General features: G+C 34.9%; 1 protein-coding gene and 1 pseudogene across 1 annotated transcript; one reads left to right on the top strand and one right to left on the bottom strand.

Annotated features, from left to right (window-relative positions):
* Positions 1–36,202: 36,202 nt before the first annotated feature.
* Positions 36,203–37,352, bottom strand: LOC120147791. The gene is made up of 4 exons (XM_039161086.1): positions 37,340–37,352; positions 36,803–37,154; positions 36,634–36,726; positions 36,203–36,463 (listed from the first exon to the last, which is right to left on the bottom strand). The coding sequence occupies exons 2-4, from the start codon at positions 37,127–37,129 to the stop codon at positions 36,428–36,430; spliced, it is 456 nt and encodes a 151-aa protein (XP_039017017.1). The 5' UTR covers positions 37,130–37,154; positions 37,340–37,352; the 3' UTR covers positions 36,203–36,427.
* Positions 37,353–39,834: 2,482 nt separating this feature from the next.
* Positions 39,835–48,302, top strand: LOC120147805 (annotated as a pseudogene).
* Positions 48,303–72,089: the final 23,787 nt, after the last annotated feature.

The following is a 72,089-nucleotide window of genomic DNA, read 5'->3' as shown; positions in this document are numbered from 1 at the left end:
GTGGTAACCTACTACTCCCAAACCTTATAACTGTGCTATGCAGAAAGAAAAAGGTTCCTGAGGAACCATTTGAAGACTTCATCAAACCCAAGGTGGGTATTACAAAGAGAAAGGTCCCCGAGTTGATAAGTTTCAATGATGATGACCCAAATAAGGGTCTGGAGCGAGGAGAAAAATCGGTTATCGCGGCTAGAATGGCCGTTGTGGCCACGCACAAGCGCGAGATGAGTGAAAAGATTGGGCGCCTGGAGGACCACATGAAAATTTACTTTGAATACGCAAAGGCAAGGATATGTAACTCAACACCTTCATCAAGGAGTTTCTCCCAACCACAATGATCAAACTGCCAACCTTCCCTAGTGTCATCCTCAACTACAATGCGGGTGGCAGTACATTCCATGCCTCGACATCTTATGTCCCTCCAGACGTTCCACCAGAGGTGCCCACCAATGTGCCACCATTGGCAACCCATGTCCCACCCGTACCAGAAGAAAGCCACGACGACACCGAGGAGTTCCTCAGTTCCTCATCCTTCTCCACCACCAAAAGCAGCAGTGATACGCCACCCCACTTCTTCGCTGATGAAGATTTCACGCCAGCACTGAAGCATCCTGAGCAAGATCCTATTCTATCCCCAGTTCGATCAACACCACCAGGCCCAATAGTAGCTCCTAGTCCACCACCAGTTTCAGCACAACCAACTCCCGCGACCGAGCAGACCACTCCAGCCCAAGCTTCGACCATCAAGAAGCGATACAAGAGAACGACGGGGCGTATACTTCAACTGTCTACTTCTTAGTCAGAAGTAGTAGACACAGGATCTGAGAGCCCTTCCCCTCTGAAACTACGTCGCACGAGGGCATCCAATCAAGCCACACCACAATAAGTTTTTGTAGTTTTTGTTTTTTTTCGCATTTGCACATAACAACATTTAGTGTAGTTTTCATGCATTGAGGATAATGCATCCCTCAAGTTTGGGGGAGATGTTTTACATTCTATCATACTTTGTTAAATAGGTTAGGATTATTGTTAGGAATGAATTAGGGATGCCCAATGATGAATGCAAAATTTTATTGCCTAGGCCATAATTATTGTAAAGATTGTCTGAAGAAGAGAACCAACCCTAGGCTTGATCCTTTGAAACTTATAAACTCGATTGTAGGTTGTCTTTGCTCTAGGTAATATGTAAAATTTTTAGGAAAGAACTTTCTAATTGCCGAGACTTCAAAAATATTCTAAGGGTAAGGTAAAAACTCTCTAGTGTTTAAAAACTTGAAAACTCAAAAAATACAAAGGGACACTCCTCTACACAAAAGCATGAATAATTAAAGCTCCAAAAGAAATTAAGAGTAGCCAAGGTATATGAGTGAATGAAAGTAGTCACAGGATGACTCTGCCCGACTAGCTTGGGGGTGGAAGGTATGCTCCCTTTCACCTAGAGTGTGGAACGATAGTTGTGATGAGCTGACTCCCTTATATAAAAAAAAGTGTGAATAAAGAGAATAAAAGTTGATAAATAACTAGGAGTATAAACTAAGCATGATGAATAATTTGTTGCCTTGACAACCTAGAAGTGCTTACTTTAAGTTTTCTAATTAACTCTATGAATAGACTGGTTACCATCACACACACACAATAGCAAAGGATCCTGACTAGGGAAGGGACTTGACTAATATGATTGTCGAACATGTTGAGGCCAAATATTTTTACTGAGGGATAAAATCTCAAACGTAATGATGTTCTTGATACTACTTTGCCATGACAATTTTGATTTTCTTCTACTATTATCCATTGCTTGAGGACAAGCAATAACTTAAGTTTGGGGGTGTGATAACTCCGTAAAAATACTTAAATTCTAGTCTTTTCACTTAAGTTATTGCTCGTCTAAACAAAGTATGCACTGTATTTTTAGTTGCATTTAGTTACATATAGGTTGTGGTGGATAAGTTTTGCCTAGGCAAGATTTATTTGGCTTAACTGATGCTACTGAGGAGAAGGGGTTTATTGAGTTGTGTTTGTGCAGGAATTCTGCAGAGGAAGAACATTTCAGTCGTGACAATGAAAAGTTGCAAAGGCCAATAGAGCAGATTTATCTAGCCGATGCAAGATTTATCTGAAGAAGTCTGAAGCAAATGTGGCGAAACCGCTTATGTGACATGCCAGTTGGATGACCTGCTTCACGTGCAAGAAAGCCTTGAATATCCTGACAACCTCCAGCCGCCTTTCCTTTTTTAAGTTTGGGAAATTAAAAACGGCTAATTAAGGAAACTCCAAAAACATGCAAAGCCCTAGGAGATTCTCCTTATAATTACCAGTCGTAGCCGCAAAAAAAAAGGGCAAGGAAGAAGAAAGAAGAGCTTTACCTTAGGTGTGACCAAGCAACAGCAGTGGTTTCCCTCCGTCTACCCCCCAGTCTTCCTTGGTGTCCTCCATAGCCAGACGATAGTAGAGTGGTGATCAGGCCTCGAGAGAGGGTGATCACCAAGGCAGGCGTGGTGCTGATCAGGATTGTCGCGACATAGCCCCCGGTTTTGGGAGTCGTTCTTCCTTTGTTCTTAAACTCTTATTTTATTTGGGGTTGTATTAAAAGTTTTAATCTTGGATGATATTTGATAACACCATGAATACTTTACTTGATGCTAAACTTTGTTTTGCCTGAACAATATTTTATGTTTATGAATGATGAATTATGTTTGCTTATGACTGTTTTGCTCATAGTTTAAATATTCTTCCTTAACACTGTAAGAGCATCGAGAGATCGCCTGGGGTTTCGGTAAAATATGTCTGGGAATTATAAGAGCATCGAGAGATAGCCTTTTGTCTAGAAAGTGATTATTGAATTCGAGAGAATTAAGAGAGATCAACATGAGCAAAGGAATGAATTCGGGATGGTGAAGTTCTAACTTGTCTACCTTAGAGATAAGAAGTGAGTTTCAAACGACTAAAAGGGATAAAGGCTAGAGTAGGTTAAGACGACATCTATAGTTAACACCAAGAGGTATTGCCATAGCAATCGTCTAAGAATACCTAGTAATCCTGTCGGGCAGTTTAGTGAGTCATAATAATTCATTATGGGCTTAAAATAATTATTGCTGAGACAATGGCTTATCATCAGTGCTCTGTGACACATCTGAATATGTGAGGTTGTTTGCATTATATTTAATCCAATACTTATTTTGTTTTGTTTTATATGTCTGCATATTTTATTGTCTCGACCACACTTGTCTGAAATCATTGAATCATTATTCTTAGTGCCTTAATATTAGTTCTTAGCTTTAATACTTAGTAGGATTAATTTGTGGCATTAGTTGTAGTTGTGGTGAAAAGATATTTGTAATCAATCCCTGTGGAGACGATACTCACTCACTACTATATTACTTGCATCGATTGTGTATACTTGCACAAATTAGCTTGCCTTAGCATATACATTCACAAGCGATCAACCATCTCCACACGAGATGGAAGCTCGTGGTGACGCATGCGGTGGAGATGAGGGCAATTTTGGTCAATCGATTACTCTAAATGGAACCAAACACAATAATCAGTCCGAAACAACTCCAAATACTAGCCAAAACATGAAGAAAATGAATGAAATAAGATAAAGAAATGCTTACTACTACGAATGTATGACGCACGACAATGGAGCAATAATGAAAGCACACTGTCATTTGGGTGTCGATTGGATATGAGAAAGACGGTGAAGTGAAACGGTGACGAAATCAACTGGAAACGCTTCAAAAATGAGCAGCGACAGTAATTAGGTTTTCGCTGAAACTTCACGGAGCTCTTCACTGGCGAATGGTCTTTGCATGCAACTAACATCAACACTAAAAAAAGTAAGTTCAAACTACACAAAATCTCAGGTACGCTATGTAGTGGACTGACTTCAGGTTGGAAATATTTAATTAGGGAAAAATAGAAAACAATGGGTAGTGGGAAGGTTGGCTTTGCTTCAACACTAAAAAAAGTAAGTTCAACCATAGTGTTTGTCTTTGACCCGTGAACAAAACCCCCGTAAATCGATCATAGTGAAATGTTGTTTAATGTCGTAAATTTTGATTGAAAGTTACAACATTTTTTAATACTACCGCTGTGAAAATCGTCGATTCATCATCGATTGTTGCTCCGTTTTCAACACCTCCCGCACCATAGTGTTCAATGTGTTGTTTCGAGACCACCGGTGTCCTTGGCGTCTCCGTCGTTGCCAGGGCATGAGGGAGGTGAGGAAGTCAAAGTTTTTGACGTGTTGAAATTGAGCTCTTCACCGTTCAAATTTTTGAACCGAGCTTGGTAAGTGTCTCAAAATTGTTTAAAATAATTTTAGGAAATTTGTTCAGGAATTTTTGGAAGCCACACGCGCCACCACTGCGCGTGGGGGGTTCGCAAATGGTTGGGTAGTTTTGACTCGGTTGACCTGACCCAGTTTGATCAACCCGAGCAGACCCTGTCCGACCCGACCCGTCTAACCCAATTGCCCAACCCAACTACCCGACACGTTGACCGACCCTTAACTTTCTTTGGGTATACATATCTTGACATTTTTTGACATCCTGAGTTCGATTCCAAAGTCCGTTTTACAAAATTCAAACTCGATAAGTTAGTTTTCACTAATTTATCACCCGCTTAGATTCGTTTTTCATAATTAAGCTCCATTTTTTTTATGAAATTTCTATTATTATGTATTGAGGAATTATTGGAAGTTGAATTAAAATCGAGGGTGTTCAAATAGAATTTAAATGGTTGATCAGTATGGCACAGACATCGAGGTAATACATTACTACCTCTTTATGCTTTGTGGAACATGTTGATAATGGATAAATGCATGGATGTATATGATTGGTCTATTATGCTTGTTTGATTCTAGATGGATTTGAACCGAATATAGTTTAAGTGATAAATTATAAGAATGCTTCAGTTTGGTAAAATTACAAAAATACCTTTATGTTGTAAAAATACAAGAATTGACCCTGAATAGAAAAGTACTCAAGAAGTCATGCCTAAATCGATGAATTACTAGTTTCATCGTTAAGTTCACACGTTTATACAGATAATTTCTGATAATCTGTAAATCTCCGAGTTATGAGTAAATACTTGAGGAATAATTTATCGAGGGTGCTCTTTTGTCAGAATTGTTTGAAAAGACTGGAATATATGATAAGTTTGAATTAAATAATAAGATCGGACCGAAGAAAAGGATTGAAAAACCCTATATCTCTAAAATGACCAAATTACCCCTTGAATAGAAATGATCCAAGAATAACCCCAAGCCCATGAATGATCGAATATCTTTTAACTTTGAATTAGCTAGAATAATAATGGGCACTAAAATGACCAAAATACCCTTATGACCTAGAATAAGTAAATGTCTTGGATTAATTAAGGAATCCAAGAAAACATGGGTGTTGTACTACCCTTAAAAGTTACAGAACTCAAATTAAGTGAGTTGACCAATGCTAATGCTATGTCAGTACCTGAATAGAATATATACCACTTGAATGCATGTTTGTCTTCTTAAGTTTGGATCGATGATAATTCTGGAAGTACTCAGCTCAGCTCAACTCTAGAGTGCATTCGTTACTAAGAAGTGGATATTCGTGAGATAAATCAACAATAACTACCATAATCACTAAATTGAACTGAACGAAGTACAATATGTATCCGAAGTTCAGAAACGTCTGAATTACTCTGGAAAACTCTAAAGTAATTGGGATAGACATGACTGCTAAATGAATGAAGTAACCTCAATGACTGAGGATTAAATAAGTGATTTGGATGAGTCTGGGAACGCTGTTGAACTTACATGATGTATTGTTCTTATGGGTCATGAACCATGAATCAAGTACGTCAGCATTTTCCGATATCGTTAAAACATGGAGATAAAATAAAGACCATTGGAAGATCTATTCAACGATGATTACGAAGATGATCCATGGAAACGAATTATTAGTATTAAAGAGAGAATACCCTTTAAGGGCAATGAATTGAAATGTCAACAAACATCAGTTCTGGAAGTTGTTCAACTCAAGTTGTTCTATAATCTAATCAATCGACATAGATTGTATATGTTCTGAATCTTTGTTTCTTCTTTATCAGCTCAAATCACTATGGTCATACATGAACACTTTCATGATGCACATGAAACATAATGGGATTCTATAGTATCAACCTTAAATGTCTGATTATATCGGTTAGTAATAAATTCTCCTTAATAGGACCTCGTTCCTAGAATCTGATCAAATTCTACAAGTTTCATGTTATTCATACCGATAACTACAAAATGTTTCTGAAAAAAATACTTGGATCCTCTAGTGTGTCCCACATGTACTATATAACAATTTTATATGTTTTGAAATGAGTTTTAACGAAAATATTGATTTACTGGTTTATGAACCATGGAAACATGGTATGTGATATCTGATTACGATTTTCATCGAAAACTATGAATTGTTCCAGATTTATGAAATCTTGAAATTTACTGGTTTATGAATTATGGTTACCTAAAATGTGTTATCAGGTTTTCTTGTTTTCACTGGAATAAAATTATGGTTATTTATTTATGGACCATGAAATATACTGGTTACTAATGGAACTGTTTTATTGGGATATTATATGGGTATACTGGAGATACAACTCTAATCAAGCTAGAAATTTCTTACGTACCTAACGTGATTCCTTGGGTAGGCTCTCAGGCCCCAAGGCAACCCCTTAGGTTAATCATTGGACAACTTATGGTGTAGAGGTGGAAATTAGTTCTACGGTTTATTTCGTTATTACGATTATGACATATTACTGGATAACGGTCCAGGTATTACGTTCTATGGATAAAATTGATTTCTATCAGCTTTTATATGGATAGGATTTTGGAGTATAGAGGCACAGCCCTGATCCAACTGGTAAGACCTTATGGACCTAATGATACCCTTGGGTAGGCCCATAGGCCCCAAGGCATATCTAAGGTTGGCTCCCTTTGTTGTCTGCTTAGGGTAAGCCCTACGTACGTAGTTTTGGGGAACTGCATAATGGAGTTTGGTTGGAGGGTCCCACTATTTTTTAAAAGATTTATATCTTTCACTGGTTTTGATTGGAACACACTAGACATTCTATTCGACTTCCTAAAAACGTGACGCTATGAGTGCTTCCTATGAACTGAGATCTTTATAGCTTCTACTCGATGAACTACAAATGGAACCCCAGATTATTGCGAGAATTGGTATACATCTGATTGAATAAGGAAATTATATGGATTTTCATTTATCTGCATGTCATGTATCATCAACTGGTAGTATTGTATTACTGAGCTTCCCAAAGCTCACTTTGTTACTCACCTTTTCAGGTTAAAAAATTGTACTAGTGTATCTATCGACATTAGTAAGGGAGTTACTCGCATCAGTCTGAGGGGGTTACATTTAGTGGTATCATAGCTTAGGTTTGAGTCAAACAAATTTCAAACAGACCGGCAGGTCAAATTTCAAAATATGTCTGATAGTACATGCCCCTAGACTACAATTGTACCTCTTTGAGCCAGAACTCCAAGGTTGAGTCCCTCTTTGTAACGAGCTAACACAAGTTTTATATCCGTTAGGGCTTTGTCGTTGCAAAAAATGAATACCAATAACCTCTGTCTAAATTCTATAAAATACCTCAGAAGTAATGTGAGAGTTACTCATCTGAAAAATTTCAATCCAACTCTAGACATGAAATTGAGATATGTTATTGCTCCATGAGTCTATTCTCGTAACCAAGGCTGAATTGATTCCACCAGGATATTCCCATTTTGATTCTTTTATTGGAATGAGGGAGAGTTTTGATAATAATGTATACTCAACTGGTTAAGGATTAGTGGATGATTGGTTCTTCTATAAAAGCTACTAGAATATATGAAAGAAGTGATGGAAGTTTCATTTCTGCATTTCTGTGACTTGATTGAATTTTAAGGAAGGAATTCTTTTAAGGAGAAGAGAATTGTCATACCCCAATTTCGGGGCTAAATTTTTTAGAAATTATAAAGTATTGAATTTAAGTGATTTCGGAGAAATTGAGGATTAGATTGTAAAATAACAAAGTTGGTTGCCCATTTTAGAAGTTGAAGGAAATTCAGGGACCCAGCCCTTAATTTTATCATTTTGCATTGGTAGGCAATTTTATTAATTTCGTTGAAATTGGTTTATGTGGAAAACCATAAACCAATTTCACAAAAATTTCTCCCCGTCAACCCTCTTTCCAAGGCCGATCCCATCGCCGTTCGACCACCGTTCATCAATCCAAAACCACCATCGTGTTTATCTTCGACCAGTGAACAAAACCCCGTAAATCAATCTTAGCGAAACGTTGTTTAACACCGTGAATTTTAATTCAAAGCTTCGACAATTTTTAACACAACCACTATGAAAATCGTCGATTTATCGTCGGTCGTTGCTCCGTTTTTTACACCTCCCGTACCATAGTGTTCCTTCTGCCGTTCTGAGTCCATCGGTGTCTATGTCGTCTCTGTAGTCGCCGACGCGATAGGGAGGTGAGGAAGTTAAAGTTTCCGACATTTTGAAATCAAGCAATTCACAATTCAAAATTTTGACCCGAGCTTAGTAAGTGTCTCAAAATCATTTAAAATAATTTTAGGAAATTTTTTCAGGAATTTTTGGAAGCTATACGAGGCCGCACGCGCCACCCCTATGCGTGGGACAGGTTCGCAAATGGTTGGGGCACTTTTTACCCGGTTAACCTGACCCAGTTTGACCGACCCGACCCGACTACCTGGCCCATTGACCACCGTTTATTGTCGTTGACCGGACATTTGCTGTCATTGACCGGCAGTTAACTTTTTCCTAGTATACCTATCCTATCATTGTCAACGTCCTGAGTCTAATTCCGAAGTCGTTTTCACCAAATTCAAACCCGGTAAGCTATTTTTCACTGATTTATCACCCGTTTCGATCCGTTTTTCAGAACTAAGCACCGTTTTTGTGAAATTTCTATTGTTATGTATTTGATGAATTATTGGAAGTTGAATTAAAGATCGAAGGTGTTCGAATGGAATTTAAATGGTCAATCAGTATGACATAGAAATTGAGGTAATGCATTACTACCTCTTTATGCTTTTTGGAACATGTTGATGATGGGTAAATGCATGGATGTATATTATTACTCTATTATGCCTGTTTGATTATGGATGGATTTGAACTGAATACAGTTTAAGTGATAAATTATGAGAATGCTTCAGTTTGGTAAAATTATGAAAAATACCATTATGTTGTAAAAAGATAAAAATTAACCCTGAATAGAAAAGTACTAAAGAAGTCATTCCTAAATCGATGAATTACTAGTTTCATCGTTCAGTTCACACTTTTATACAGAGAATTTCTGATAATCTGTATATCTCCGAGTTATGAGTAAATACTTGAGGAATAGTTTATCGAGGGTGCCCTTTTGTCAGAATTATTTAAAAAGACTGCAATAGATCATAAGTTTGAATTAAATAATAAGATCAAACGGAAGAAAATGATTGAAATACCCTATATCTATAAAATGACCAAATTACCCCTAGAATACAAATAACTCAAGAATAACACCAAGCCCAGGAATGATCTGATATCATTCACCATTGAATTAGCTGGCATAACAATGGGCACCAAAATAACCAAAATACCCCTATGACCTAGAATAAGGAAATGTCTTGGATTAATTAAGGAATCCAAGTAAACATGGATGATGTACTACCCTTAAAAGTTATGGAACTCAACTTAAGTGAGTTAACCAACACTAATGCTATGTCAGTACCTGAATAGCATAGATACCACTTAAATGTGTGTTTGTCTTCTTAAGTTTGGATCGATGATAATTCTAGAAGTACTCAGCTCAACTCAACTCTAGAGTGCATTCATTGCTAAGAAGTGGATATTCGTTAGACAAATCAACCACGAATACCAGAATCACTAAATTGAATTGAACGGAAGTACAATATGTATCCGAAATTCAGAAACGTCTAAATTACTCTGGAAAACTCTGAAGGAATCGAGATAGAATTGATTGCTAAATGAACTAAGTAACCTCAATGACTGAGGATTAAATAAGTGATTTGGATGAGTCTGGGAACGTTGTTGAACTTACATGATGTATTGTCCTTATGGGTCATGAACCATGAATCAAGTATGCCAGCATTTCCTGATATCGTTGAAACGTGGAGATAAAATAAAGACCAATGGAAGATATATTCAACGATGATTACGAAGATGATCTACGGACACGAATTGTTAGTATTAAAGAGCGAATACCCTTTAAGGGCAATGAATTGACCAGTCAACAAGAATCAGTTCTGGAAGTTGTTCAACTCAAGTTGTTCTATAATCTAATCAATCGACATAGATTGTAAATGTTCTGAATCTTTGTTTCTCCTTTACCAGCTCAAATCACTCCGGTCATACATGAACACTTTCCTAATGCACATGAAACATAATGGGATTCTATAGTATCAACCTTAAATGTCTGATTAGATCGATTAATCATAAATTCCCTTTAATAGGACCTCGTTCCTAGAATTTGATCAAATTGTACAAGTTTTATGTTATTCATACCGATAACTACAAAATATTTATGAAAAAATACTTGGATCTCTAGTGTGTCTCACATGTACTATATAACAATTTTATATGTTTTGAAATGAGTTTTAACAAAAAAATATTGATTTACTGGTTTATGAACCATGGCAACATGATATGTGATATCTGATTACGGTTTTCATCGAAAACTATGAATTGTTCCAGATTTATGGAATCTTGGAATTTACTGGTTTATGAATTATGGTTACCTAAAATGTGTTATCAGGTTTCCTGTTTTCACTGGAATAAAATTATGGTTATTGATTTATGGACCATGAAATATATTGGTTACTAATGGAACTGTTTTATTGGGATATTTATATGGGTATACTGGAGATACAACTCTGATCAAGCTGGAAATTGCTTACGGACCTAAGGTAATTCCTTGGGTAGGCTCTCAGGCCCCAAGCAAGTCCATTAGGTTAATCATTGGACTACTTATGGTGTAGAGTTGGAAATTAGTTCTACGGTTTATTTCATTATTACGATTATGACATATTACTGCATAACGGTCCAGGTATTACGTTCTATGGGTAAAATTGATTTTTACCGGATTTTTATATGGATAGGATTCTGAAGTATGGAGGCACAACCCTGATCTAGCTGGTAAGACCTTAAGGACCTAATGATACCCTTGGGTAGGCCCATAGGCCCCAAGGCATATCTGTGGTTGGCTCCCTTTGTTGTCTGCTTAGGGTAAGCCCTACATACGCAGTTCTGGGGAACTACATAATGGAGTTTGGTTGGAGGGTCCCGTTATGTTTTTAAAAGATTTATATATTTTCACTGGTTTTGATTGGAACACACAAGACATTGTATTTGACTTCCTGAAAACGTGATTCTATGAGTGCTTCCTATGAACTAATATGTTCATGTCTTCTACTCGAAGAATTCCCCGTGAAACCCCAGATTATTGCGAGAATTGGTATACGTCTGATTGAATAAGGAAATTATATGGCTTTCCATTTATCTTCATGTCATGTATCATCAACTGGTAGTATTGTATTACTGAGCTTCCCAAAGCTCACTCTGTTACTCACCTTTTCAGGTTAAAAAAATCGTACCAGTGTGTCTATCGGTATTAGTAAGGGAGTTCTTCCAGCGTTACTTGCAGAGTATGGTACATGTGATTAGGGGCATGTGGATTGTATTTTGTTTTATATATGAGTCTGAAAATCTATTTTTTTCTGTATACTGATAAATCATTTTATGAGTTACATGTTTTAATAAAAGTTTTGCATTTTCTTAGATTTTTACAGTGGGTCACTCCGGTGGCCCAAATATGACACCCCAGATCATATCGGGTTACCCGCATCGATCTGAGGGGGTTACATTTAGTGGTATCATAGCTTAGGTTTGAGTTAAAAAAATTTCAAACAGACTGGCCGGTCAAATTTCAATAGATGTCTGATAGTACATGCCCCTAGACTACAATTTTACCTCTCTGAGCCAGAACTCCAAGGCTGACTCCCTCTTTGTAACGAGCTAACATAAGTTTTATATCCGTTAGGGCTCTGCAGTTGCAAAAAATGAATACCAGTAACGTCTATCTAAATTCTATAAAATACCTCAGAAGTAATGTGAGAGTTACTCATTTGAAAAATTTCAATCCAACTCCAGACATGAATTTGAGATATGTTATTTCTCTATGAACAGTGGAGGATCCGTACTTCAGTAAAAGCTACTAGAAGATATAAAAGAAGTGATGGAAGTTTCATTTCTGTATTTCTGTGACTTGATTGAATTTCGAGGACGAAATTCTTTTAAGGATGGGAGAATTGTCACACCCCAATTTAGGGGCTAAATTTTTTAGAAATTATAAAGTTTTGAATTTAAGTGATTTTGGGAGATATTAAAGATTAAGTTCTAAAATAGCAAAGTTGGTTGCTCATTTTAGAAGTTGAAGGAAATTTAGGGGCCCAACCCTTAATTTTATCATTTTGTGTCGACAGGCAATTTTATTAATTTCGTTGAATTTGGTTTATGTGGCAAACTAGAAACCAATTTCACAAAATTTTCTCCCCGTCAACCCTTTAGAAGTTGAAGGAATTTAGGGGCCCAACCCTTAATTTTATCATTTTGTGTCGACAGGCAATTTTATTAATTTCGTTGAATTTGGTTTATGTGGCAAACTAGAAACCAATTTCACAAAATTTTCTCCCCGTCAACCCTTTTTCCAAGGCCGATCCCATCGTTGTTCAGCCACCGTTCGTCGATCTGAAACCACCATCGTGTTTGTCTTCGACTAGTGAACAAAACCTAGTAAATCGATCGTAGCGAAACATTGTTTAACACCTTGAATTTTAATTCAAAGTTTCAACATTTTTTAACTAAAACCACTGTGAAAATCGTCGATTCATCGTCAGTCGTTGCTCCGTTTTCGACTCCTCCCGTACCATAGTGTTCTTTCTACCGTTCCAAGTCCACCGGTGTCCATGGCGTCTCCGTCGTCGCCGTTTTCGACTCCTCCCGTACCATAGTGTTCTTTCTACCGTTCCAAGTCCACCGGTGTCCATGGCGTCTCCGTCGTCGCCGACGCGTGAGGGAGGTGAGGAAGTTAAAGTTTTCGATGTGTTGAAATCAATCTCTTCACCATTCAAAATTTTGAACCAAGCTTGGTAAGTGTCACAAATCATTTAAAATAATTTTAGAAAATTTTTTCAGGAATTTTTTGAAGCCATACGAGTCCGTACACACCACCCCTACGCGTGGGAGAGGTTAGCAAACGGTTGGGGCAGTTTTTACCTGATTAAACCGACCAAGTTTGACCAACCCAACCTGACCCGACTACCCGAGTCGTTGACCGCGTTGACCGTTGACTACAGTTGACCGAACATTTGACCGTCAATGACCGGCTGTTGACTTTTTCCTAGTATACCTATCCTACCATTTTCAACGTCCTGAGTCTGATTCCGAAGTCTGTTTCGCCAAATTCGAACCCAATAAGCTATTTTCACTGATTTATCACCCGTTTCGATCCATTTTTTAGAATTAAGCTCCGTTTTTATAAAATTTCTATTGTTGTGTTTTTGAGGAATTATTGGAAGTTGAATTAAAGATCGATGGCGTTCGAATGGAATTTAAATGGTCGATCAGTATGCCACAGAAATCGAGGTAATGCATTACTACCTCTTTATTCCTTTTGTAACATGTTGATGATGGGTAAATGCATGGATGTATATTATTACTCTATTATTCCTGTTTGATTGTGGATGGATTTGAACCGAATACGGTTTAAATGATAAATTATGAGAATGCTTCGGTTTGGTAAAATTATGAAAATACCCTTATGTTGTAAAAAGACAAAAATTAACCCTGAATAGAAAAGTACTCAAGAAGTCATGCCTAAATCGATGAATTACTAGTTTCATTGTTCAGTTCACACGTTTATACAGAGAATTTCTGATAATCTGTATATCTTCGAGTTATGAGTAAATAATTGAGGAATAGTTTATCGAGAGCGCCCTTTTGTCAGAATTGTTTGAAAAGCTGCAATAGATGATAAGTTTGAATTAAATAATAAGATCGAACGAAAGAAAATGATTGAAATACCCCATATCTGTAAAATGACCAAATTACCCTTGGAATAGAAATGACCCAAGAATTACACTAAGCCCAGGAATGATCAGATATCTTTCAACTTTGAATTAGCTGGAATAACAATGGGCACCAAAATACCCAAAATACCCCTATGACCTAGAATAAGTAAATTCTTGGATTAATTAAGGTATCCAAGAAAACATGGATGTTGTACTACCCTTAAAAGTTATGGAACTCAACTTAAGTGAGTTAATCAATGCTAATGCTATGTCAGTACCTGAATAGCATAGATACCACTGAAATGTGTGTTCGTCTTCTCAAGTTTGGATCGAAGATAATTCTAGAAGTACTCAGCTCAACTCAACTCTAGGAGCATTCGTTGCTAAGAAGTGGATATTCGTTAGACAAATCAACCACGATTACTAGAATGACTAAATTGAATTGAACGAAAGTACAATATGTATGCAAAATTTAGAAACGTCGAAATTACTCTGGAAAACTCTGAATTAATCGGGATAGACTTAATTGCTAAATGAGTTAAGTAACCTCAATGACTTAGGATTAAATAAGTGATTTGGATGAGTCTGGGAACGCTGTTGAGCTTACATGATTTATTGTCTTTATGGGTCATGAACCACGAATCAAGTACATCAGCTTTTCCTGATATCGTTAAAACGTGGAGATAACTTAAACACCATTGGAAGATCTATTCAATGATGATTGCGAAGATGATCTATGGACACGAATTGTTAGTGTTAAAGAGCGAATACCCTTTAAGGGCAATGAATTGACCAGTCAACAAGCATCAGTTCTGGAAGTTGTTCAACTCAAGTTGTTCTATAATCTAATCAATCGACATAGATTAAATGTGAATCTTTGTTTCTCCTTTATCAGCTCAAATCACTCCGGTCATACATGAACACTTTCTTGATGCGTATGAAACATAATGGGATTCTATAGTATCAACCTTAAATGTCTGATTAGATCAGTTAGTAATAAATTCTCTTTAATAGGACCTCGTTCCTAGAATCTGATCAAATTATACAAGTTTCATGTTATTCATTTCGATAACTACAAAATGTTTCTGAAAAAAATACTTGGATCATGTAGTGTGTCCCACATGTTCTATAAAACAGTTTTATATGTTTTGAAATGAGCTTCCCAAAGTTCACTCTGTTACTCACCTTTTCAGGTTAAAAGAATCGTACATGTGTATCTATCGACATCAGTATGGGAGTTCTTCCGGCGTTGCTTGTAGAGTATAGTACATGTGATTAGGGACATGTAGATTGCATTTTGTTTTATAATTGAGTCTGAAAATCTATTTTTTTTGTCGGTATACTGATAAATCATTTTATGAGTTATATGTTTTAATAAAAGTGTTTAATTTTCTGAGATTTTTATAGTGGGTCGCTCTGGTAGCCCAAATATGATACCCTAGTTCGGATGGGGTTACCCGCATCGGTCTAAGGGGTTATATTTAGTGGTATCAGAGCTTAGGTTTGAGTCAAAAAAAAACTTTAATAGTCTGGCCGGTTGAATTTCACAAGATATCTGATAGTACATGCCACTAGACTAAAATTTTACCTCTCTAAGCCAGAACTCCAAGGTTAAGTCCCTTTCTGTAACGAGCTAACATAAGTTTTCTATCCGTTAGGGCTCTACCGTTGCAAAAAAGGCATACCCGTAACGTCTGTCTAAATTCTATAAAATACCTCAAAAGTAATGTGAGAGTTACTCATCAGAGAAATTTTGATCCAACTCCAGAAATGAAATTGAGATATGTTATCGCTCTATGAGCCTATTCTCGTAACCAAGGCTGAATTGATTCCACAAGGATATTTTCGTTCTGATTCTTTTATTGGAATGAAGGAGAGTTTTGATAAGAATGTATACTTAACTGGTTAAGGATTAGTGGAGGATCCGTACTTCTGTAAAAGCTACTAAAAATATGAAACAAGTGATGGAAGTTTGATTTCTGCATTTCCGTGACTTGATTGAATTTTGAGGATGAAATTCTTTTAAGGAGGGGAGAATTGTCACACCCTAATTTAGGGGCTAAATTTTTTTGAAATTATAAAATATTGAATTTAAGTTGAAGGAAATTCAGAGACCTAGCCCTGAGTTTTACCATTTTGTGTCAGCATGCAATTTTATTAATTTCGTTGAAATTGGTTTTTGTGGCAAACCAGAAACCAATTTCATAAAATTTTCTCCCCGTCAACCCTCTTTGCAAGGCCAATCCCGTAGTCATTCTACCACCGGTCGTCGATCCGAAACAACCATCGTGTTTGTCTTCGACCGGTGAACAAAACCCCGTAAACTGATCATAGCGAAACATTGTTTAACGCCGTGAAATTTGATTCAAAGTTTTGACTTTTTTTAACACTACTGTCGTGAAAATCATCGATTCATCGTCTATCGTTGCTCCATTTTTGACACCCCCCACCATAGTGTTCCTTGTGTCGTTCTGAGTCCACCGGTGTCCTTGGTGTCTCCGTCGTCGCCTGCGCATGAGGGAGTTGAAGAAGTTAAAGTTTATGACGTGTTGAAATTGAGCTCTTCACCGTTCAAAATTTTGAACTGAGCTTGGTAAGTGTCTCAAAATCCTTTAAAATAATTTTAGGAAATTTTTTCAAGAACTTTTGGAAGCCATACGAGGCCGCACGCGCAACCCCTGCGTATGGGGGACGTTCACAAATAGTTGGGGCAGTTCTGACCCGGTTGACTCAACCCAGTTACACCGACCCGACCCGACCCGACCCAACTACCTGAATCATTGACCGTTGACCGTGTTGAGCATTGACTACCGTTGACCGCCGTTAATCGGCCGTTGATTTTTTTCGGGTATATTTACCACAATATTTTTGACGTCCTGAGTCCGATTACGAAGTCTGTTTCACTAAATTCGAACCCGGTAAGCTGTTTTTCACTGGTTTATCACCCGATTAGATCCGTTTTTCAGAATTAAGCTCTATTTTTTATGAAATTTCTATTGTTATGTATTTCAGGAATTATTGGAACTTGAATTAAAGATCAAGGGCGTTCTTCGGTTAGGTAAAATTATGAAAATACCCTTATATTGTAAAAAGATAAGAATTGACCTTGAATGGAAAAGTACTCAAAACGTCAGGCCTAAATCGATGAATTACTAGTTTCGTCATTAAGTTCACACGTTTATACAAAAAATTGCTGATAATCTGTAAATCTCCGAGTTATGAGTAAATACTTGAAGAATAATTTATCGAGGGTGCTCTTTTGTCAAAATTGTTTGAAAAGAATTGAATAGATGATAAGTTTGAATTAAATAATAAAATCGGACGGAAAAAATGATTGAAATACCCAATATCTCTAAAATAACCAAATTACCACTGGATTAGAAATGACCCAATAATAACACCAAGCCCAAGAATGATCGGATATCTTTAACATTGAATTAACTGGAATAACATTGGGTACCAAAATACCCTTATGACCTAGAATAAGTAAATATATTGGATTAATTAAGGAATCCAAGTAAACATGGGTGTTGTACTACCCTTAAAAGTTATGGAACACAACTTAAGTGAATGGACCAACGCTAATGCTATGTTAGTACCTAAATAGCATAGATACCACTTGAATATGTGTTCCTCTTCTCAAGTTTGGATCGATGATAATTCTAGAAGTACTCAGCACAGCTCAACTCTAGAGTGCATTCGTTACTAAGAAGTTGATATTCGTGAGTTAAATCAACCACGAATACCGGAATGACTAAATTAAATTGAATGGAAGTATAATATGTATCCGAAATTCAGAATGGTATTAATTACTTTGGAAAACTCTGAAGTAATCGGGATATACTTGACTGTTAAATGAACTAAGTAACCTTAATGACTGATGATTAAATAAGTGATTTGGATGAGTCTGGGAACGCTGTTGAACTTATATGATGTATTGTTCTTCTGGGTCATGAACCACGAATCAAGTACATCATTATTTCCTGATATAGTTAAAACGTGGAGATGAATTAAAGACCATTAGAAGATCTATTCAGCGATGATTACGAAGATAATCTATGGACACGAATTGTTAGTATTAAAGAGTGAATACCTTTTAAGGGTAATGAATTGACCAGTCAACAACCATGGGCGAAGCAGTCGGATTAGCACGTGTCATCTTCGCTTTGGCCAGTAAATCGAGCAGAAACTTTTTCTGACTTAAAACAATTGAGTTAGCATCACGTTTGACTTCAATACCTATAAAATAGGATAAGTCTCCAAGGTCTTTGAGCGAGTACTGCTTATTGAGTTCACAAATCACATATTCAATATGACTGAGTGATTCTCTAGTCAATATGATATCATCAACGTATAGGATAACGGTGAGTGCCAGCCTGATCGGTAACAAACAAGGAGCTGTCAGCTTTGGACCCTCGAAACCCAAGAGCGAGCAAGCTATCTCGAAGCTTGTTGTGCCAGTTACGGGGTGCTTGTCGTAACCCATAGAGCGCCTTCTGTAGTTTGCAGACAAGAGGCGTACCATCAGGATTGTACACCTCAAATCCAGGTGGTTGTGTCATAAACACATCTTCAGTCAGTCCACCGTTGAGAAAAGCGTTGTTAACATCGATTTGTCGAAGCGGCCAATTCTTCGAGACAGCCAGCGAAATGATGATGTTGATCGTAGAGAACCGAACTACAGGGCTAAACGTCTCTTGGAAATCTTGTCCTGGTACCTGTGAGTACCCCTTCGCAACTAGACGTGCTTTGTGCCTTTGAACAGTACCATCAGCGTTCTTTTTAACTTTGAAGAGCCACTTACATCCTACAGCCTTCCTTCCTACTGGGAGTTGCACTAGAGTCCAGGTACTGTTTTGCTGTAAAGCGTTAAACTCATCAAGGACAGCTGCAGACCATTTCTCAGATTGAAAAGCTTCATAGACAGTTTATGGGATGTTCTCATCAAGGTTGCTAAGAAGAACTTTGGGCTTGAAAATACCAGCCTTACTGCGTGTGCACATCGGGTGCATATTGGTTGTGGTTTTCGATTGTGACACCAGAGTTGGCTCAATTACATACTGTTCAGGTACAACTGGCTCAGCTACAGGTTGTTCAGATATAACAACCGGATCAGCTTCAGGCTGTTCGGGTGTACGTGACTCATGACATGTTTCTTCATCAGGAGTCAGTGTTGTAGGAGGAGACACCGATGCTTGTGAAGGAGAGGCATGTTGGTTTTCAGTTGATTGTAGAGTCGACCCAGTAGGCATGACGAGATCACGAGAAGCAGTGGGGGTCAATGTAATCCCAGGAGAGGTGTTTGCATGTGAAGAAGCCATAGGTACACGTAACCGTTTCGGCTGCAGAATTACATCTAAAGCAGGCAAATTCTTCTTGGCTGAACCACGAGAGAATTGAAATTCTGAAAAAGGAAATGTTAGTTCATCAAACTTAACGTGGCGAGATATGTAAACTCGTCCATCCACTGCCAGGCACTGGTAGCCCTTATGCTGAGGACTGTAGCCTAGGAAGGTACACTGCTGGGAACGAAACATGAACTTGTGCTTTTGAAACAACTGGAGAAGTGGAAAGCACTTACAGCCAAACACCTTCATAAAATTATAATCAGGTTGCCTTTTAAACAATCTTTCAAATGGAGAAGTACCTTGCAATACTCGAGTGGGAAGTCTATTAATAAGATAGACTGTCGTGGTCACAGCATAAGACCAGAATTTTAATGGTAACGTAGCCTGAGCAAGAATAACAAGGGCGAGCTCGATCAAATGTCGATGTTTTTACTCCACAACCCCATTTTGCTCAGAGGTATGTGGGCATGTTACTCGATGCATAATCCCTTCTTTGGCCAGAAGGGTATTCAGGGGGTCTGTACTCACCACCCCAATCGCTTTGAATGGCTTTAATAGAGAGGTTAAATTGTGTAGCCACCATACTCCTAAACAACTGGAATGCAGTTAGAAGTTGAGATTTATCTTTTAGCAAGTAGAGCCAAGAATGGCGAGTGCATACGTCTACAAAAGCAACGTAATATCGAAAATTGTTTGAAGGAATAGGCATGGGACCCCACAAATCAGAGAACACAAGTTGAAAGGGTTCAGAATATACCGTCTGTGAGTGTTCAAATGGCAGTTTATGGCTTTTCCCAATACAACAAGCCGAGCAAACTTTATTGGTATTAGTTGAAATTTTTACATGTAGCTTTTTACAAACATCTTTTAGTGTTTGAAGAGAGGGATGCCCCAGGCGTTTGTGCCACAAATCAAGCGCCTCGTAGGTAGTAGCTAAGCTAACACTAGCTTGGTTATTAGCCGGATGCCTGCCGTCAGCCAGCTTGAACGAGTAAAGGCCCCCGTTCTATTTTCCTCGAAGTAGAACACTGCCAGTAATTTCATCTCGAACACAGCAATCGTTGGCATGAAATTCAAGAAAGACTCGATTGTCCCTAGCAAGCTTGGACACCGAAAGTAGATTTTTTAGTTATCTCAGGCACATGTAAGATATTGGTTAACTTTAGTGCTTGTGACCGAGAAAAAACTAAAGCGTTACCAACGGTTTCAACAAGAAGAGAAGCACCATTGCCAACAAGAAGGTTACCTGGTCCCCTATAGTCAGATGGTTGAGCTAGCTTGGCAACATCTGGCGTCACATGGTGCGTGGCACCTGAATCGATTACCCAATGCTCAAGTAAAGAAGAAGTTGCATTGGCTTGAGGGAGCTCAGTGGCTCTTCCTTCACTGTAGGATTCATACTGTGTGCTGTCAGCAAAATTAACACTGCTAGAGTTGGCTTTATATTGCTGTGCATCACTGCCATCACCAAGGAAATCACGATCAAATCGGTACCAGCATTGTTGAACTAAGTGCCCAGTCTTACCGTATAGTTGACATTGCACTCGGGGACGACCTCGACCACGACCACCTGATCGACCACCCGAGTAAGATTTGCGATTACCTTCTTGGTTGGTTCTTGAACCAGAAACGAACCGATTAGTAGCCTGTGCCACATGTGCACTCATTGGAAGGTTATCTGCTGAAAACTCAAAACCAGCCATTTGAGTTTCAGCATCAATTAACATGTTACTGACAACATCGAGAGTAGGTTTCTCACGCATGGTGGTTATAACCGCCATAAAGGACTGGTATTCACGAGGTAGTCCTTTAAGCATACTTACAACCTGCTCAACTAGTGCAACAGGACTTCCACAAGATTCCAGTGCATCGCACACTTCTTTAACACGTGTGATATATACACGCATACTGTCATCTCCTTTCTTGAGAGATTGAAGTTTGTATAGCAGATTCATTACGGCTGTGGTGGAGCGATTAGCAAAGAACTGTGTGACCTTGTTCCATACGGCAGCTGCTGTCTCAGCACCAACGAATTGAGGTAATAGCTGTGGACTGATGGTGGACAATAACCAGGATGCGAGCGCACTGTCCTGGGCCATGAAGTCTTCAAACGCTTCATTTAGCACAACCTCACCATTCTGATCGACCACAGTCTCTGGTGGTGCCACCATCGAGCCAGTCAACATCCTCTCCAAGCGATGACTTCGAACTATGAGCAGCACTTGATGTTTCCACAGCAAGAAGTTCATCTCATCCAAGACGACATTCACTTTCTTGTTAGTGAACACAAGCGAGCGCACCGACGAACCTCCTCCAGATGTTGAGGAGAAATTCGGACTGTCAAGCGCCATTACCGTAGTCGGAGCTTAGAATCCAAGACCTTTGGCGAAAGATACCATATTGAAACGTTATCTAAGATAGTAAACTGCTGTAAAAGATGCTTTGAATGAAATTGATAATCTGATTTTACAAGGTATAGTTCTTGCTTTATATACACTACACTCATGCTGCAACCAACTAACTGCCTAACGTTCTAGCCGTTGTAACAACCAATTATAACAGCTTGCAAAACAACCTGAGTGCTAACTATCCTCTGCTGCAACCTTCTTGGCATACGCATCACACTCAACATCTTCTATGTTCAATAGTTAGAAAGCATGGGTTGTTTAGAATTTGATTCCCAGACAAATTGTATTGGAGATCCAGCGCAAGGTTTGTTGTGCAAATGGAATGGCTCTAATTATTTTATGGAGTTGGTAAGTGGGGCTCAGGTGGGCGCAGCTTTGGAAGGAATGGAGCACGTGGAGCAGCTTGTGTCTGCTGATGGTATTTCGAACATGGCTTCAGTTGATAGCAATAGGCGGTTGGGATCTAAAGGAAATATAATCCTACGGCAGCCAAAGGCTTTGTGTCTAAGGCATTTGGAGAGTCCGAGTAATAATGAGATGTCCAAATCTATCAATAGGAAGCAGATGAAATTTGGCTCTTTATTGGATATTCAGGAGAAGGTCCTTTCGAAAGCTGAGAAAAATAGAAGATATCGTGTATTGAAGAGATTCAATTTGCTAAAAGCTGATTTTAATTCCTCAGAATTATCCGGTAATTCTCTTTCAGATTCGAATTTGAAGAAAAGGTGGGTTGATTTTGTTAACAAGGAGGAATCTTTGTCATTAAGCAAGAGTTTAAGTGGTTAGTCAGCTGACATTATTCAATCATAAGAACTTTTTGGAGGTTAGTGCGTGATTGTCGGGGTTTGCGTTTTAGCCTAAGATTTACGATGAGTAATTGGGTCTTTGCTGCTTCAAGGAAGGGTTATATCGCATGCTGGTATGAAGCTCGTTTTAATGTAGTGTTCAGCTTGTTTGGTGAATCTGTTCCTGTTGTTGTTTCGGATAGTCTCAGTACTGTTGTGTTCGCGTGTATTTTATGTTGATTGTTTTGTGATTGTTGTGGTTAGAGGTTAGCAGTATTTGCTACTCTAAGGTTTTCCTTGTATGAGTTTCCGTCCACCTCTTGGTACACTTTTTTTCCTCTAAATAGGGTTAAGAAGGTTTTTTAATGAGGTCTCGTGTACTTTGATTTCTTAATACAAAGTACATTTTTTTTTTAAAAAAAAGTATTGAATAACTTTTTTTCAGCATTGAAATTTCAAAATCTCTTCATACGGAAAAACAGTCGAGACAACTGACTACGAGATGATGATCGGAATACTGCATTATTTCATCAGATTTATACACATGATTTTTAAGCTATTAGAAATCACATCTTGGATTTCTTCTCATTACTCGAAATCGATCATGGGTCTGGGCAGCCTAGGGAGCTCTCTATGGTACAAAGTTAAAATTACTAAATGATCACCAGGCATAAAAGAGACCTGGGATTCTTTTTGCTTGCCGGTAATATTTTAAGAAACATTTTCAGTGAAACGTTTAACTTACCAAGTTATTTGGCATAACACTAGCACTTGTGTTTGTTAAAACACTTGGATTAATCCCCCTATTGGGGCCTTTTGGATTGATGCAAATTCTTATGTAAGTCGACACTGCGAGATAAAAGAATCACGGCACTCAGATCTTTCACAAGATTTAGTAAGATTAAACTAAACAAATATAAACAATTTTTTTTTACCATCCTTAACTTTAGACGTATCTTCAGAATCAGTACATATCCAAAAATTAAAATATGAGTCTTTAAAATTATTAACTCAAACTAAAAAATTGGAAAAACTATATTTTTACGTTTGAAAATTTTATTAGAAAAACTTCTTTGAAGAAACATTCTCAAATAAAGCATTCATTACTTTCAATGAAATATCAATTAACTTTTTCAATTTTCTTTTCTCATTCAATGCTTGATTTGACTTTAAGATGACTTTAGCAATAAGATTTCCAACCTTAAAAGATTTAAAGAGCTAATAGTTCTTGTCGAAAATTCTAGAAATGAAAAACTCATTTGACTTATATCAACAAATGTTGCAGCAGAAAATCCCTGAGCGAAACACTTTAAGTGTATGAGTTTACGATTACTTCTTTCTTCATAGATTTATTTTCTTTAAATGGGAGTCAAAGCAACTGGTCAAAAGGTGCTAGCTTACTCAAACAGTACTAATTCAGCTATCGAAATAAGGCAAGTTAGACTTCCATAATGAAAGTAAAAACTATTGATGATTGAGTGGCTGATTCTATTAAGGGTAAACTACGTTAATGGTCACTAATGTTTGGGTTTGTGTTCTATTGAGTGGCTGATGTGGAACGTTAAACCAGCTCACTCTACATGTTTGACCGACCATTTGACCCTCCTCCTCCTCCTCCTCCTCCTCCTCCTCCTCCTCCTCCTCCTCCTCCTCCTCCTCCTCCTCCTCCTCCTCCTCCTCCTCCTCCTCCTCCTCCTCCTCCTCCTTGTGAATGAAAGAATCATAGCTTCGAACTCGTGGTTCTTCTAATTATGGATTGTTGCTGAATTTACTTTATCTAAAGATAGATTTCTTTATTGGGATACTTATCCTGAAACATTTTTTGACCTGATTTTTAACAGAGTCCAGAAATCAAAGCGCTGTTTTGACATGAAAGCCACGAGAGCAGCTGCATAATGAATTTGTAATGATCATGGCAGAAATAGTCGTCGTAGCAATGAGATAAAACTTGGAAGGTCCGAAATCTGAACGAATGCTTCTCTACCAACTCTGGGTTGGTTGATGTTAGATTGTTTCTTAAGCCATTGATATTGTTTTAGTAGTAAACATTCTAAATTTATTGCGTTCTCTATGGTGCAATTTGTATATGCAAGTTATGTAAATTTTGTTTCCTCCTGCCATTTTATATTTTACCGAATGAGATTTCGGGTTTCTTTGGTCTGTCCAGGTAACTAACATTGACAGGTTAAACCCAGAAAATGAAAATATCGGTAGATTATGGCGATTCATTATACGAACATCAACAACATGAGATGAAGTTGTGGAACGTTATCTAACTGTTTTTATTAGGGATGATCTTAAGCTCCTGTTTTCGAAATTAGAATCACTGTTTCATGGGACATAACTAAAGCACAATGAAAGATTTATAACGAAAACCATGCACACGTAAAAAGAGGGAAGGAAATACAGAACCAAGAGGTAGATCCTGCTTTTATCATGTTGATTTGTAAATTTGTCTGGCTGGTTCAACTTTAAGCAATGTTCCGACACTCGATGCAAAAGTTATAATGGACACATCAATTAAACTCTTTGAAGTATGATTCTTGCATTTGTATGTTTAAGTTTTCTTCACGAAGGATTCTGTCTGACTCCTGTTATGACACAGGTGAGGGTGGAGGAGGAAGAGGAAAACAAGAAGAGTCAAACGGTCGGTCAAAAATGTTGAGTCGGTTGGTTTAACGTGCCATGTCAGTATTTCGTTACTGCGGTAACGATTGTTAACGGTTGTTAACGTCGAGTGACCATTTTATAACAAATTATAAAATTAGTGATTGATTTGTAACTTTTAAAATATCAGTGGTAAAAATGAACACTAACCCAAACAATAGTGACCATCAGCGTAGTTTACATAAAAATTAATAATTACTTCATTATTTTTAAAACTTAGTACTAGAAAAATTACTCATATTTAGGGATGTAAAAAGTTGACCCGACATGTAAAACTGACTGAAATCGAATCGAGTCAAAATTGTTTCTAACCTGAGTAGTGGTGATTCAAAACTGACTCGAGTCAAAACTGATGTTGACCTGAACCCGAGTTGGACCTGAAAATTGTGGATCTAAACTTGACATGTACTCGACCTGAGAACGACTTGAACCCGAAGTGAACCGAAAATATGATAACCGAACTCGGCCTACATCCGACTGATATGAACATAAACCCGAGATTAACCTGGTAAATAACTAGTATTACCCAACCTGTTTTCAACCTGACCTATTATGAACCTGACTTGTAATTTACTCAACCTGTAAATGATTCAACTTATTATTGAACTCATCATATTTACCTGACTTATATATTGCCATTGATGAAATTATAAGATTTAATAAAGTTGAGAGATTTTGAGTTTATAATAAATCATGCTAATTAATACGATTAATTTTTAAATGTTATAATAAAAGATTATGATAATTAAAATAATATATGTACTTAATAAATTAATTATGATTCTTATATTATAAATCTTAATTGTAGTCATTAATTTTATTTTATTAAGTAAATTATTTATTGAACGTGATTAATTAAATTAATCATAATGGTTACATGATAAAATAATTTATTGGCATTGAACATGATTAATAAAATTGATTATAATCATTAAAAGTTAAAATAAGCTATTTATTGAACGTGATTAATTTAAAAATAATTTAAATGTATATAAGTTTAATTTATGTTTTATGTAGTAATTAATTAATAATGTAAAGATAATTTATCTAAAAAAATTTGACATATATATACAAGATAATATAAAAGATGAATTTAACTTATAATGAAAATTTGAATAACATTTGATTGAAATTTTGATTAACATAAAATTTATGACAGTTCAATACAATAAAATGAACAAAAACAAATGTATTAAAATTTAAGCTCTAAAATCTTATAACAAAAGTTTTTTATGGCTAAAAGTCTTACTTTGCTACAATAAATTTCTTCATCGAGCTTTTATCTCAAAATATCTAAATGCTACCAACATTATTAAATTACGGGAAACTTTTTAACTTTAAAAGCCGTAATGCCACAAAAATAATTTTAAACAACTATTTAGAAAATAATTTACAAGTTACAGTAATTTATTTAAGTCATACCAACAATAATTTAAAAGGCAGCAACAAGCAGCAATAGGAAGCAGTAACAGGAAGCAATAGGAAGCAGTAACAGGAAGCATTACATCAATTCAGCATTTTTGCATTCAACAAGCATGCATTTAGTGGTAAAGTCAAAGGGAATACAATGGCCACAGTGCCAAACATTTCCGACTTTACCAAACCCTTACAAAATCAAGCATTCAACAAATATTTCTAAATCAAGCAATATATCATGACATAACCATTCAAGAAGCATCTAGCATGATGCTTGTTGTAACTTGTACGGCACCTAAAAAACAGAAACATTAATAAACCTTTTGAAAATTTAATTTAATAAACAAATTAAATATAAAAAAAATGAAGTTACCTCTAAAGGCAAGAAACAAGACATAATCATTCACAAACCAATTTCAATGTTTTCACTTACTGTTCAACACCCTACAAAATTAAAATTAAAATTATTAATAAGAATTCGAAATATTAATGAAATTAAAATTAAAAATAAAATAAATAATTTATTTACCTTTACAGAGAAAACTCATTAACCACAGTAAGATAATCTTCATCATTTTCCTTCGGCTCAAAACCATACAACCAATTACAAGTTATTACAAAAATCTCAACATTTTTAGGTAAGAGTTTAACTCTCGACTTGTTCAAAATTCGACCCCCTATACTAAAGGACGATTCAGATGCAACTGAAGTAATTGGAATAGCCTATATATCTCTCGCCATGCGAGAAAGTACCGGATAATAAATACTTTGATTTTTCTAATACTCCAAAATATCAAAGTCAGATTCTCTAGTACGAGGGATAAGGGGCAAATTGATGTAAGAGTCAACATCTGATCATCCACTCCTTGAAGCAACTAAATTAGCATCAAAATTATGGAAAAAAATATAGAAAACATAATAATTAGTAGACAAAAACATAATAAAATAAATAAAATTAAATATAAAATTCTAAAAACTAACTTGAAGTAGATCTGATTTTTAAATGATCGAGGCCGATGTGAACTTGACCCACTAATGTCTAAAGATGTGTTACTTTGGACATAATGATAATAATAATAATAATAATAATAAAAATAATAATAATAATAATAATAACCACAAGGTGCATTTTTTGAATAAAAGAAACTCATTATAAATGAGACTTACCCTTCGTTGAACCTCGTCCTCAACATAAAGAACATTGTATAACTCCTTCAGAAGTTGTAATTTATATAGAGGATTAAGTAAAACATCAAAAGAAAGAATCATTGAGTGATCAAACCAATATTTCTCATATAGTTCAAGCATGGGTCCTGCCATTGCATAAATACCTTCACAAGGATCATTATGAGCATCACACAACAATTTTTCAATTGCAACAATGTTAGCCAAATACAAGTTAAAAGTGGGATACTTAGATCCAAAGAATATAGTAGTACTTTCATAAAAAGGCTCAAGAAAATTACAAATTGTTTGAACAATTTCTCACCCATGATCAGTAATGATATCCAACTCATTTTCCCTATTAACAAACAAGTCAATAACTAATCTAGCCTCAAGTGCCCTATGAATCATTGAGTAAGTAGAATTCCATCGAGTAGGAACATCTAATAACAACTTCCCACGGAAAGAAGAATCACAGTCTTTAACAGCTAAATCAAAAGCACAAAGTCGAGAGTCATAATAATAAATAAACTTAACAATTTCACGCAATTAAATAACAGAAGAATCAATTACCTTCAAACCTTTTTGAACTATCAAGTTCAAAATGTGGGCAACACACCTTATATGAAAGTACTTACCATTGTAGGGAATAGGAGAAATGACATTCAAATCTTCTCTAGGTCTCTTAACCATTCTATCATTTGTAGAAGCATTATCAAGTGTAATGGTAAATGTTTTTTTTTCAAGACCCCACTCACATATCATCTTTTTCACAAACTTAAAGATTGACTCACCATCATGGGGAGAAGGAAAACAATGAAAATTCAGTATTTTAGACTGAAGTTTCCCGTTATTATCAACATAATGAACAGTAAGAGAAAAATAAGAACGTGAAGTGCAGGCAGACCATCCATCACATGTAAAAAAACACGACTTAAAACAAAACGCATTGAATCAAGTAGCAATTTTTTATGCTTTTCGTGCTCCAACATGCAATACTTAGTAACAATATACCTAGATATATCTTTAACAACATAATTAAGGTAATGATGCAAATCCCTAAGTTTTTCATGTTAAACCATACTCAAAGCATAACCAAGACACATAATAGCCTCAACAAACAATTCACAATATTTGTTTTGATAAAAAAAATTACTATACCAAGATTTTGAGCAAGATATTCCTTATAAGCTTGGTATTTCTTAATATGCCTTCTAGGGTTAGATGTAAAAACATAAGAATCATCATTATACCTTTTAATTTTTCAATACTTACACTCGGCATAAACATAACCATCGACAAATTTGATGCAGGTGTAGTTCTCCCAAACAAGAGAAATCCTTCTCCTAAACTCGGATGAACATATGGCCTTTCTCTTAGAGGATTTATTGACATCAACTGCTTCAGACAGTTGGTCATTTACATCCCTTTAAAAAAAACTTAGGGCTAGTATATATATTATATATAAAAATTAAAAAATAATTAAGAAATTGAACAAAGAGGTAATGATGCAATTTACTTATTTCAGAATGTTCTTCATTATGATATGTTGGGTTTTCTCCTACAAAAGAGAAAAAGAATTTATTAATTCAAATAAAAAATAAAAAAAATAAAAATCTTACGTGGGAAGTTTAACTCGTAATACAAACTATCCATGAAACCCTAGAAAAAAATAAAGGTTTTGAATGGACAAGTTATAGTCTCGATTAGAGAAGATAAACAGAGACACAAGTAGATGAAGAATCTCGATTAGATATAGGGTTAGAGAATAAGAATAGAGACAGAAGTAAATGAAGAGTCTCTGTTAGATATAGGGTTAGAGAAGATGAATAGAGATAGAAGAAGAAGATGAATAATCTCGGTTAGGGTTTAAGGTTAGAGAAGATAAATAGAAGAATAATAGGCTCGATTAGGGTTTAAGGTTAGAGAATATGAATATAAGAAGAAGAAACTTGATTAGATTTAGGGTTAGAGAATAAGAAGTTATAAGATGAATAATGTAACATCCCAAACCATGGCTGGTGACTAAAATATAAATTTTGAAAACTTTGTGCACAATTTTGAAACAAGTTAAAAGTCAAGGACTTAATTAGAGAATTTTGAGGTAGGATTGATTAGCAAAGTTGTAATGATAAGAGGGTATAATTGTTATTTCATAAGGAAGATTTTTATTTTTATTTATATAAGATATAAATACGTGGAAATGGGATAAAAGAAAAGAAGAGTCTGGAGACTTGGTTCTATTTTTCTCCCTCGTTGCAGTGAGCTTCATTTTAAAGGTGAGTTTTGGAAAAATGATTATTTATTGATTTTTAAGCTTAGTTTTGATTCTTAGTATGTTAGGAAAGCTTATTTAGAGATTAAAATGTGTTGAAACTCCAAGATGAATGAGTTATGAAGGATTAAATATGAAAAGTTTTAAGTGATTTGATGAAGAAGAAGTTATAAATGGATTTTTATGTCATATTTGACTTGTCAATGATCTAATTAAGAAATTAGAAGTAACAGAAGTGAATTAAGAACATGTTGGAAATTTAGTAAAATTCTTGGTTCCAAGAATTAAGATGAGTTATTAAAGATGATGATAGGTTATATACATATAAGATGATTGGAATAAGTATAGTTAAGCTTAAAGGGTTAAAAGGAGGTTATGATAGAAGAATTAAGTAAGTTTAGTAAGATTTTTGGGTTAAAGAAGTGTATTCTGGGCAAGGGCATCGGTACTGTTCATCCAATACTGATACTTCCAAGAGAAAATGAGCGTTAATTGAAGCAAGGGTATCGATACTGGTTGAGTAAGTATCGATACCATAAGGCACAAAATTATAAATTGTACAAAAAGTACTAAGGGACCTGTATCGATACTGTGGGTATCGATACGATCTAGCAAGTATCAGTATGTAACCCCCAGACCCGGTCTGTAATTTTGACCCAAACCTAAGTGGTCACATATCCCATTCAGAGATATATATTTTTTATTTCTTTAAAATATCTTACAATACATTAGATATAATACATAACAAAATATATTAATACAGATATATCCAAAATGATAGCAAATACATGTCACCAAACAATAAGTTCGAACAAAATAAGTAGTTGATCTCCCCTGATGCCAAATCTGCTAGCTTACGGTCTGTTGTTATCTGAAAAAGGTAAAAACTATTTTAAAATATGAACATTATTTCCATTCAATCACTCTGGTTTCTATCTTTTATATATTTTCCCGAACATACACCCACCTGCACACCAGTAAGGACTTACCCTAAGCACGAAGCTGAGGAGCTTGTAGTAATAACGTCTCTATCCAGTCGCTTCCACCACTACAATGTGTAGGTTCCCCAGAACCATACACCCACCTGCACACCAGTAAGGACTTTCCCTAAGCACACAGCAAAGGAGCCTGCAGTAATAACTTCCCCATCCAGTCACTCCAATCACTACAATGTGTAGGTTCCCCAGAACCATACACCCACCTGCACACCAGTAAGGACTTACCCTGAGCACACAGCAAAGGAGCCTGAAATACTTCCCTCAGTAATATCCCAGTGACAGAAATAAACATTTATGTATTTAGGTGAAATAAATATTAATCCATTAAAACATGAAAATGGTTCATGCTTAGAAATCATATGCAAAATTACATAAACCATACATAAGATTAGTAATATCCGGTAAATCAGGTGTCGGTAACCAGTATTCATAAAACAGGTATCATGTTGTAATAATATTCAACATCATCATAAATTTGAAACCATTTATATGATAGTTTAAAACAGTAAGATAACACTGTCAGTAAACACACCTGTAACAGTCTGAGAAATCAGATAGGGAAGCTTATTGCTGGGTTTGTCGATCACGCTCTGCTGCAGCGCTAGATCCTATGAATTAGAAAAATCCATATTGGAAACCTAATATAAATATTCTAAATATTATTTAAATAATATACGGAAACCTACGGGTAATTCTCGTAGTACGCGGTTCAGGCTGATCTAACGAACGGAAAACACCAGTCCTAACTGATCCTTGCTCAAGTGAAACACGAGTACCTTAATAAAATATTTTTATTGAATCAATTCCTTAGCCAAATCTCAAATAAATAATCAAAATATTGAAATATTAAGCCTTTTGGGTTTACAAGCTCGATTCGAGAATTTCATGTCAGAATTTGGCAAAACGGACTTTGGAATCAGATTTAGGACGTCGAAAAACATAAAGTATAACCTTTCGGATATTTAAATTCTTGGTCAAAGTCAAAGTCAAAGTCAAAGGGTTTGACTGAAAATTTTGAGACATTCGGGTTTGAATTTTGTGAAACCGACCCCAAAAACGGATTCGGAACGTCAAAAAATGTCAGGATAAGTATTCTAGAAAAAGATTAACGGTTGTTTAATGGTCGGTCAAAGCCGGTCAAAGTTCTGGTCAAAGGAGGTCAACAAACTATCAACCATTTTACAGAAATAGCACCCTTTTTAAAATAATTACCAAAATATCACCTTTTCGAATTAAATTCCTAAAATAGCACTTTTTCGAATTAAATTCCCAAAATATCACCTTTTTTCGAATTAATTCTCAAACTAGCACCCATTTCGAATTAATTCCTAAAATAGCACCCATTTTGAATTAATTCCCAAAATGTCACTCGATCAACGATCAACGATCGGGTCAGCGGGTTGGGTCGGGTCAACGGGTTGGGTCAAAACCGGTCAAACTGGTCAACCCTTGAATATAACCGGTCAAAACGGTTATTTTGGGGTTCCCTACGCGTAGTGACGGCGCGTGGGATTGTTTATGGCAGCGTTAAATTCACGGAAAAATTCTAAAAAATATTTTGAGCGATTTCGAGATACTTACAAAGATTGGTTCAAATTTTTGAACGGCGAAGAGCTCGATTTCATCAAATCGGAAACTTTGACCGCTTCACCTCCCCACACGCCGCCGTCGACAGAGACCGAGGATGACACCGGCGGACTCGGAACGACACAAGGAACACGATGGTGCGGGAGGTGTCGTAAACGGAGCAACGATCGGCGATGAATTTAAGATTTTCTCAGCGATTGAGCTAAAACGAACGTTGAGACTTTGATTGGAGATTCCCGACGTTTGGCATCATTTCACCTTAATTAATTTAAGGAAATTGTTCCTCACTCGATAACGAACACGATGGTGGTTTTAAAACGACGATCGGAATTCGGACGGCGTCGGGATCGTAGTCGGAAGTTGAGGTTGGTCCCTGAATTTTCTTTAACTCTAAAATAAGCTATAAGTTTTAAAAATTTCTAATTTAGTCCCCACAATTTACCAATTATCACAATTAAAACCTCAAATTTCAATTAAATATTATTTTGAAATTTTCGGGTTGTTACACAGTACCATTTTGAAATAGGGATGGCATAACCAAAATTTAGTATCGATACCGTGGAAGGGTATTGATACTACAAGCATAGAGGTATTTGTACTGTGCTTGTAGTACCGATACTACTTGAGCTGGAATTTAGAGATTTATGCTTTGATTAGCTTGCAATAGTAAGAATCGTTGCAAGGATTTTGAATTCCAATATTTATTGGATTGTGTATTCATGTAGATAGTGATCGAGAGCAAAGTCCGGACAAGTCGACCAAGTTATAGTCATCAAGAAAGAGATAAGAGATCGGCATTGACTAGTGAGGCCAGGTGAGTGCATATCAGTTGTTATATGATGGGTAATGGAAATAAGAATTGCGACGAGTCTATTTTCTATATTAGAATGCATGAATTAATGAATATAAGCCTGTGTTTGATATGAGTATAAGTGTTATATGTTATGGTATATATTACTTGATATGTGTGAATACATGTTAGTGAGTAAATCATCTGAATAGATATAAATAATTTATGTGATTAAATAAGAATATGGTATAAGTTATATGATATGGAGAAAAGGGATTATATAAACATATGGTAGGTGATTATAGATGTTACCTGATATATGTGAATATATGAATACAAGAATATGTGATATGAGATATATGATAATGAGATATAAGACTCTATGAGAATATTACATGATATATGTGATAAGAGGCCACGAGCTTATATGACTATGTAATATGAATGCGTATATGTGACAAGCCATGTTATAAGTGATATGTAGATTATATGGAAATGTTCTACATGCCTATGTGAATATGTGAAATGTCATAAAGGATAATGCCCATGTTGCGTGATAAGAGAGTTAGGGGTATAGTTGGCATGCCAAGAGTCGAGGGTTCTACGTGGTCCTTCGAGACATATATGTAATCCTTTGGAACATATATGCGGTACTTTGGTACACTTATTTGATCCATTGAAATATGTATATGGTCCTTAAGGAGTGGTACTTCGGGACATGTGCGTTATATGTGGTCCTTCGAGACAAATCCTATGTGCCCCTAGTGGGAATTATACGAGCTGTGGTGACAACATAAGTGCACAACCTCTATGTACTCGCATATCTTTAGTTCTCACATGTGTACATAGGCTAATAAAGAGATAACAATAAACATATTACATGTGATGTATATGCTTGTGTAATATGAAATGTGTTATAGAAATATATTATAATGTGTACATTGTTTGGTTAATAATGTTAGGTACAAGAGCTTATAACTAAGTGATATGAATGATAATAATGCTAATAATGTGTTCTTTAGTTTAGTATTATTACATGAAGTGTGCATAGTAGGAATTAGTAATGAGATGTTATAGTTAAGTTTATTTATGCCTCACTAAGTCTTCGACTTAGCGTGTGAGTGTTTCACCCGTAGGTTTCAAGAAGCAAGAAGAGAAGCTAAGATGAGCAAGACAAGTCAGCCTCTCCTTTACAAAGTTCAGATCAGAAAATAATATTGAATCATGTGTTCTTTGTTATATTAAATTTAGTTGGCATGTACTAAGAAACTGGAGTTGAATATGCTTTGATATGTTTTGTAAAAACCAATTGATTTTAATTAATGTAAAATATTTGTTTTCTTGAATTGTGAAGTTAAATTTTTTCCATTTGGTTAAGAAAAACGTTTTGAAAAGTCAATATGACACCTTGGACTCGGATTCGGGTCGGATATGGGTTGAGGGTGTTACAAATAATACTCGGTTAGATATAAAACTAGGTTGGGTTTTGGTTTTGTGTGTTTGTAAGGATTAAACAAGGGTTTGGGGATGAATATAGATGAACAAGGGTTTAATTTTTGGTTTGATAAAAAAGATTTGATTTTGGTTTTGGGTGTTTGTAAGGATCAAAGAAGGGTTTGGAGATGAACACGGATGAATAAGGGTTGAATTTGGGGTATTTGAATGAAAAAACAAGATAGGTTATGGGTTTTGTTGTTTGTAAAAATCAAATGAGGGGTTTGGGGATGAACACATATGAACAAGGGTTGAATTTTTGGGTGTTTGATTGAAAAAATATGATAGGGTTTGGTTTATGTAAAGGTCAAATGATGGTTTTTGGGATGAACACGAATGAACAAGGGTTGAATTTGTGGTGTTTGATAAAAAAAAATTAAATGTTTTATGGGTTTTGAGTGTTTGTGGATGATATTTTGAGAGAATTTAGAGGATTTTGAGAGAATCGGAATGTAGAGAGAGAAAAATCAAAGAATGAGAAAAAATAGAAAAATGATCGAAATTAGAAAAAAATGGTTTATATAATTCTTAAAATTCAGTCCTCTTACCCCGCGTGTTTATGAAGTTTAATTGACATTGTAGCGCCGTCCCCATGTTTTAAATTCGTTCAATTTAGTCTAAAGGTAATAATGCAATTTAAGCTTTATATTTTTAATTCTTTCAATTTGATACCTATATATTTTTCAATTCTTTCAATTAATATTATATTAATAAACTATAGTTTATATTAATAATCTATATAATTTATAATTATTCATATATAGTTTATATATATATATAGTTTATATAAACTATAGTTTATATATTATATTAGTATATAGTTTATATTGATAAACATATAAACTATAACTAATATTTTTATATAAACTATATTATATTAATAAACTATAATATATATATATATATATATATATATATATATATAGTTTACATAGTTTATATATATAGTATATATTATTTATATATATATAGTTTATATATAATAAATATATATAAGTAGTTTACGTAATTTATATTAATAAACTACGTAGTTTATATATATATAGTATATATCACTACTAGAAAAAACCCCTTTAATGACGCCCATTGTGCGTCATCTATGGGTGCAGACGACACACAGAAATTTGTGTCAACATTTAGACATTTCTCCAGTAACCATTATTGATTTTACTTGCATGTGATGAAATCAAATATGATATTAAATTACACGGTTTTATAACTAAATTGCAATTGTGACCTATAGGGATTCATCTATTACACTATTTTAACACGCAAAAGGAAAAGGAAACACTTACATGATGCATCAATAGCTCTTCTTTAAAATGTTTGTACTCAGACCTTTTCTTAGCTAATTCATACGACCACTACACACGATCTGGTGGTAGATACCCTAATAATAACTGCCAGAGCAACCAAATAACCCTACCTCAACATTAATCCAAAAAGAAAAGAAAAGCAACTTTCAATGCATGGGAATTGATGATTCATTCGATTCAGAGACTAAAAATATAGGAATCTCAACAAATTTCAAAATTTCTCAACAACCAAATAGAAAAGAAAGAGACACCACCTTCCACACTGTAGACCTAATTCCTGCACCTTCAGGAATTCCCTGTGACACAATCTGTCGCAGTTCCCGCAAATTTACTACCATATTTGACAACTGAAACGAAGAAGATGGGAATTAGAAAGAAAGAAAGAAGAAAAACAGTAAAAAAAATGGAGAAACAATTAAAAACCTTGGTTAAAAGCTGAGCCTGGAGAGAGATATCATCCGGAGAACCGCTGGAAGAGCTAGCGTTTTGGTCATTATCATTGCTATTATCGTCACTATTTTTATCAACTCGATCTCTAGATTCAGATTTGGGGGAAGTAGCAGTGGACTGAGGACTCGAGGCCGCAGCAAGAGGAGGCACGGGAACCGGAGGCTGAACAATTGGCTCGGAGACAACATTGGAGGAGATGGTGGGAGAAGGGGAGTGACAGTGGATGCGGTCGACACCGCCGCTGAGAGTTGTGGACCACAGCGAACTGTTGAGCCAATCGGGTATTCCATCCTTCCCCATTTCAAGGTTGGAACCGAGACTTGTTCTTCAGAGAAATATAAATAATTTTAATATTTCGTTTGAAAAGTTTGAATTCGATCAAATCGATGATTGTTTGAGGGTCTGATTTCGGAGTCGAATGATTCGATTTATTATTTATTTGGGTAAACTAGAACATGTTTATTTTTTATTTATTTTAGGCTAAAATGTATAGTTCCCGAATTAAAAGACAACTTTTAGAGATGACACACAATGAAAAGTGTGTTTGCTAAATTTTTTGGATTATGACTATTAAATATGACACACATTATTATAAGTCATAAATCATTTAGATTTTAAGAAACATAACATTTTTTTATGACACACATTTTTTACAAGTCATAAATTAGCGTGTGTCATCGATCACGTGTCATTAAAGGTATATTTTCTTATAGTGTATACTATATAGTTCATATATATATATATATATATATATATATATATATATATATATATATGGTTTATATAGTATATATAAATAGTTTACATAGTTATATTAATAAACTATATAGTTTTATATATAATATATATACTATATAGTTCATATTAATAAACTAAATAATTTATATATAGTTTATATATAAACTATATAGTTTATGTATAGTTCATATATACACTATATAGTTTGTATATATAGTATATAAATATAAACTATATAGTTTATGTATATAGTATTTATATTTTAAGTTTATACATAATATATATAATATATAGTTCATATATAATATATAAATATAAATTACATAATTTATATATTATATAGTTTCTATATAGTTTACATACTATATATATATATTAGAATATAGTTTATATTGATAAACATATAAACTATAATTAATATTTTTATATAAACTATATTATATTAATAAACTATAGATTATATATATATATATATTACATAGTTTATATATATATAGTATATATTATTTATATATATAGTTTATATATAATAAATATATATAAATAGTTTACATAATTTATATTAATAAACTATGTAGTTTATATATATATAGTATATATACTATATAGTTCATATACATATATAATATATATATAAATAGTTTACATAGTTTATATTAATAAACTATATAGTTTTTATATATAACATATATACTACATAGTTCATATTAATTAACAAAATAATTCATATATAGTTTATATATAAACTATATAGTTTATGTATATAGTATATATATATATTAAGTTTATACATAATATATATAATATATATAGTTCATATATAATATATAAATATAATTTACATAATTTATATATTATATAGTTTCTATATAGTTTATAATATATATAGTTTACATACTATATAGTTTAGATATAGTATATAAATATAAACTATATAGTATATATATATTATATTATTATATATATATATATATATATTAATATATTATAATTGTTTTAATTTTTTTTAACTTTTGAAATGAATGCAATTTAATTTATTTTTAGATTTTCTTCATATTTTACAATTATTTTGATTTGATCCCTTTGTGTTCTTTAATTTATTTAAATTTTAATTCGTTCAATCACATATTTTTTCAATTTAATCCTTCAAATTATATTTGTATATGAATTTGGCCATACTTATTTCTTATTTATATTTTTGTAATTAACCCATAACTTTTTAAATGGGTATAATTTAATCCTTTTTTATATTAATTTCAACCTCACCTTTTAAAATTATTTTGATTTGGTCCCTCATTAATGTGTGTTGTTTAATTTATTTAAATTTTTATTTATAATTTCATATTTATTCAATTTAGTCCTTAAATTTATATTTTTATACAAATTGATCCATGATTATTTATATTTTTAGTAATTTATTCTAAATCATATATAATTACAAATTGCAATTTGATGTTCACAAAAGACGAAAAATAATTAATCCAAAAATAAAAAATGGTCCAACATGAACTAAATTTGTATCCAGTAAAGATCCGACATAAATTTTATCTGTCAATGATGTGACTTAATCTGAATGAGATCCGACTAAAGTCCATCCGAACCTGAATTAACATGATGTTTAACTACTCCAAACTTTAACTGACATCAACCCGACCTGAACCCAAACTGAATATGATATCAGATCAATCTGAAAATGACTCGAATTGATTTGACTTGGACCAAACCTGATCCGAGTTAAACCATCAAATTGACCTGGCATGACCTATATCCGATTTTACCTGACCTGATAAGATCCAATTAAAACCTGAATGATTATCTGATTTTATATAATAAATTTAGTATATTTATTAAAATAAAACTCCAAAATCCAAAGACATGTCCCAAAAACAGAAGTAAAAGCCGCAGCCGCAGCCGCAGCCGCAGCCGCAGCCCTATAAGATTTCATATTCGTCGTAGTTGTTCGGCGCTCGAGGGCTTTTTTTTTTGGGTGTAAATTTTCTTCCTCTTTTATTTCTGCGTTTTTTTTTCGTTGAACTGATTGTACGTGTGTGAGACGAATGAATTTTTACATTGCAATTTTATAGGTAGATTTATGGGATTCCAATTCAAAACCTAGAAACAGTTCTGGAAATTGTTAGCTTATAAGAATCATAAATGTTCTCTGCCTATATTCTTTTACCCGCAAAATTTTACTTCCAGTTTATAGTTATTGATTAATGTAATAGGTTGGGCAGGGAATTATATATGGTTTGTTAGTTTTAATATCAATGGCAAACAGACCAGGCCGAGAAATCGATGATGATTTCAGTGAGCTTTACAAGGAATACACTGGTCCGCTTGGGTCGACGGCTTCCAGGGCACAGGATAGGCTGAAAGACAATCAAGGTCCACAAAGTAAAGGATGAAGGTATTCAAAGGGGTTCTAGTTCTCACATGATCAGATCAAGGTCCCCTGAATGAAGTCCTGTTGGTGCATGGTTACAATGCCCAGAATCACAAAGGGCTCGTTCGGGGCCACATAATTCACCACACTTTCAACGACGATTTGGTAGGCAAGATAAGGCCGTAGAAGACCCTGCTCGTGAGGATCTACGGAAAATTTCTAGAAATTCTTCGCAAGGTGGGGAAAGCATAGGATATGTTTACAACATCAATATAAAGCTGGTAATCCCAGACTCGTGGCTTGTTTGCTGTGTAGGTTTCCCTGTATGTTCGTATAAAAAATTGATTGTAAATTTTAATAATGATGCTTACTGCTTACCATTTGTTTGCAGCAAGAGGTAAGTACTTATGTTCAAGCGTTATGTATACAATTCTGAAGTAATGTCAAGATTTGGTCCAAACCGAATGGATTGTCTACAAAACAGACTTATTTACTGAAAGCATTTGTGGATTTCATCGGATGGGTTCACTTTGTGAATACAAGATTATATGTCTAGTAAAAGCTGATCTTTTGCACATTTGAATCAAGTACTTACCATACCGTTTCATTTCATGAAGCTTATGGTAATGATCGAGCTAGAGGTCGCTCAATCCACTCTAAATCCCCAGGTCGTTTACCACATGCTGACAACTCAGTTAGGAATCGAAACATGGGAGCTTATAGAACTGATGGATGGGATATGGAGAGACGAGCATCTGATTTGCAATATGGCAATCAGTTTGAATATTGTGCCTTCCCTCAAGCATTAGATGAATTGGAATTGGAATTGGAATACAAGAGAGAGGCAATGGATCTTTGGAGAATTCGTGACAAGGAAGAAGACGAAGAGAATCATAAGCATCGGGAGGTAAGATATTTTATTTTCTTTGACAGTCAAGAGTGCTTTTGTGCTAAATGGTTTCTTTGATAAGCCTAGATCTTTCTGGTACAAGGTGAATTTCTAGCAACGTCACTTATCAGAGTGGAATTGTAATTTTCTGAGCTTTAATCAACTGCAATGAGCACCATGAATTTGAAAATTCTAAAGCTGGAAAAAATATTGTTGAACTATGTTTTGATATAACAATTTATGACAAAAATGTTTTTGAACTTGAATTGAATTTATTCAAAGTTTTCAAAGTTTACAAAAATAATTCAAAGTCCATTTAATTTGGAATTGAGCACAAACATGTTTTTATAAATAGTATTATACTGTATTAATAGTATCGATACTGTATGAATAGTACAGATACTATGTGAACAATAATGAACAGTATCAATATCCATCGAAGGAGTACCGATACTATTTGTTCTGGGCAATTTTATTTTGCAGAAAATTAATCCCCAACGGCTAGATACGACTTCAAACTCATTTCAAGCTATAAAAACAAGCTGAGGATACTTGAAGAAAATACATAACAACTATCCAAGCAATCAAACACAAGAGAAGAGTTTTTTAATCTTATTTCATCTTTCTCTTGTAAATATTTTGTTCTTGTGAGCTTAATTCTTGTAAACACCTACCTTAGAGAGGTTTTCTTGTTTACATTTCCTTTCATTGTAAAAGGGTTTTGGTTTTAGCTGAGCCCATGAAAAGCTAGAGAAAGGTTTTAGTTTATCCTGTGAAAAACTAGGGAGATTGTAAAGGTTACTCTTGATCATATAAAAAGAAATAATAAATTAGTGAATTTGTTGGAAAATCATTGTTGAGGAGCTAAGGTAGTGGATGTAGACTTAGTTGAGAAGTCAAACCACTATAAATCGCTGTGTAATTCTTTATATTTCAATCTCCTTTCTCCCTAAACACAAAAATCAATCCCAACCCTCTTTGGAAATCATTTCGATTATCGATTCGAGCTTCCGCAAATCCTAACAATTGGTATCAGAGCCTAACTTGTTAGAAAGTTTAACCACCTTGAGACGATCCTAGAAGTAGCTCTACCAATTTCCAAAGAAACCGAAAAGAAATTACTTTTCCTCCTGGTGCCTATTACATTGAAGATTTACCTATTGTGGATTTACAACTGGTCAACAAGTCACCCTTCTTAAATGGAGCAAATTATGTCCATTGGAAGAATAAGATGTTGTTCTTTATTCGAGCCTACGATCTAGGAGCTTGGAACTCAATCATGAAGGGTTAATCCACTCTACCCGGTGACATATATGATTGGGATGATTGGGGTAATGAAGAGAAGAAAAAGTTCCAGCATAATGCCAAGGTTATGCATATTCTCTTTTGTGCTTTAGGCCCAGATGAATATGGAAGAATCTTATCTTGTTACAGTGCCAAAGAGATTTGGGATACGCTCCAAGTCACTCATGAAGGAACCGATGAAGTGAGGGAAACAAAGATAAGTCTTCTCAACCATAGCTACTAGAACTTCAAGATGAAATCTGATGAAGACATCAAAGGTATGACGGATAGATTTTCCGTGATTGTCAACGGTCTCAAAGGATTTGGAGAAGTAATCCCTAATGAGAAGCTTGTGAGTAAGATGATCTACTCTCTTCCAAAGTCATGGCAATCGAAGAAGACGACCATTATCGAAGATAGAGGCCTAAAGTCTCTCACTCTCGACGAGCTAATTGGTTCCCTTCTCACTCATGAGATGATGTTGAAGGAAAAAGAAGAGAAGAAAAACAAGAAGAAGAATGAGGTAGGTATTGCCTTCAAATCCATCAATGAAAGCTATCAAGATTCAAGTGATGAGGTGGATGAAGACGATGATGAACAAGAAGATGAGATGGCCAAGCTCTTCAAAGAGTTAAAAAGATTCATGACTTCCAAGGAGGTGAAGAATGAATCATCCAAAAAGAAGAGTCCCCCATTGTACTTCAATTGTCAAAGAACAAGGCATGTCAAGTATGATTGTCCCCTTCTAAGAAAGAAGAGATCATCTAAGAAGAAGGCATTTGTTGCAACTTGGAGTGATGAAGATGACTCCAATGATGATGAAGAAGTAGTCAACCTATGCCTCATGGCCAACGAAGAAGAATTCGAAGTATCTTCTAACTCAAATGAATTAAATTCATGTTCCTTTGACGAGTTACAAGATGCTTATAATGTGTTGTATTTGGGATATGAGACCATGAATTCCAAATATAAGAAATTAATTTCAAAACTTAAATATGAAAATAATTTGGTTTTGAAAGCAAAATTTGATTTTGGAAATCAAAATGAAATTTTGCAAAATAATTTAGAGCTTTCAAAAGTCAAAATCAATGTTTTAGAAAAAGAAAATTTTGATTTAAAAGTCAAGGTTTAAAGCTTAACAAAAGAAAAATAATTAATTTCTAAAAATAACACATTATGTTTAAAAATGATAAAGTGTTTACATTGCCATTTTCATGGTCATTTGGAACATAGTTGTCCATAAAGAAAAGAAAATCTTTTTAAAATTAGACAAGTATGGGTTCCTAAGGGAACAAGGGGGCATTGAAACTAACATCCAAGGATCCAAAGCAATTTGGATACCAAAATCTACTTAAATGTCTCTTGTAGGTGTGTGGGAGCAATGGTGATGAAAGTGATGATATTCAAATGCTCTAGCCACGCGTTGAAAAAGGAATGTGTAACCTCTAAGCTTAAAGCTTTTGTTTTTTTATTAATTGGTTGCTCATTTAAGTTTATGCATGCATGAGTTTTGGTCGTAAATGGTTATGTTTTGTTTTTCATATCGTGTATGTTAAAAAGATGTTATGATGGACATTTTTAAAATTTTAATGATTTTTCATAATTTTTAGTTCATCATAATAAATTTTGGTCAAAATGGATTTTCAATGCAAATGATATCTCTTTAATAATTGATATCAATTTTCAAATGTCTTGATTTTAAATTTTTTATTTTTGACCTAAATTTAAATGTTTATGCATGTGTTTTAAATGAAAAAAATGTATCTCTAACAATTGATATCAAATTCTTCAAATGCATAACATTTTTGAAAGCTTTATGCACATGTACTTAATTTCAATAATTGATATTGCATAAAGTATTTTAGTCTTGGATATATTGAATTTCATGTGCTACTAACATGTTTGTTAATTTTTGATGAAATTAAATTTTTATTTAAGTGTCAAGATTTTAAAGATAATTTTTGTTTGGAATGCATTTATTGAGGAAGAGCTTTGATTTTTCAAATAAATTTTAATGTTAAATTTTTAACACTTACTTTCCAAAGTTATTTTTGAACTTTAAAATTTGAATTATTTTTGATATAACAAAAAGGGGGAGAAGTATGGTTTAAAAACAATTCAATTTCTTAATGAAAAGGGGAGCTGAACATTTTCACATATTTTCCAACAATTGATATCTTTTTCACTAAATATTTTATTAAGGGGGAGTTTTGCCAAAATCAATTTTTCAAATGTTTTGTTATATCGAAAAGAGGGAGATTGTTGAACTATGTTTTGATATAACAATTTATAGCAAAATGTTTTTGGACTTGAATTGAATTTATTCAAAGTTTATAAAAATAATTCAAAGTCTATTTATTTTGGAATTGAGCACAAAAATATTTTTATGGATAGTACTGATACTGAATGAATAGTTCCAATACTGTGTGAATAGTAATGAACAACACCGATGCAAAAAAATTCTAGAATGCAAAATGGGTATCGATACTGCTACAGTAGTATTGATACTGCTATAGTAATGTCAAGCCCAACGATCATAAAATTCAATTATTACAAAGGTAGTACTGATGCCCATTGAAAGAGTACCGATATTACTTATTCTGGGCAGTCTTATTTTGTAGAAAATGAATCCCCAACAGCTAGATACGACTTCAAACTCATTTCAAGCTATAAAAACAAGCTGAGGACACTTGACACTTGAAGAAGATACAGAACAACTATCCAAGCAATCAAACACAAGAAAATATTTTTTCAATCTTATTTCATCTTTCTCTTGTAAATATTTTGTTCATGTGAGCTTAATTCTTGTAAACACCTACCTTAGAGAGGTTTTCTTGTTTACATTTCCTTTCATTGTAAAGGGGTTTTGGTTCTAGTTGAGCCCGTGAAAAGCTAGGGAAATGTTATAGTTTATCTCGTGAAAAACTAGGGAGTTTGTAAAGGTTACTCTTGATATTGTAAAAAAAAGGAACAAATTAGTGAATTTGTTGGAAAATCCTTGGTGAGGAGCTAATGTAGTGGATGCAGACTTGGTTGAGAAGTCAAACCACTATAAATCGCTGTGCAATTCTTTATCTTTCAATCTCCTTACTCCCTAAACACAAAAACCGATCCTAACCCTCTTTGCAAACCATTTCGATTGTCGATTCGAGTTTCCACAAATCCTAACAGATATTGTTGTTCTTGCTTTGTTTCTTAATAGAATATATTATTGGACTGTTACATAGATTTTTTCCTCTTTCATTGTCCGTTTATCAGTTAATCCCCTCTTAGTTGTTCTTAAAGGGTTAATATGTACACTCGTAGATTGTCTGTGTTTATGGAAAGCCATACATCATTTAGATTGTATGTGGGGTTCTAATCATGGTGTGGGTTGAAATTTAGAGATGATCATGTGGGGTATCCATTTGTGTCGATGTGCGATCACCTTGGTTTTAAAAGGCGCACCTCGGGCGTGCCTAGGTGCCAGGCGCAGCCAGGTATTGAAAATAGCCCCCATCTAGGATGATGCGAGGCGAGATACAAGAGGCGCGCGTCTTTGGGCTTTAGGCATCGTGTGCAGTGCCTTTGCGCCTTTTATTTTATCCCGTTTTCTCATTTCTTAACCCTAATATTTAACCTATTAACAAGTCCAACCCTATAGCCCAATTTTATAGTTCAACTCTAATGTTTATTTATTTATAACAAACCATTATAACTTCTTTCATCCTTTGTCTGCTTTTAACCTAAAGTATATGCTTTTTTTTAGAACTTTAGTTATTTAATAATACATAATTAATTTTAATTTTTAAAATAATATATGTTAAATAAAATATTAATTACTTAATAAATTTTATTAAATATAATTTTTTTTATAATAATTAAAAATTTTAAATTGATAATAAAATAAATTTGTATCATTTAAAAATAAATAAAATAATAATTTTAAATTTAAAATATTAAGTATAAATCAATAACAATGTAGATTTTGGTGAAAGGGGATTAAAATATGTTTATAAAAATAAATAAAATAATAGTTTTAAATATTAAAAACTATAAGTATAAATTAATACATTGTAGACAAGTATTTTAGGAGTTAATCGGTGGGTAATGAGTATAAATATACTCATACAATTAATTTATAATTTTTTTAGCATAGATATGTTTATAATATTGTTTTAAGTATAAAATATGTTCCATGACTAATTTATAGGTTTTTTAGTATAAAGTGCACATCACCTACTAAAGGCGCGCGCCTGCACTTTGTTCCTAGGCTCCAGGGACCTTTTACGCCTAGGTGAGCCTTGCGCCTTTTAAAACCAAGGCGGTCACATTGAATTATCTAAGCCCTTTTACACGGGGGAGCAAGAAGAAAGATCTGCTGTTGTGTGGTCTTCATCATTGAATGATATGGAGAGCCATTCCACTGTTGTATGAATATGGAAATTCTGATTCTGATTTCTGGTTTTACAAATTTTAGACAATCAAGGAGATTAGAGAGAGCTACATCAAGAAATCATCTATATTGAGGGACACACATGCAAAACCATAGCTATAGAAATCGCTCAACAACCCACGATCTACGTACCGTACGATGCGATCCGAAACGCGGTACAAACGCGTTCCAGTCGTTTCAAAATCGCGATTCGGTATGAGCTTTGGGTTTAGATGGAGTCCTAGCTCCTCGTCGGAGTGTAGGACGGCGGATGCCATGGAGGCTTTGGGTTTCGTTGAGTGTTAAAGAGGAGCTTGAGGGAGAGGAAATGGGGGAACGACGGGGGTCGGTTTAAGGCTGAAGAAGATAATGAATTAGGCGAAACTAACCTTGGATCTGGGCGTTCATCGTCTCCTGCAGAGAGAGTTTGTGTCGGTTGAGCTTATGTTTTTTATTTCTTTTCCTGCATTGTTTGTTGTATAGCTTTTGTTTTTTATTATGTTAAAACTATACTTTGACGTGCTTTGTTAAATTTCTTCGTACACTAGAAATCATGTGCACTTGTTTTAAGTTTATTCAATTATTATTTCTTTTTCTATTTTTTGATCCCTCTAAAATTTTATTTTAGTATAAAAGTAACTTTTGAAGTGTTAAATTTATTTTCAACTTTGAAGTATTGAAGTTACCGAATGAAATCTATAGTATTGAAGTTATTCTAAGAAATTTGAAGTCTTGAAGTTACTTATAAAATTTGATGTAGAAAAATAACAACCTAAGAAACTGGTACATCGTATCAATTTATATGTTACATCGTACCGGAGCGATCTGAAATGAGTCTACCCCCCTCGTACCGAATTTTAGGGACCTAGCAATTTGCGATCCCGTTCCACTTTCCTATACCGGAACGTACCGCGATCCATGTGACTATGTGCAAAACAGTGGGAGGATTTTCTACAATTGGATGCTCAAAGGCGTCAGCAACAGGCATGGCAACAAATGTCTGCTTCAAGCTATGGTGCTTATAAACAGCAGGCTTATTCTGAATATGATGGCTCTTCAATCCATCCTCATTATGCTGGAGCCGGTTTCCCTATGGATTCTAGGGGCAGGTACCCAAATCCTATGGAAAATTATTCCTCTAGGCTTCATTGAGTCCTATGGCGAGTTTCAACGTCAGAGGCGTGAAGATTTTGGGAAAGCTTACAATTGGTACTAAATCTATAATGGGCTTTGATTAGGTGAGTTGATGCACGCTTTAATAAATAATGGGACATAATTGGTTCTGTTCATCTCTTTTCTTTCTCAATTCCTTTGCTGTTTGCAATCTTGTGCAAAGTTATGGCAACTTGCAAATTTGTTGCCACATGAGATATTCTTGGGGTGTGGATGGAAAGCAGTATCCAATTGTTTTCATTCTTTCTTGGTTCTTGTTTGAAAGGTTGTTGAAGGGTTTATAGATTGTCTATTCAGGGTTTTACTTTGGTAGGAATGCAGCCAGTGAAGTTGTTTATGTGGTTATTTCTGATTCTATTTCCTCTTTGGATTAAATTAAAGCTTTGCTCAGAAAGTTTTTTAGGGTCCATCAGATCTTGGTTAGGGAGTAATACAATCGCGAGCTCAAGTCTAGGTAAGTATGTTGGCTTTGTATCAGAGTTGAGAAGGGAACGCATACTCTTTTGATGTTGTTTTGCAGTTTGTTCCTATTTCAGTTTTGTAATTTGGCTCTGTCCAGAACTTCTTTGCCTAAGAAAGTCGGACCAGGTTTCGGGTTTTCGGTTATAGTAGTTATATTCGAAAATAAACCTTGTCCCGAATGATTGTATATTTGCATTAGCTAGTGGACTCTACTTCTTTAAGAAGAGCATGAGCAAGGTTTCTATTTTGTTTTTGCATGGTTGGACCAATTTCGGGTACAAATCTTTGGCATATCAATTCGAGGGAGAAAAATGTGTTACACCCAAGTGTCATTCATGAACTATTGAATTGTCCTTTTTCCAGTTATTTGATAGTTGCCAGGTTATGTTCCTCTTTTGGTTTGAAGTGGACATCAAACCTACGAGACAGGGATGGACCAAAGGAGGGGTTGATGTGGTAGTCTCCAAGAATTTTTAAATTATCAAAAATTTTAGATATAATTTTATATTTTTTTATTGATAATCCATTTTTGTAATGAGGTAATATTGATGGATATGGTTATGATTGCAAGGCCATTCGGCTGTCAAAAAGCTTCGTGTAATTACTTTCGGTCTGGCTGACTGCATATTCACTATACTTTTGATCATTATATTTGAATTATTTATTCTTAGGGGAAGAAATATAACCCTCTAATCCAATGGTTAAAATATGCTTCAAGTCATATTATTTCTACATTTACAATTTAGTTTCTCTATTTTTTAGATTTAAAAATGTATATTTAATTGTTAACGTTATGAAAAATTTTCAGTTAAATTTAGGTTGGCTACCAAATTAGTATTTTTTTTATTTTAGTATGTCACTTCAATAAATTTAATAAAAGAATTTAAACGATGTTTACAATTGGTTTGATTTTTTAAATTTGAAAATTTGAGGGATTAAATTTATGAAAATAAAAAAGAATGAAAAATATCAAGTATAGTTTAACCATTTAGAATCTAAATTCAGAATCTATTGACTGAGTTTTATGCCAAAATATATATACCATTTTTTTAATATTCCTAATGACTATAAAGTAGTATTTATATAGAAGTTTTTTAAAAAATTGATAACGTACAAATGTCTTAGAGACGTAGTTGCCTGAAATCTAGTACCTTTGGAATGAATAACTTTTCCTTTTATCAACAAAATAATATTCAAGAAAGTATTTTATTGTTGAATCAATATAGTTGTTTGGGTAGTTTTAGTGTGAGGACAATTTCAAAAAGGTAAAAGTAAAAAAAAGTACATAACATGTTATTAAAAGGTACATAAAATATTATTGAAGATATATAAATTGCTATAATTTTATAGCATTTCAAGTGTATATTCAAGTATAACAATATTATAAATATTGTGTATGTTGTATAATATTTCATATACTATTTTATGAATTTTTCATACTTTTACCTTTAGATCTTGGCAATTATCTGATAAGTGTTCCATACAGGAAGCCAAAGGCCGGCATTACCGATAAACCTTTCAACATGATTAATAGAGGCAGGTGGATAAAGAGTGTTAAATGCATGGACCAACCAAAATGAACAGCCTTTCAGTTTCCCAGCTTCATAAATGCAACCTCATCGACTTGCATGCACTTAGCCACAATAAATCAGTCCACTGCGAATCACAAAAGCTTCAACATTTTGTTCCAGAGATGGTCTACCACACTCACTTGGTTCGCTTCTGTGGCAAAGCCAATGAAACAACAGTCACTGACGAGTCTTCGAATGCTGAAAGTTGGGTGCTCAGGGTCCGATCCAAGTTCATGTCCGGTGGTCAACTAGGTATCATTGCAGGGTTGAACTGCAAATGGAAGCCTCGTCCAATAGCATCAATGAGCAGCAAAATCCTTACTCTCAACTGTGTGTCGACACCATGTGTCTCGTTATTCAACTCCTCCATGTAAAAGACATACCCCAGTCACTCAAGAGCTTTCTAAGTGACTTGAAGGTGGTTTTCGTGGGGATCGTAGTCGAAGAAACTGTGTTGAAACTCCAGAATGAGTATGGGGTGAGTTGTGGAAAGATAATCGATGTTCGTTCCTTGGTGAAGGCTTGGTTCCCACTCAGCTACTATGGGAAACCTGGCTTGAAAGCTCTTGCTATCCGATTGGTAGGGTTAACTCAATGGTTACCGAGTGATTGCGAGTGCTTGAATATTATGGATTTTTCCAGGTTTCTTGACTCGGATCAGGTTATGTTTGCATGTATCGATGCTTATATTTTGTATAGAATTGGTCACAAGCAATCCAAAGGAGGTGAAAAGCCAGGACGTATATGAACATTAAACACGAACGAACATAAATATAGGTGTGTTTAATCCGTTTATCTTAACCAACATACTTGTTTATTGGCTCATTTACGAACTCGTTCATACGTTTGTTTACACGGTTCTTCTTTTTCTTTTATTTTTTACGTTTAAAATTTTGGTAAAAATAGGAATTAAATTGCACATAAAGTGAACTTTGGATTTCAAACTGGAAGCCTAATGAATTTAAGGATTAGTGGTGTAATTTCACCATTTTTCTTTGGCTTGCAAATAAGAGGATAAAATAGAGTATCGGTGGTGGAATATTAGACGGACGTTAAACAAAACATGTTCATGAACATTAAACGAATGCTAAACGAATATGATCTCAAACATAATACAAACCCCTTAAAAATAAAGAAACAAATACGAACACGATACTGAAAATTTAAGCAAATACGAATTGAAAATTAATATTTATATATATAAATAAACGAACACAAATATAACTTATACATTCAAACTCGGTTCATTTTCTGTCTTGAAGGGTTACACAAGCATAGCCTAGATTATGACACACTCGCTATATAATGAAAATTATGTTTTGCACGAATACAAGAAAAAAGTTTCAACAAACATTAATATCAAAGTTACATATATAGTATAGATATAACTATGGTATGGCCTGCACACAAATTGCTTCAGCTTTTCAGAGTTTTGCAGCCAAATTCTGGTAGATGGCATCGTCGACAATGATCGAATTAGAATGCGAAAAATCAGAGTTTTGACCGGAAATTGAACATCCTAACTGTCATAACGTTTAAAAAAAACGAAATGCACGAATTAAAAATAATTCTGACTTATTTTTTTTAAAAAAAGGGGGTTTTCAATGAATTTGAAATTTTGTATCGAATTGGAGTCGTCATCGACCTTTGAGTTAGGTAGGTTGAATAACTAAAAATGTAGTTTAAACAAATGTAAGAAAAAATATTTTAAAGACAAAAATTGATCTGCATTACGAAACATTCATTTTTAAGAGTTAGAGAGTTGATTTCTTGTGGGGAAGGCTGAGCACCCCCACAATGCTCGAAATCAGTACCTAATCGCTTATATGTTGTCGTAATCATGGAATTCGTAATTTCGAATCAAAATTAAAGTACGATCCTTTTTACTAAAATTGATTTATTAATTACGATTTCGTTTTTCGTTTGAATGTCGTCGAATCACACTTCCCCTTTAGGGAGGTGTTTTTCATGCTCATTCTACAACGAACGTTCTCAACAGTATTCGAAGATACACATGTTTTATAAAATATTTCAATAAAACAATAATAAACAAATAACGTAAAGGATGACAAAATAATAATAAATACATAAAATAAAATTAACCTATGTATCCATTTGTTGAGTGCCTGGATGATTAAAATATAATAATAAAAAATTACTAAACTAAGCTAGTTATTTTACCAAAATATATTCATAAGAAGATAATGACTAAAATGAATTTTACACTAAATATGAGAACTAAAATGAAATAAACGGAAGGACTATAATGCAATCTATCTCAAATTAATGAACTCAACGAGATCTTTAACCATAGCATTTAAATGCGTGGCTAAAACATAAAAAAATAAAACATACAAGGCTCATAATCATAAATGAACGCTTTATTCGTAACTAAAACAGAAAGATACAAACAACCGATGGCCAAAATTGCAATTTACCCTTAACATAAAATAAAACACGGGTGAGGGGAGGTAAAACGACATCGTTTTAGTTGATTTATATAACCCCCGTTATGAACAAAAAAGCTTAATTCCCTCCCCATTTTCATTTTAGCCGCATAGCCCTCTCCCCTAAACTCTCTATCATTTTATTTCTTTTAATCGAGAGGGGAGATGAGCCTCCCCTCCGAAAGCCTCCCAAACAGCCATAGTGGATAGCCGATCATGGTTCAGTGAGTTCCCCTAGACTCCCTCTCTGCACTTTGTAATCAACAACCACCCAAATCTAACCTAAACTTATATAAACTCTTAAGAAACGACTCACAAAAATAAAATAAAAAAACTACCTTTGAAGTTCACAAGATCTCATTGACTTCAGTGACCCGATGATGATGCTCGGGTTTGAGAGGTAAAATCTCTTTCTCTTTTTTTTTGTTTTCTCCTATGTTTTCTTTTTTCTTTTCTTTCTTTCTTTGTTTTCTTCTTTTTTTAATATTTCTCATTTTTTTTTGAATCCCTTTTTTTGAATGACCCCTCTCTCTACTTGCATGTTGGTTTATATGCATTTTGGTTCAGTTTTGGTGAAGCTATGGTGGTTGGTTGATAGGGGAAATGATTCCCTACATCATTCCCGGTTTTACGGTATTATTTTAATTTTTTATTGAAGGGTTTTGGATTTTGTTATTTTTACTGATTTTCCTCACTGCTTGTACGAGATGATGATGCTGAGTGGTTGAATTGGTGGCTGGTGGATGACGAGATTACGTGGTCGAAATAGTGGCGGTGATGCGACATCACTAGCTCCCTAGGGTTAGGTCAAATTAAGGCTAGGGTTTAGAAACCCTAGTTGGGCCGAGCCAAGTTTGTCATTTGGATCAGCTTAGTTGGGCTTCAGGTTTGCTGACTTGGGCTACGTCCAACTTTAGTATTATAAATTGGGCCTCAGTTATGTGGTCTATAAAATGTAAAATAAAAAAATTAATAATAATAATAATATATAATAATAATATTAGGTAAATAATAATAATAATTTATAAACCCGAACAAAAACGTGTGTCTGCAACTACCCTTTTTTGTCTATTCTTGTGTTAACAAGATTAGGGCAAAGACGAAAAAACAATGCGTTTTTGTCTGGTTCTCTCTTTTGTTTTGAAATTTGATGTTGAAGACTACACTGGTCATCCACATTGAAGTCATTTGGTCATTTTCGCTGAAATCTGGTGACGATCGCACTCTTTCTTCTGAAAGACACTGAGTCGTAGAACGATCTGACTCATTCTTTTGAAGAATACTAAGTCGTAATTCGGGTGTTAAATCTGGAGACAAACTCATTCTTTACTCAGAAAGATGCTAAGTCGTGGAATGATCTTACTCATTGCTTTGAAGGACGCTAAGTCGTAATTCGGATGATACTTTTAATTAAATTTAATTGATCGAATCTATTTTGGACCCAATCAGCCTCCTGTAATTTCAGCTCCATGAGTACTCTCAAATAAGGGATTTCCACTTTAAATTGTAAAACTGCTTCCATCCCATAGACTAGCGCGAAAGGTGTTGCCCTAGTCGAAGTGCGGACAGAAGTGCAATAAGCAAGTAGAGCAAAAGGTAACTTCTCGTGTCGGTCCTTATATGTTTCAGTTGTCTTTGTGTTAATTTTCTTGATACTTTTATTTGCTGCCTCTACTGCCCCATTCATCTTCGGGCGATACAGAACCAAGTTGTGATGTTTGATTTTGAACTTTTTACAGATCCCAACCATCCAGTCGTTCAAATTCAAAGCATTGTCTAAAATAATTCTCTCGAGTGTCCCATATCTGTAATTAATCTCCTTCTTCAAGAATCTACATACTACCCCCTTTGTAACATTGGCATAGGATGCAAGTTCTACACATTTGGTGAAGTAATCTATGGCCACAAAGATGATACGGTGACCATTATAAGCCATTGATGTGATTGGTCCGATGATGTCCACGCCCCACATTGGGAATGGCCAGGGCGCAGTCATTACATGGAGTAGCGAAGGAGGCACATGTATTTTATCACCATAAATCTGAAAGTTATGGCATTTGCGGGCATAATTAATACAATCCCCTTCCATTGTAGATCAGTAGTACCCATATCTCATAATTTACTTGGCCATTATGAAACCATTGACATGTGTTCCACAAATTCTTTCATGAACTTCTTCCAGTATTTTCTTGGCCTCTATTTTGTCTAAGAATTGCAACAATACCTGATCTTTTCCTTTCTTATACATAATATACCCTTCGAGTATGTACCCCATAGCCAACCTTCTTAGGGTTTGTTTGTCATTTTTGGTATCTTCGGACGGGTAAGTTCAATATTTGACATACTGAAGGATGTCATTGTTGCGTGCTATGAGTACTATAAAATTATACGTAATTAATGTGGAATATACGTAATTGAACAAGTAATATAATGATGAGTGAGTATCGTCTCTATAGGGATTGGTGGAAATTTATATGTTTAACCAAAGCAAATGATTACTTTATCTAAGTATAGTTAGTGTGATGGTATATACCAAAGAAAAATGTCAAGGCAATACCTATTGGTTGGGATGGAATGATAGTGTGATGTGGTAGCAAATGGAGATGCGTGGAAAAATAAAGTGTGTGTAGAGAAATCAAATGAAAATGTAAAGGTAAACAAAACGGTAAAAACTAGATTTGACTAGAATGACTAGATAATCCTCGCACAACAAGCTACTACGTGAATGAATGATAGGAGTCACTAGGAAATTCAATTCTAACTTTTCAAGATCATCTTACTTCCATGGTTTACTTGCCTGACAGAGTTTACTAAAGATTCCCTATGTTATCTCTAGTCAAGGGACTCGATAGGTTGAGAATGCCATGGCAATACCTATTGGCGTTAGCTCGTGCAGGGATCCCATCAGTCTAACAGAATGTCACGGCAATACCATTCAATATTCACACTAACATCTACCCTCTCGACCGAGCACTACTCCTTTTAGTCGATTAAAATCATAGCCTTATGTTTAAAGGTGGATTAGGCTTAGTTATTATCTAGAATGTCACACCCTAATTTAGGGGCTAAAAATTAAGAAATTATAAAGTATTGATTTTAAAGTGGTATTTTGGAAGAAATTATAAAATCGTAAAGTTGGCAGATCGTTTTAAGAAGTGCAGGAAATTTAGTGACTAAACTCATAGTTTACCTATTTTTTATATGATGAATTATAAACCCCTTTTCCCCGATCAGTTTCCAGAATACTTCCCCATTTCCCTCCCCTATTGACCCTCCTTTCCACTCCGATTTCTCCACCGTCCGGCCACCGTTTGATGAACTGAAACCACCATCATGTTCGTTGTCGACCGATGAACAAAACCCCTCAAACCTCTCATCGTGAATCAGCGTCATTTGTCATAAATTTCAACCGTAAGTATTATCGATTTTAACTCAATCTCCGTTGGTTTTTTGTCGATTCACGTCTGTCCGACCACCCATTTTCGACACCTCCCACACCATCATATTTCTTTCATCATTCCGAGTCTGTCGGCGTGCTTCTTGTCTCCGTCGTCGTCTACGCGTGGAGGGGTGAGAGAGTCAAAGTTTTCGACGTTTCAGAATCGAGCTTTCCACCAGTCAAAATTGTGAACCGAGCTTGGTAACGGTCTCAAAATGCCATAAAATATATTTTAGAAAATATTTGGGAATTTTTCGGACACTGTAGCACTATTCACGCGCCGCACGTGCCACCACCTAAGAGTGGGCTTCACCTGCAAGCCTGGGGAGACGTTTGAGCCAAGCCGTTTGGGCTGAACTGAGCCGCTTGGACTGAGCCGTTTACTGTTGACCACTATTGACCATTGACCGCATTGACCACCTTTGACCGGACCTTTGACCGGGCGTTGACCGACTGTTAACTTTTTATGAGTATACCTATCCTGACATTTTTCAAAGTCCTGAGTTCGATTCCGCAATCTATTTTGCCAAATTCAGACCCGAAAGCCTTGAAATTGTCAGTCAAACCTATTAACTTTGACCAAAAGTCAAAATCTTCAAAAAGTCATATTTTATGTTTTTCGACGTCCTGAATCTGAATTCGAAGTCAGTTTCGTCAAATTCAAAGTAAGCTGGTTTTCATAGATTTATCACCAGTTTCGATCTGTTTTACGTAACTAAGCTTCGTTTTTAATGAAATTTCTGTTGATAAGTATTCGAGGAATTATTGGAAGTTGATTTCAAGATCGAAGATGTTCAAATAGAGTTTAAATGGATGTTGTTAACGAAAAAATGCATGGATGTATATGATTGAACTATTATGCCTGTTTGATTATGGATTGACTTGAACATAATACGGTTTAAGCAATTGATTATGAGAATACTTCGATTAGGTAAAATTATGAAATTACCCTTATGTTGTAATAAGGACAAGAATTGACTCTGGAAATTGGATAAGAATTTTTAAAGACATATTGAGACGATGAAACTACTGATGTGTACAGAAAATACAGGTTTTGCTTAGGAAATCTGGATAACCGATTTCTAAATCCAAGGATGTATGATCAGTACATGCCCCTAGACTACAATCGTACTTCTCTGAGCTGGAACTCTAAGGTTGAGTCCCTATCTGTAATGAGCAAACCTAAGTTTTCATCTGTTGGGACTCTATCGTTTTATAAAGGAATACCAGTAACGTCTATTTGAATTATGTAAAGTACGTCACGAACCATGTGAGAGTTACTCATCTGAGAAATTCTGACCCGACTCCAGAAATGAAATTGGGATATGTTACCGCTCTATGAACCTATTCTCGTAACCAAGGCTGAATTGATTCCACAAGGATAAATATATTCTGATTATTTTGTTGGAATGAGGGAGTTTTGAAGAAAATGTATACTCAACTGGTTAAGGATTAATAGAGTATCGTTACTTTTGTAAAAGGTACTGAAAGATATGAAAGAACTGATGGAAGTTTCATTTATGCAATTTTGTGACATGAATGAATTTCGAGGCAAAATTCTTTTAAGGAGGGGAGAATTGTCACACCCCAATTCAGGGGCTAAAAATTAAGAAATGATAAAATATTGATTTTAAAGTGGTATTTTGGAAGAAATTGAGGATTAAATTGTAAAATCGTAAAGTTGGCAGATCATTTTAAGAAGTGCAAGAAATTCAGTTACGAAACTCATAGTTTACCCATTTTTTTATATGATGAATTATAAACCCCTTTTCCCCGATCTGTTTCCAAAATGCTTCCCCATTTCCCTCCCCCATTGACCCTTCTTTCCACTCTAATTTCTCCACCGTCCGACCACCGTTTGACGAACCAAAACCACCATCGTGTTCGTTGTCTACCGATGAACAAAACCCCCCACGTCGTTTTTCTATAAATTTCAACCAAAAGTATCGTTCGTTTTAACTCATTCTCCATTGGTTTTTCGTCAATTCTTGTTGATCCGACCACCTATTTTTGACACCTCCCGTATCATCGTGTTTCTTGCATCGTTTCGAGTCCGTCGATGTCCTTCTTGTCTCCGTCTTTGCCGACGCATGAGGGGTGAGAGAGTCAAAGTTTTTGACATTTCAGAATCGAGCTCTCGACCGTTCAAAATTTTGAATCAAGCTTGGTAAGTGTCTCAAAATGCCATAAAATATTTTTAGAAAAGTTTTGGGAATTTTTCGGACACCGTAGCACTGTTCACGCGCCGCACGCGCCACCACCTGAGAGTGGGCTTCGTCTGGAAACCTGGGGAGCCGTTTGAGCTGAGCCGCCTAGACCGAACTGTTTACTTTTGACCACTGTTGGTTGTTGACTGTTGACCATTAACCGCGTTGACCGGCATTGACCACCGTTGAGTGGACCTTTGACCGGCGTTGACCGACCGTTGACTTTTTCTAGGTATACCTATCCTGACATTTTTCGATGTCCTGAGTTCAATTTCACAATCCGTTTTTCCAAATTCAAACCCGAAAGCCTTGAAATTGTCAGTCAAACCCGTTGACTTTGACCAAAAAGTCAAAATTTTGGAAAAGTCATATTTTATGTTTTTAGACGTCCTGAATCCGAATACGAAGTCTGTTTCGTCAAATTTAAATACGATAAGCTGGTTTTCACTGATTTATCACCATATTCGATTAGTTTTATGTAATTAAGCTCCGTTTTAAATAAAATTTCTGTTGATATGTATTCGACGAATTATTAGAAGTTTATTTCAAGAATGAGGACGTTCGAATGGAGTTTAAATGGTCGATCAGTATGGCACATAAATCGAGGTAATACATTACTACATTTTCTTGAATTATAGAACATGTTGTTAACGGAAAAATGCATGGATGTATATGATTGAACTATTATGCCTGTTTAATTATGGATGGACTTGAACCAAATACGGTTTAAGAAATAGATTATGAGAATACTTCGATTAGGTATAATTATGAAATTACCCTTATGTTGTAATAAGGACAAGAATTGACTGTGGAAATTAGTTAAGAATTTTTAAAGACATATTGATATGATGAAACTATTGATGTGTACAGAAAATACTAGTTTTGCATGGGAAATCTGGATAACCGATTTCTAAATCCAAGATGGCTTGTACAAGATACTAGAAGTTTTTTAAGGAATAATTTAAAGTTTAGACATTATATGGGAAAGCGATTAACCTCAGATTCTCTAAATTATAATTATCCTTGTTAAGAGTTTTTAATATTGAAATTATATAGTTAAGAAATTACGAAATTACTCTTGAGAGGAAAAATAGCTGAATTGACCCTGGAATGGAAATAGCCTAAGAATATCACCCAGCTCAAGAATGATGGGATATCCTTGACTTCTGAAATTAATGGAATAAGACTGAGCACCAGAATGACTAAAATACCCTAATGACCTAGACTAAGTAGATGTTTTGGATTAATTAAGGAATCCAAATAAATATGGGTGTTATACTACCCTTAAAAGTTATGGAACACAACTTAAGTGAGCCGATCAACCTTAATGATATATCAGTACCTGAATGAAATAGATATTACTTGAATGTGTGTTCATCTTCTCAAGTTTGGCTCGATGATAATTTTGGAAGTATTTAGCCCAGGTAAACTCTAGACCGCATTCAGTACTAAGAATTTGATATTTGTTCGACAAGTCAAAAACGAAGACCAAATTGAACTGAACGAAAGTATAATATGTATCGAAATTCAAAAACATCCGAGTTACTCTGGAAAACTCTGAAGTAACCGGGATAGACTTGACTACTAAGTGATCTAAGTAACCTCAATGACTAAGGATTAAATAAGTGATTTGGATGAGTCTGGAAATGCTAATGAACTTACATGATGTACTGTCCTTCTGGGTTATGAACTACAAATCAAGTATGTCAGCATTTCATTATATTGTGGAAGTATGGAAATGAAATTAAGACATTGAAAGATCTATTCATCGATGATTCTGAAGATGATCTATGGAAAAGAATTTGTGGTATTAAAGAGTAAATACCCAGAAAGGATAATGAATTGACCAGTTGAAAAGCATTAGTTATGGGAACTATTCATCTAAGAGTTGTTCGATAATCCGATCAATCGACATAGATTGTAAAGGTTCTGAATCTTCGTTTTTCCTTATCAACTCAAATCACTCTGGTCCTGTATGAAAACACAAGTAACTCATAAGTAAAGGATTTTGAATACCCTTCTGATTACGTAGAGCTTCCGAAAAATATCTGAATAAGATATGATCCTGATATAAAATATTCTGAATAACTGATCATTCCGTCAGTTAACGAACTCTTTCAATAGAGATTCTAACTTCGGACATTCTATAAATAAAATGAAGAATCGTGTTTATCTGCCTGATAAGATTAACCAATATCTCTGAATAATATCTGTAAACTCTGGTGTGTTCCCTAATCATATGAATGTTTTATTTGATTTTCGATTTGAATTCTATTCTGATACTTGATCTAAATTCTGACCTGGATTCTGTTCTGATATCTGAAATGAATTCTGTTTTGATTTCTGATATCTTCGTTTACTGACAGAAATATGTTTTATTTGGGGGGTTATTGTTGGAGGAAGTATATCTATAGGTTCCTCGGGTTTGTGCTAAGGGCCTTACTAGCTGTGCGGTTGGGTGTATGGTTCTGGTGAACCTACACATTATGATGTGTAGCGGTTGGAGGGATAATGAGGTTTTTAAAAAAAATATATTTTAAAAAGATGTGTATCTTTTTACTGGTTTTGAGGGAACACACTAGATAACCTATTATGATCTCCTGAACTCAGTCATCCGAAATATTTTTTTTAAACTTAAAGCTCACTGTCTGTTACTACCTAAAATATCAGTAGGATTTCCGCTCAATATAAAGATATGTAGATGTCTGAACCGATAAGGAAATATATGTTTATCTATATATGTACGTTCTTCAGCATCATCTGGTAGTTTTGTATCACTGAGATTTCTAAAGCTCACTATGTTACTCACCTTTTCAGGTTAAAAGAATCGTACCAGTTTATCTATCGATATCAGTAAGGAAGTTCTCCCGGCGTTGCTTGCAGAGTATGGTACATGTGATTAGGGGGCATGTAATTGTGTTTTGTTTTATATATATGAGTCTGAAAATCTGTTTTATTTCTGAATACTGATAAATTTTACTTTGTATTCATAAATCATTTTATAAGTTTACATGTTTTGATAAAAGTTTTAAATTTTCTGAGATTTTTAAAGTTGGTCGCTCCGGTGGCCCTAATATTACACTCCAGATTGGATGGGGTTACCCGTATCGGTCTGTGGGGGTTACATAGAACCCATTACTTATGTTGATCCTCCTTAGTTTCTCTCGAATACTAAAGATGAGCTACTTAGTTTCTCTCGAACACTAAGTATTTTTTTAAAATTGGCTACTCTCATAGCACATACAACCTTAAGACATTAAACATCATAAACAAAACAAATAAAATCATAGAAAAGAATAATCATTCATTAAAGGCAGAACTTAAGCATCCATCATGAACTCCCACCAAATAAAGTTGGTTCATGGTGGGGTTCGAATAATCCATGAAATAAACCAATAAATCCATTCTTCCTTGTAACCTAAATCATATAAGAAGTAAAAGCAAAATGGAAAGAGGAAAAAGCCTTCGACGCTCGTTAGCAAAGCACTCATCACCCACCACGAATTGTCTTAGCTCACTAGCTCCTCTTGGATGCCTAGCTCGCTACTTCTTAGAGATCGTTAATGGAGGAACACCACTAAAAATTAAGAGAAGAAAACGGTAGAGGAGATGGATAAAATAAGATTTTTAGCTGGAGTGTGTGTCTCATATTCTCTCTTTTATGAGGTGTCCTTTAATAATAAAAATATCTAAGGGTATTTTTAGGATTTTGCACTCGAAATACCCATCATACCCCTAGATTCATCTTTTGCATGTATATTTAAAGGCAAGCAAATATGTGCTAGTATACACAATCGATTCAAGTAATATAGGGTATGTGAGTATAGTCTCCACAGGGATTGGTCGAGAAATATATTTTCACCACAACTAGAACTAATGTCACAAACTAAGTCCTACTAAATATCAACTTAAGAACTAATATTAATAAGACAAAGAATTGATTTAACAATTGCAGAAAAGTTTGACCAAGGCAAAATAATTATGCAGAATGCTAAAGTAAAATAAAACTAGACAAGTGTTGATTCAAATATAATACAAACAACCTTACATATTCAGACATATCACAGAGCACTTATGCTAAACCCTTGTAGTGTCAACAATTATTTCTAAGTCTATAATGAATTATTATGACTTGCTAAACTGCCCGACAAGATTACTAGGTATTCTTAGACGCTTGATATGGCAATACTCCTCAGCGTTAACTACAACCCTTGGTTTGTCAAACTGTTGTTGTAGCAATACCTCTCAGCATAAACTATAGGCTTTATCTATCCTACTCTGGTGTCTATCCCTTTTAGTCGATTGAAACTTACTCCTTATCTCTAAGGTAACAAGTTAGAATTTCACCATCCCGGATTCATTCCATTGCTCACGTGGATCTATCTTAATTCTCTCGAATCTGAGAATCACTATTTAAACAAAAGGTTATCTCTCGATGCTCTTATATTGCCGGGACATGTTTTACCAATACCCCAGGCGATCTCTCGATGCTCTTACAGCGTAAGGTAAAATATTTAAACATTGAGCAAAACAGTCATACGTAAAACATAATTCGTCATTCATAAAACATAAAAATATTGTTCAGGCAAAAAAAAGTTTAACACCAAGTAAGACATTCATGGTGCTATCAAATATCATCCATAATTCAACGTTTAATACAAACCCAAATAGATAAAAAGTTAAGAAGAAAGGAAGAACGACTCCCAAAACCGGGGGCTCTGTCACGACGATTCTGATCAACACTACGCCTACCTTGGGGATCACCCTCTCTCGAGGCCTGATCACTGCTCTGTTAAAGTCTGGCTATGGAGGACACTAAGGAAGGTCGGTGGGTAGACGATGAAGAAGTACTGCAGTTGCTTGCTCATGCCTTGGGTAAAGCTCTTCTCTCTTCTTCCTTGCCTCTCTTCTTTGTCGACTATGGCTGGTTATTTATAAGGAAATATATCATAGGGCTTTGCAAGCTTTTGGAGTTTCCTTAAATAACCGTTATTAAATGTCCAGACTAAAAAAGAAAGGCGACTGTCAAAATAATTAAGGCTTTGCTTGCACGTGAAGTGGGTCATTCAGCTAAACCTTGCCTTGGCTAGAAAAATCAGCTCCTCACGTTCTTGTCTGTTCCGTTGGCCTTTGTTAATTTATGTTGTCACGACTGAAATGTTATTCCTCTGTAAGTATCATGCACAAACACAATCCAAGCAACCATTTCTCCTCAGCAGCATCAGTCAAACCAAATAAATCTTACCTAAGCAAAATTTATCCACCACATGCTAATATAACCTATATGCAACTAAATGTAACTAAAATGCTATGCATACTTTGTTTAGACGAGTAATAAATTAAGTGAAAAGACTGGAAATTGAGTCTTTTTACGGAGTTATCAACAACTATCATACATGTGCCTTGTCAGCAGTCCTTTTGAGAAAATATATTTTTTCCTTTTCTGTGCCAGAAATGGAAAGACATTTCAATCTGCTTCAGTAACGTGTGATGTCACGACATTCCTTCCCAGCTCACCCTTTTTGCTTGTTATTTCCTGCACATCACTAAAAACCACATATTCCTCCTCATACAACACCTTAACAAAATAAAATAACACAACTACCATAAATGTAAGTATATTCAACTATATGCATCTAAAATAACCTATATGAATCCTTAAACAAACAATAACTTAAGTGAAAAAGGCCTTAAAAGTATCCTTGTTACGAAGTTATCACACCCCAAACTTAAGCTATTGCTTGTCCTCAAGCAATGGATAGCAATTAACACAAATAAAATGTCATGGTAACTTTCAACAACAAGATAGTCAAGACAAAAATAAAATTTCAACCCTTAGAAAAAATTGGCTTTAACATGTTAGACATATTAAGAAATCAAGTACTTTTCCCTAGGTTAAGATTCTTTGTGGTTGTGTGTATGTGATTGTATTTAATCTATACTTAAAAAATTTAAGCAATTTCTAATTAAGTTCCCTATTTTTTTCATGACATTTACTTATTCATTAGGCACATTTATACTCCCTTTTACTTTTTTTTAAAGCTGCTACTAGGAGAGTCAGCCCATCACACATACCATCCCACACTCTAGGTGAAAGGGAACATACCTTCCACCCCCAAGCTAGTCAAGTAGAGTCATCTCATGACTGCTTTCATTCACTCATACACACATGGCTGCCATATATTAAAGAAAGTTCCAGGCACTACCACGACAAAGAGGATTGTCCCTCTACAACTATATTGAAGCATTTATTCACAATTTTAGACATAAGGGAGTTCTAATTGATTTATTATTTCATCATAATTCCAAATTTCAATGCCAAGGCTAACTAGAGTTCTTTCATAAAAAATTCTTAAATTCCTTAAGTATAGAGTACATACAATCGTGTAAGAATAATTCACAAAGCATCAAACCCTAGATTGAGTTATATCATTCTCAATAGTCATTTACATTAAATTTCTATCCTAAAAAGTTCATCACCATCATGTATCAACAAAATATTTTGTCTAATTATCCTACAACTTACTGATGCCATGGCAAAGTATTATGCTAACACTATCATGCATATGTTATACAAAGAACACTACCTCCCCCTAACTTGAGAGAAGCATTATCTTCAATGCTTAAGACAACGAATTACTTAAACTAAATGTAATCTTATGTAATTCAAAAATTAATGTGAAATGAGTGCAAAGTGAGGTACCTCAATTTTTTATAGTGATGGCGGTGTTGCGGTGGAGGTGCTTGCAACTCCATGTCTTGTTCTCTTTCAGAGGGTTGCAGGGCTGAAATCAGAAGAAATTGAATAATAGTGAGGAATATTAACATGTACCACCGATGTCTTAGTGCGATGGCTAGTCCGGAGAGCAAAAGGAGATACAACAATTAGACTGAGGGTAGGTTCGAATGGTGCCATAGGAGACTCCAGAGTAGGGGATTGGGGGCAAGATCTGAGACTGTCTAAATAATTGGAGGGTCAACATCATCGGGCTCAGGAGATACCTTAGTATCAAATGCCATCAGAATTTCATTCGGGAAACCCAGGAAATTCTGTTCGATGTGGGGAAGCATTTCTTGAAACATGGACTCGACCACAACATCCTTGTGCTTTACATAGCCAAAGAAATTTTTTAAATCATCGTATAGATCATGCAAAAGAGTCTGTGTCTGCTGGACAGTTTCCTTGAGAGCATGCATTCTTGCCTTAGAGTTAGATGGTTTGTCATCCTCAAACTCTTCAGTTGTAGCTATCTTAGATTTAGGGTTAACCAAACCTGATAACATTGGAAATCGGGTTCTTGTTATACGCGAGACCTCATACAAGACCTTATTAAAACTACTTTAAAAAATCTTTTTCTTTCGACAGAGTGCGATAATAAGATTCGAAAATATCAAAGCGCTAGTTTTCTTACTCAAGCATCATGCTCTTGTTCAAAAATTATTCTACTCGCATCAATAGGACATGTAACCACAAAGAAGTGTAAAAGCATTAAATGTCGAAGGGTTACCATTATATTATGGGCGGTCGACATGAGCTTATGTTTCATGAAATGGTTTTACTGCTTTGCGCGCGGTTGAAGGCATTCTCGATTAACAAAGTAAAGGATGTTCTAGTGACCATTCCAAGTGGCATTCGGAAAACATAAATCTTCAAGGACTCTATCGTAAGTTGCACTATTAACACCTTTCTCAAAGTTTGTAGGTTGATATTCAACACCCTGTAAATGAAAATAGAAATTATTAGATAAGGTGTAAAACGAATATATTTACCTTGGAAAAAAATGGCATGTTGATTCGGTTTGGAAATATTTGCATTAATTCTTTCACTAAAGAAGCGTTAACGGGGACGGGGTGCATTGCAAACTTGTGCCATTTCAATGGCTCAACAATGTCCATCATGTCTAGCCCAAAACCTCCGTCATGTTCATCGGTGAAGATGAACCCTAACTTAAAAAAAAGCTTACAGTTCTTAAAATTTTAAAATTGTTCCTTTGCCGCATCATTTACAAACTAATGATGAATCATAGTTTCAACTTTTGTGGGTCTTGTTCATACCATTTTGTCACGGTTTGAATTAAAAAAATAAAAAAATTTAAGAGGTTGTGTTACTTTAAAGGCGTTGGTTATGGAGGAAAATGAGAAAAGAAGAAGATGAAAAGAAAAAGTTAAAAGAAATAATGGAAGATATGGAGTGAGTGGATGGTTGAAAAAAATGAGTCGGTGGGGAAAATGGGTAGGTGGGAAAAAGAAAATGTAAAATTATCTGTGACGTGAAATGACAATGTAGAGAGAGAAATAAAGATATGGAAATAAAATAAAGTAAAGAAAGAAAGTATAAAAGAATATTTCCCCCTTTAATTGCTTTGTCTTTTTCCTGCCCCTTGGTAATCTCTCTTTCGTATATCCCTGGGTACTGATGGGTCCCTACAGAACAAAAAAATTATCATTATCCATGAATAATAAAAACAAAATAAAAATAAAAGAAAAACAAATTTGTTATTTATGCATAATCAACGAAATTCAATGTCATGGCATTAAAATTTGGTTTACTAGGCATACACAATCAAGCATCGTGTAGATAAAGCACCGACTTGTCACACAACAATGGAGTTCCATTGTAAACTTTTAGGTGTTGAACATTGATCTTAAAGATCATCCCATTGTCGACATTTTTTATATCAACAACTCCATGGGGATAGACATGATGTACCTTAAATAGTCCTGACCATTGAGATTTGAGTTTTCTAGGGAAGAGATTAAGTCTGTAATTGTAAAGTAACACTTGTTCGCTAACATAAAAATGTCGTTGCATCAGCTTTTGGTCATGCTACTTTTTAATATTTTCCTTGTATATCATGACATTCTCATATGCTCATGTTCTGAACTCTTCCATCTCATTGAGCTCCAACAATCTTTGTTCCCCAGCTAACTGAGCATAAAAAATTAGCCTCTTAATAGCCCAAGACGCTTTATGTTCTAACTCGATAGGGAGTTGGATGCCCATATGAGTCTTGAAAGGTGTTCTATATGCTCAAAGTGTTTTATCTAACTTTGGTGACCAATTCTTTCACCTCGGATTCACCACTTTCTCTAATATCTATGGTTTGATATTTCAGCTTGGCCATTCGTCTATGGATGGTATGCCATGGCAATCTTGTGACGGACTCCATATCTTCTTAATGCCTTGGAAATCAACTTGTTATCAAAGTGGGTACCCTCATCGCTAATGATGGATCGATGTACTCCAAACCAAGTGAAGATATGTTTATGCAAAAACTTAACCACGGTTTTGGAATCATTCTTTGATGTCACAATTGACTCCACCCACTTGGATATGTAATCCAAGGCCAATAAAATGTACATATCACCACAAGAAGATGGGAATATTCCCATGAAATCAATACCCCAATTGCCAAACAACTCAATTTCCAAAATGCCTTGCAGTGGCATTACATGTCGCATGAATATGTTCCCAATGCATTGGCATTCATCATAGGACTTGTAAAATGCATGTGCATCTTTGAACAGAGTTGGACAATAAAAGCCTGAATGTAGAACCTTGGCAGTGGTCCTTGGTTCTCCAAAATGGCCTCTACTTGGGGTCTTATGACAATGATATAGAATGTCTCATTGCTCTGCTTCAAGTACACATCGTCTAATGAGCTGGTTTGTACAATGCTTGAATAAATATGGCTCATCCCAAAAGTAGAAACTTGCATCCTTCTTGAATTTTTTCTTTCCCTGGCTGTTCAAATCAAAAGGCAATATACCACTAACAAGAAAATTAACAAGGTCAGCGTACCACGGGATTGCCATGGCATATGAAATTTTCTCATCAGGGAATTCCTCTTGAATATCTATAGTGTCATGGTATTCAGAATTGTTCTGTAGCCTAGATAAATGATCAACAACTTGGTTATCAGTACATTTTCTATCTACAACCTCTAAGTTGAATTCTTACAAAAGTAAGATCCACCTAATGAGTCTAGGCTTGGCATCCTTTTTGTTCACTAAGTATTTTATAGCTGAGTGATTAGTGTGAACAATAACTTTAGTGCTAATTAGGTATGGTCTAAATTTATCAAATGCAAAAACTACGGCATGTAGTTTTTTCTCGGTGGTTGTGTATTTCCTTTGTACCTCATTCAAGCTACGACTAGGATAGTATATGACATGAAAAATTTACCTTGGTGTTGTCCCAAAATAGCTCCAATGACATAATTGCTTGCATCATACATAAGCTCAAATGGTGATGTCCAGTCGGGAGGAACTACAATGGGCTCTTAAATCAATCATTACTTCAACTCGGTGAATGAACCTATGCATAACTCGTCAAACATAAAGGGATGATTTTATTGAAGCAGGGTGCATAAGGGCTTAGAGATTTTGGAGAAGTCCTTGATAAATCTTCTATAAAAGCCAATGTGTCCAAGAAAACTCCTTACTCCCTTGACAGAAGTAGGTGGTGGTAATTTTTTTAATTACTTCAATTTTCGCTTTATCCATCTCAATGGCCTTGTGAGATATCTTGTTCCCTAAAATAATGCCTTCAATCACCATGAAGTGATATTTCTCCCATTTCAAAACCAGATTAGCCTCCTCAAATATCTTGAGAACTTTTTCTAGATTTCCAAGGCATCACTTAAATTCATCTCCAGAAATAGAGAAACCATCCATTACTATCTCAAGGAAGTCCTCAACCATATCAGAAAAGATAACTTTCATGGAACGCTGAAAAGTTACCGGGGCATTACAGATTCCAAAAGGCATTCTCCTAAAGGAAAAAGTGCCATAGGGACAAGTGAATGTAGTTTTCTCCTATTGCTCTGGTGCGATGTCAGTTTGATTATACCCAAAATATCTATCTAAGAAAAAGTAGAATGCTTTTCCTTCCAATAGATCCAACATTCGATCGATGAAGGGTAGAGGAAAATGGTCATTCTTTGTAGCTTTGTTGAGCTTACGATAATACATACATATCCTCCATCCAGTGACAGTGTGAGTGGGCAATAACTCATTATCCTCATTGGTAAATACAGTCGTGCCACCTTTCTTGGGCATACATTAGACAGGGCTTACCCATGAGCTATTAGATATGGGGTAAATCACTCCAGTGTCAAGCCATTTAAGTATTTCTGTCATCACCACTTTCATTATAATGGGGTTGAGTCTTCATTGTGGTTCTATCGCGTTGCCATGGCATTCTTCTAGCAGGATCTTCTGCATGAAAATCGTTGGACTAATCCTCTTTAAATCAACCATAGTCCAATAAAGCGTTTTCTTATGTTACGACAAAACACTTAACAAACATTGCTCTTGGTTAGTAGTAAGGTTAGAGGAAATAAATACAGGTAAAGTATTATCACTACCCAAATAAACATATTTAAGATGCACTGGTAAAATTTTAAGTTCTATGGTAAGTGAATGCACTAATGATGACAATTTGTCATGTTTCTCTAAGCTTTCATCATTAATTGAACATTCCTTGTCTACTAGCTAAATAAAATTATTTTGTAAAAGTTGTTCAGTTTTTTCTTCAAGCATTGAGTTTGATTAAAAAATGCCTTGGTATTCTTCAGGGTCACCAGTATACTTGAGAGTACGAAAAACATTGAAAGTCACAATCAAAATAGGACCAGTAGCTAGTAAAGGCCTCTCCAAAATGATTGGGCACTTGGCATCAACTTCACAATCAAGGATAAGGAAGTCGTCTGGAAACACAAATTTATCCACTCTTACTAAGACATCCTTGACTCTCACTTTAGGTCTAACATGGGATCGATTGACAAGTTGTAAAATCACCTAGGTGGGTCTCGCATTACTTATGCCAAGCTTTAAGAATATATATTTCGAGATTAAGTTCACACTTGAACAAAAATCACATAGTGCCTTTCCAACGAAATTAACTCGTATAGAATATGGAATAATGAAGTTGCATGGATTATTTTACTTTGGTGGCAACTTACTCAATGAGGAGCAATATTATTTTTCCGTGGCAATTTTCTCATACTTCTCAACTTTTATTTTCTTGGTGAAAATTTCCTTAAGAAATTTAGCGTAAGTCGATATTTGTTCAATAGCTTCCAAGAAATGTACATTAATGTGGAGCTGATCAAGAATGTCCATGAACGTTTTGAGTTTAACTTCATTGTTGTTCTTCTTTAGCCTTTGCTGGAAGGGTTGGGGGTCTAAATTCCTTAACTACGAGAGTCGAAATTGGTTTTGCCTTGACATTAGAATTTAGTGCTTCGGTAGGCTTACTAGTAGAACCCTCCTTCTTATCCTTCTTGTTAATGATTTCATCTTGTAATTCAGATTCAACTTGTTCAAAAGTGGGAGTAGGATCATCATGTTGTGTTTCCCCAACTTGACAATACATTGCATTGCTCTTTTCCAAGCGATTTAGTGAATTCAGTGCCACTTGGAAATCATCCTTGCTGACGCTCTTGTAATGATACAACAATCTGACCAACTTGAAATTCCAAACTCTCAGAAACAATCTATGTCTTTGAAGTAAGGCGCATTGACTATGAAGTAAAGCTCCTTGATTTTTTAATTGAAGTAGAATGGTCTTGCAATATTGTCTTCGTGGTAGATATGAAATCTTGAATCGTAGATTTCAAAGAACTAATGCTTCCTAAAGATAAAGCTACATTGTTAGCATTTTGCCATGGTATAGTATTTTGGTAGCCTTGAGATTTAGTGTAATTCTGCTGATGATTAGGTTGACTAGCATTATGGGTTCATTGATTACCCCATGAGAAGTTAGGGTGCTGATGTCATCCTGTATTATAAGAGTTAGAATATGGATTATTATTATTTCTATTGAAATTACCTACACAGTTGATGGACTCATGAGTGGTTGGGCATTCGCTCTCGTGATGATTACCTTGGCATAACAGACATGCTGAGCTAGTAGCTTACACTTCTTTTACCTTAGTGAAGCATTGTAAATTTTTTAGCATATTAGTGATAGCTGAGAGTTGAGCGGACACCGAGTCCTTGGTATCTAATTTAAATGCCCCAGGTACATTTCTCCCAGTTTCAAGTCCTGAGGAAGGGAATTAATTGTCATAGTTGGCAATTCTATCCAAAATAGCAAACACCTCAGTAGGTGATTTATCCAGTGATGTCCCATTTATCGAGGCATCATGTATCATCCTCGTGGGTACATTGACTCCATTATAAAATATAATTACTTGAGTCCAATCTTTAAAACCATTTTTAGAACACTTTAGAAGAAAAAACTATTGTAACTATCCCAACATTCATACTTAGATTCGTCATCGCCCTGCGAATGGATGTTATGTCATTCCTTGCTAAATGTTCATGTTCAACGGGTTATAGTGTAATAGGAAACTTTTACAAAGATCAGCCTATGATTCCATCGATCCAGATGGAACACCACTCAACCAAGCCCTCCCTAGGCCACACAAAGATTAGAGAAATAACTTTAATATCAACATATCCTCATGCACTCATTGTAGGCGAAAAGAATAAAAAACCTCCAAAAAGTTACGAATATGTTGCCTGCCATATTTAGTTGGCACGCCTCCAAACTTCCTTATAGAATTCAACATATTAAACATGACTGGTTTAAGCTCAAAATGGGCTACTTGAATTTCATGTGCCACAATTCCAGGATTCAGATAATCCAATATAGGATTCAAATGATAACGAATAGCACAAGCCCTATTAGCAGGTCTGCCATTTTGGAATACCTCGACATTCTGATTTCTATCATCTTGACCAATGTCCTGGTTCCCAATTTGATACATATTTTCTCGAGCACGTTGAACACGTATCCTTTGCCTAAAATATCTCTTAATCTTAGCTTCAATTGGTTTCAATAGCTCGTCAGAATGTCTTCTAGCCATAAACTAACAAGCCTGAAAAAGAATAAAGTAAAATATCATGTAAACTATCCAAAATAAAATAATCAAAAAAATCTCTAGCAAAACTAATTAACTTCATGTTGTCAATCCCTGGCAACGACGCCAAAAACTTGTTGCATGTTGTAAGTACTATAAAATTATAAGCAATTAATGTGCAAGTATACACAATTGAACAAGTAATAAAATAATGAGTGAGTATCATCCCCACAGGGATTGGTTGAAATTTATGAGTTTAACCAAAGTAAAGGACTACTTTATCTAAGTATAGTTAGTGTGATGGTGTGTACCATTGAAAAATGTTAATGCAATATGTATTGGTGGGGATAAAATGATATTGTGATGTGGTAGCAAATAGAGA

This window comes from Hibiscus syriacus, unplaced genomic scaffold (genome assembly GCF_006381635.1).
Source record: "Hibiscus syriacus cultivar Baekdansim isolate YM2019G1 unplaced genomic scaffold, ASM638163v2 tig00110943_pilon, whole genome shotgun sequence".
Lineage (NCBI taxonomy): Eukaryota > Viridiplantae > Streptophyta > Magnoliopsida > Malvales > Malvaceae > Hibiscus > Hibiscus syriacus.
This window is presented reverse-complemented; position numbering and strand designations above follow the sequence as displayed.

What these genes read in the sequence shown, in the direction of transcription:
- LOC120147791 (XM_039161086.1), bottom strand. Translation starts at nt 37,129, where the DNA reads ATGGGGAAGGATGGAATACCCGATTGGCTCAACAGTTCGCTGTGGTCC. An exon ending in AGGCTCAGCTTTTAACCAAG is followed by an intron (nt 36,727 to 36,802) that starts GTTTTTAATTGT and finishes TCTTCGTTTCAG; the next exon opens with TTGTCAAATATGGTAGTAAA. An exon ending in TTAGGTCTACAGTGTGGAAG is followed by an intron (nt 36,464 to 36,633) that starts GTGGTGTCTCTT and finishes TTGCTCTGGCAG; the next exon opens with TTATTATTAGGGTATCTACC.